Genomic DNA, 72,089 nt, shown 5'->3' on the forward strand with positions numbered 1-72,089 from the left:
CTTCTGGTGTGTCTGAAGACAGCGACAGTGTACTTACACATAATAATAAATAAATCTTTGGGCCGGAGTGAGCAGGGCCTGGGTGAGCAGAGGTTTGAGTTCAATTTTCAGCAACCACATGATGGCTCACAACCATCTGTACAGCTAGAGTGTACTCATATACATAAAATACATAAATAAATTTTTAAGAAAAATGTTTTAAAAAGTTTTCAAAACTTAATGTGGTGGCACATGCTTTTAATCCCAGTACAAGTGAGGCAGAAGCAGGTAGGTGTCTGAATTTGAGGCCAGTCTGATCACCATAAGGAGTTCCAGGTTAGCTAGCATATATAGTGAAACTCTGTCTCAGAGAAAAACAAACAAAACAAAACAAACAACAACCCCCTACCATACAACCAAAATGTATTTCTTTATCTTTTCATTTAAATTGTGACTACTATTACTGGAGCAGCAGTCTTTTTATTCTTTAAGGGAATTACCTTATTTTCCTTTTTTCATTTGTTTTCTTTTAGAGATAGGGTCTCAAGTCTTCTCCAACCCTTCAAGGTTTGTGATTAGGGCATGAGTTATCATGCCTGGGAGGAAATTACATTTTTGTTTGTGTTCAAGAAATCAATTTTATTCGTTTTGCTTCTTTTTCAAGACAGGCTCTCTGTGTAGTTCTAGCTATTCCGGAACTAGTTCTGTAGACCAGGCTGGCTTTGAACTCAGAGATCATCAGCCTGTCCTGCCCCCACCCCCACCCCAACTCCCATCCCTGTACTGGTTGGTATTAAAAGCTTGTGCCAAGTTGTCCTGTTACATTCTTGATTTATAGTTCAGTTTTTAACTATCAGAGTGAAGCAGGGGACAGCAACCTGATGACTTATCTGATAATTCTATGACAGCACTTCACTGTCCAATGATTATAGTTACCAGATTTTAAAAAAAAAAAAGGTTGTCCAATTAAATTCAGAAAAACAAGTAGTTCTTAGCATAAGCAAGCTCAAAACGTAGATGAAGTATACTTGCACCAAAAGGTGTTCACCTTATTTGAAATTCAAATTTGACTAGGTATCTTGTAATTTTATTTGATGAACCTAACAACTTTGACATTAATTTAACATGAAGCTATGAGGCTCGCCTAGGCTCAAGCAGCTTAATAGGCATCAATTCACTGTTGCTTCAGATAGAAAGCAAAACCTATTATCCTTACAAACTATTTAGCATAGTGGTAGGTGACAACAAAGACCTAAGAATCTTGACCCTTTGAGGAACCCGTAACTGACTGCCACAATTTCTGCTTTGATTGATTCCCTCCCCCACTCTATTCTTCCAGCAACCAGAAAGAATTGCTTGATCACTTCTTCCTTCTGAAGTCCCGCCCTTTCGGCTACCCCCAATGGAGACTAAGCTGTTACTGAAAAGGAGCCGACAAAAGCGTCAACGTGGAGTCGAGAGGAGCGGAAGTAGTCAGATTTCGCTGAGGGCCGTAAAGCGGATAGTGTTTTCGCCTTCCGGATTAACGACAGCAGCTCCGACTGTCAGTGCAGGCCTTCCTCGTGCCGGACCCTTCCTAATTCAATTTCCTTCCCATTCCGGGCCCTTCCCTATCGTCGCCCCTTTCACCTTGGATCATGTTCAAGAAGTAAGGACACGCTGTGGCCTCCATCGGCTGCTTACAAAGGCGGTGGGGGTGGGGGTGGGGAAGAGGGAGAGAGCAAAGGTCCTCTTTCTCTGTCCCCCGCCCCTGCCATCCTGACTTCCTAAGGTTTTGTAAAGTATAGTACTATGTTCTCACTCCGGACTTGGACCACTTCTTTAAGCTTTCCATCCTTAATCTTCAATCGGGTTTTGGCTCTCCCGCTCCCATTTCCTTTCTCCTTAGCCCTGTTCTGCCGCTCCAGCAGTGCTATCTCCATTCCTAGTATTCTACCAATCACATCCTTGCACTGTGATTTAGGGGCACATCCTCAGCTGAGAGGAGAGCCCTGCACTCTGCCATATGTTTATTAGTTATGAACTGAAAAAAGGAAGGCTTGACTTCCTGGGTCATGGCAGTGAAGGAGTCTGGGTGACAGGAAGCAAGCGGCTGGCCTGTCAAGCCTATTGCTAAGCTGCTAGATTAACCTTGTCTTGAGAACAACGTGGTAGCTCTGTGTGCTAGTCTGTGTAAGGAAGACCAATTTCCTTGGAAACATATCCAGTGGGTTTATCTTCCAGATTTGATAGACGCAAAAGGAAAAAAGGGGAACATGGGCAAAGGAAGGTGGGTTTTGTGCATGAAAATTTGAGCAAATCTGGACAGGGATTTTAAAATTTCTTACTATTTCTTTAAAAACAAAATCAACAGACTACATAGCCTGCTGGGACTCTCATTCTTTTGTTATGCTTCGGTTAGTCTTTTGTATTTTAATGTGTGAGGTTTCTTTTAGATTAAAAAATAGATTTTTATTAAATAGATGGGAGTATTTTTTCCTTTGAGCAGAAATTTTCAGTAAAAGGCATTTTTGTTAGCTGATAACAGATTCTAGCATAACACTTTCTTTGCCCCCAATAATTCCAGTATGTATGACAGTTTATTCTAATACTGTCTTTAACACGTTGGTTTTGTATTGTATAAGACAAATGGAAATTTGTATTTTAAAAAGAATTTATTTCATAATTATTTTAAGCACGAGTACTTGCTTGGGAATAGATGATTAATTAGAACCTTACTTTTAGATTTCTGATTCTTCTGCTTAGCAATGCCCTTTTTTTTTTCTTCTTCAAAAAAAATCATTTGCCAGATTTGATGAAAAAGAAAATGTGTCCAACTGCATCCAGTTGAAAACTTCGGTTATTAAGGGTATTAAAAATCAATTGCTAGAGCAATTTCCAGGTATTGAACCATGGCTTAATCAAATCATGCCTAAGAAAGACCCTGTGAAAATTGTCCGATGGTAAGTCCTTGTTTTTTTCCATGTAAAGATTAGAGTAGCTGAATATCAAAGGCTAGGTTGTTTTCATTCTAAATGGAATTATCGATAGAGCAATGATGAGAATAGACAGAGTTAACTCTAAAAGTTAGTTGTATTTCTATTTTCAAATCTTATCTAGGTATATGAAAATGTCACTTTGTGTAATGTTTTATCAAAGACTTGTTTTTATTTATAAGTGGATTTATTTCAGTTTGCTCTTGAGATTTATTTTATACTTGACAGTGGAATTACAATAATAAAATGTAGAATGAAATTGGCTGTAGCATGTCATATTTCCTCTCTTTTTTTCTATATCAGACAGGTATTTTTGGGTCAGAATATTTACTGGAAAATAAGCTTAATGTATCTTTGTATGTGCATATTTCATGTTATAATTTTTATAGGATGTTTGACTTACATCCATTTTTGAAGGAAAGTATCTAACTTTGTTCTCTGTGACATTTGTCTTACAGCCATGAACACATAGAAATCCTTACAGTAAATGGAGAATTACTGTTTTTTAGACAAAGAGAAGGGCCTTTTTATCCAACTTTAAGATTACTTCATAAATGTAAGTCTCTTATGCATTAGAAAAAGTCCACTCCCCCAATGAAGCATTCATTAGTTCATCCATTCCATAAAAGCATGGAGTGGTGGCTCACAGATGGAATCACAGAGCTTAGGAAGCTGAGACAAGAAATTGATACAATTTTGAGGCCAGGCTGGGCTATAGGGTGATGCATTTCTAACAAAGACCCCAGAAATATTAATTCATTAATTATTTAGTGAACTTTCTTTGTTTTTTTGTTTTTGTTTTTCGAGACAGGGTTTCTCTGTGTACCCCATGGCTGTCCTGGAATTCATTCTGTAGACCAGGCTGGTCTTGAACTCAGAAATCTGCCTGCCTCTGCCTCCCAAGTGCTGGGATTAAAGGCGTGCGCCACCACTGCCCAGCTTTTAGTGAACTTTATATGTTTATATGTGGTAGGCACTGGGCTACTTATTTCATGATGTTATTAGTCATAAAAGTTCTTTTTATATAATTCTACAGGTATTGCCAGACCCAAAATATCAAGTGTCTGCCACTCACTATCATACAGTATAAATTTACTCCTTTAAATATACCGGTTGGTTTACCTGGTTACTCCTCCTCCTCCCAATGACCACTGATCTTTTTGAGAGTATTTTATTTCTGCTTTTTTTCATTCAGATGTTTTATTGTGAATTCAGATGTTTTATTGTGAATATTTCCAGGCACTAATTATTCTCTAAAAGCATGGTTTATTATATTTTCATTACTCTTATTGACATACCTTAAGTTGTTTATATCTTATCTCATTTGTTGGACATTGTGATCTATCTCAGTTTATTTATGTTTTACATGTTAGTGCTGGAATGAATATCTATCTAATATACCGCATATCCATCCATTTTCTTTAGGACAGACTCATAGAAGTAGAGTTACTGGGTCAATGAGTGGATCTCTTTTTCAAGGCTTCAATGTATGCTGCTAAGTCGTCCTAAAGGAGGCCCATACCCATTTCCAAGCCTTGTAGTCTGTGAGAATGCTTATTGCTACACTCTTTTCTTGAAAATATTTATCAACTTTGTCAGTAAAGAAGAGTGGTTTGGCTTTTATCTTGCAACCATCAGAGAACTGTAATTTTGGAAAATACTTATTTATGTTCTTTGCCTTTATCTTGAGTCTTCAGTCATATTAATTTATATAATTTGTTTCTTCTCTTGTAGATCCTTTTATCTTGCCACATCAGCAGGTTGATAAAGGAGCCATCAAATTTGTACTCAGTGGAGCAAATATCATGTGTCCTGGCTTAACTTCTCCTGGAGCTAAGCTTTATCCTGCTGCAGTAGATACTATTGTTGTATCCTTCCCAGGGTTTAACTGCTAAAAACTGTTCATTGTATTCTTGTCATTCCTGAAAGATCTATCATCCAAGAGAATATTTCATGTGCTTTTAATTTATATATATTTTTTCAGAGACAAGCCAAGGCTAGTCTTGAACTTGTGACTCTGATGCCCCAGTCTCCCAACTGCTAGGATTAGTCATGTGCTACCACACCCTGTTGAAGGGAACTTTTTAATTTTGGCCAAAGAGAAATGAGAGATAAACTCAAATAAACCAACTGTTTTTTTCCTTTTCTTTCTCTTTTCTTTCTTTCTCTTTTCTCTTTTCTTTTCTTTTCTTTTCTTTTCTTTTCTTTTCTTTTCTTTTCTTTTCTTTCCTTTCCTTTCCTTTCCTTTCCTTTCCTTTCCTTTCCTTTCCTTTCCTTTCCTTTCCTTTCCTTTCCTTTTCTTTCTTTCTTTCTTTCTTTCTTTCTTTCTTTCTTTCTTTCTTGTTGTTGGGTGTTTGTTTGTTTGTTTGTTTTTTGAGGCAGGGTTTCTCTGTGTAGCCCTGGCTGTCCTGGAACTCACTCTGTAGACCAAGCTGGCCTCAAACTCAGAAATCCACCTGCCTCTGCCTCCCAAGTGCTGGGATTAGAGGCGTGTGCCCCCACGCCCGGCCATTTTACTTACTTCTTTGAGATCAGTCTTATTATGTAGCGTTGGATGGCCTCAAACTCAGTATGTGGTTCAGGCTGGTTTAAAACTTACCACTTATCCTAAATTGGTCTCATGTTAATGGCAATTCTCCTACCTCTGCCTCCTGAATGTTGGGATTATAGATGTGTATTACCACGCTGGACTAAAGGAGACATACTCTTTCTTGGCCATTAAAAGATATGAAAGAAACTTGGAAACAAGCACCCTTTTTCTTTTTTGTTTTGAGAAAGTATCTCATGTAACCCAGGGTAGCTAAGGATACTGTAGAACTAACCTTGCCTCTACCTTCCCAGTTCTGTAATTACAGGTATGTGCCACCATGCCTGGCTTCCTTTTTTGTTTGTTTGGTTTTGGTTTTTGTTTTTCAAGACAGGGTTTCTCTGTTTTATCCTGGCTGTCCTGGAACTCACTCTGTGGACCCGGATGGCCTCAAACTCAGAGTTCTGCCTGCCTCTGCCTCCCAAGTGCTGGGATTAAAGGCATGTGCCACCACTGCCTGGTCTTGGCTCCCTTTTTAAAATCTTTTTTAGCAAGTAAGGTTCTTTTACAATTTTTTACACATATAAAACGTATTTATAATCTTATTCACTTCGTCTAATCCCTAGTTATATTCTGGTTTTGATGTTGTTTTGGTTTTTCTTTTCTTTTTTTTTTGAAACAGAGTCTTGGGTCCTGGGTTTAAAGGTATGTGCTGTAATACTCATCTATCTTTTCTTTCTTCTTTTTAAATATATATCTCACTATACACACACACATATACACATATATATACACACACATATATACATATACATATATATGTGTGTATATATATATATATATATATATATATATATATATATATATATATATATATATATATATAAAAGCCTGGCTGGCTTAGATTTTACTGTGTAGCCCAGACTATCCTTCTCTTCTCTATAATCCTGCATCTGCTTTTTGAGTTCTAGGATTACAGGTGTGTACTACTATTCCCAGTTCTTCTCTTGCCTGTCTGCCTGCCTGCCTGCCTGCCTGCCTGCCTTCCTTCCTTCCTTCCTTCCTTCCTTCCTTCCTTCCTTCCTTCCTTCCTTCCTTCTTTCCTTCCTTCCTTCCTTCCTTCCTTCCTTCCTTCCTTCCTTCCTTCCTCAGTCTTACAGTCGTAAACTGGCCTTGAATTTACGATATAGCCAACACTAGTCTTGAACTCTTGATTCATGGGTCATTGGATTACTGGCATATATTATCATCATGTCTGTTTTCTTTTTTATTTCTTTAACAAAATAAATGTGTGTGTGTGTGTGTGTGTGTGTATACGTGTGTATGTGTGTACCTAAAAGGACAACTTTTAGGAGTCAATTCTCTCTACTCTAGGTTCTTAGGATAGAATTCAGGTTGTCAGGCCTGTGTCTAAAAGCACTTCTACCTTCTGAAATATCTTGCCCCCCCTTTTAATTTCTTAATGATAAATTATGTTTCATTTTACATGGATTAATTGTACCAGCTAATTGAAAAGTTATGAAGGAGTTCCTGTGTCATTGCAGCCTGTTTACACCCTATTATCAGACTCAGGAAGCAGTCTGACACTTGACTGTGAATAGGTTATAAGTGATATGAGTGGACTCTCTTGCACGTGAACTTGTCACTTTAATGTTTAGTTTGATTATCCAGATTCAATGGAGTAAAAGCGTTCAAGAGGGAACTGAATTGAGGCAGCAGGTATGGATGCTTATTTATCAAACAACTCTGTATTAGGAGAAATACCAGAAATGCTCAACATTTATTTTAAAAATTCACTTTTACTCTGGGTGATGGTGGTCCACACCTTTGATTTTAGCACTCAGGAGGTAGAGGCAGGTGGATCTCTGAGAGTTCCAGGACATCCAGGGCTACACAGAGAAACTCTCTCTCAAAAGAGGAGTTTTTAAATTGTGTGTGCTTGAGAGAGAGGAGAAAGAGGTGGGTAGAGGTGAATCTTGTGCTGTGTAGCCTGGATTAGTTTGGAACTCACTAGGTAGCCCAGGTGGCCGTGAATCTTCCTGTGTCAACCTCCCAGTGCTGGGCAGCATGTATTATTATACTCAGTCTAAAATTTCACTTTTTGTTGGTGGTTTGGACTTGAGAACATTTTTTCTAAGAGAAATGTGTATTTTGTTTTTATTTTTGAAGATAGATTTGAAATGCAGCACAAGTTAGCTTTGAACTCATGGTGATTGTCCTTGTTCAACTTCCCATGTACTGGGATTCCAGGTGAGCACCACCACTTCTGATTCCCAAACACACTTAAACACACATGCATGCATATTTGGAGATTTTAAGATTTTTAATATATCTAACTTAAAAATACTTGCATAAACATATTTTGAGGAAGAGTCTTGAATTCTTGGTGATATGTTCATATGGATCGCAGGCATGAGCTAGCATGCCTGGCTGGGACTTTTAGTTTAGTTTTGAAGCAGGGCCTCTTTTACATAGTTCTGGTTGTCCTGGAACTCATATAGGAACCAGGCTTACCTCACAGGTTTCCTCCTGCCCCTGCCTCACAACTGCTTGGGATTAAAGGCTAAGGATGCATTTTTAAATATAGCTAACTTGGAAAGGCTGTATGGCCTCTTACCTTGACTATCCTAGTTCCCATAATTATAGGGCTCAGTAGAAAAAAAGGCAGCATATATTAATAATGAATGTAATAGGTCAAATAAATGCATTTAGAGACACTGTAATGTATATTCAAACAATAAGGAACAAGTGAAACCTATATACATAGGGGAGTGGTGGTGTGCGCCTTTAACCCCAGCACTCGGCAGGCAGAGGCAGGCAGATTTCTGAGTTCGAGGCCAGCCTGGTCTACAGAGTAAGTTCTAGGACAGCCAGGACTACACAGAGAAACCGTGTCTTGAAAACAAACAAACAAACAAACAACAAAAAAAACCCAAAACCAAAAACAAAAAAGAAGTAAGTACAGGAGTGAAAAATAGTATATCCTATTGAACTCTTTGAAAGGAAGGCCCAAGGAGCTGTACGTAGTGGTATACATCCATACTCTCACAACCTGGGAAGCTGAAACAGACAAGTGCCACGAGTTCAAGGCCAGTACATGAGACTTTATCTCAAAAACAAACGAACAAATCAGAAATAGAACAACTGGTAACAAACTGAGACAGCTTCAGATCAAAATAGTCTTCATGTATAGCACAACTAATGTTGGGTTTTTTATTCTTTTGAGATAGGGTTTTACTATATACCCCTGGCTAGCATAGAAGTTGCTATGTAGACCAGGCTGGTCTCAAACTTGAAGATCTTCTTGCTTCTGCCTCCTAAGCACTGGAAGCAAAGGTGTGCACCACCACATTTGGCTATGCTGATCTTTAAGCCATGATCACGTGATTCCTATAATCTGCTTTGTCTAGGGATTGCTAGGGAGGAAACCCACTCCCTCTTTTTTTCTCCTATTTGTTTTTGAAACATGGTCTCATGTATCCCAGGCTGGCCTGGAACCCATTTAATCTTCCTGCCTCTACTTCCTAACTGCAGGATTATAAGTGTGAGCCACCAGGTTTGCCCCCCAATCTCCTTTCAGGATCCAGACTGGTTTTGAGTTTCCAATCCTGACCCAGCCTTCCAGGTGCTGCTATTACAGAGGTACACCACTGCACCTCTGCTCCTTATAGTTTAAAGGGTATATTTATACCATGGATAGGACTAAATATTCTGTATCATTTTAATTTTGCAGCAATATTTCATCTATATTATCTATTAAATAGGTTTTTGTTAATACAGACAGGAGTCCATCTTCTGCTTTGTCATAGAGCAGTCATTTGCCTCAGGTTGAGAAAAGGAATAGTGATTAGTGGGAACAAGGGAATCACTATGGGGTTAAAAAGATCTAGTATTTTGGAATGTGTTCAAAGATATGTCTTACCTGGATGTGGTGGTTTATGCCTGTAATCCCAGCACTTGAAAGGCTGAGACAGGAAGACTGCTGTTAGTTTGAGGCCAGCCTGAGTTATGTAGTCAACAACAAAAATATCAGGGTATAGTGGCAGATACATACTTTTAGTCCTAGCACTCAGGAGGATCTTTGTGGATGGTACATAGTGTGACGCTACCAAAAAAAAGAGAAGGCCTATTCTGTGCCTTGTGCTTAAAATGCCTCCTTTTGTGGTATTTATAGCTTAAGGATAGAATAAGTTGTGTATGTTAGACACACATTGTATTGAAATAGATGCTAGTCATATACTAGGTACTCAAATGTTTTTGCTAAAAAGGGATTCTGTGAGGACAAGGTTATCTTTTATGTTTATAGATTTAAACAGTGGCATGTTTTTAGTTCTGGAGTTTCCTTGACTGGAAGATCTTCCTAGTATTAAACTTTACCATCACCTCCTAACTCCCTTTGAAGATGCAGTTTTAACTCTAACCCTAACCCTCATTTGAAATAACAGATTTAGAGGCATTATTAAAAAATTACAGAGAGATTGTGTGTATATTTGAACTTATAAAAACAAAACATTATAGCATGAAACATAGACGCTTTAAATGATGTTCACTATTTTATTTGTATAAAGGTTGAAACCAAACCTTAGGGGCTCTTCAAAACAGAATGGAAATTTTATTTTTTTCAGACAATGTCTTGCTATATAACATAGAGCTGGCCTTAAACTAGCTATGTAGCCCAGGCTTTCCTGGAAATTTATGGTTTTTCCAACTTTCTGAGTATGGCGATTATCAGCTTGTACCTTGCCCAGCTGGGAATCTAATTATCTTATGTGTTATTTATTATAAAGCCGCCATTTGGTGTGGAAATTACAAAAACAGTTGCTATCTATTTCAGATTTTAGTATTTGTCCACAGTAAGTTTGATCTGCTTTTTGCCTGATTCCTGGTTTGGTACATATGGAGGTACAGTACTGATATTTTGCTTATTGGATATTTGCATTGTACCCATAGACTCAGAGGTTCCTGCTCCTAAGGAGTCAGTGGCCTAGGAGAGGACCACAGATTCGTTCAAATGGCAAAAGGATCACTGTTTCTCACATTTCCCTTCCCCAAATTGAGAAATAGTTTTCTTAGCTTGTTTTCAGGCAATCATGGCAGAAGGAAAACAACATGCTTTATGTGTGGGTGTCATGAAGATGTCTGCAGAAGATATGTAAGTTTCACTTTAGCTCCTTTTACTGACATATGAATGGTTCTTATGTATCCGTTCAGGAAGCGTCTGTTGCAGGTGGAGTTTGATGTCATTCATACTACATCTTACAAATACCTAAGCCAAGCAGCTCATTTCTTATTTTTTTCCTAGTCCTTTGTCTTCGGAGTTATATTCTTAAGCATTTTGAAAGGAAACATACTAAAACAAGTATTTTATAACTATATATGTGATATTTTAGGATTTTCTCTTTAGTATTTAGATTTAAATTGTTAATAGAGGGCTGTGTATTTTACTGCTAGGGTTTTTTTTTTTTTTTTTTTTTTTTGGTTTGGTTTGGTTTGGTGTTTTCTTTTGTTTGTTCGAGACAGGGTTTCGCTGTGTAACCTTGGCTGTCCTGGAACTCACTTTGTAGACCAGGCTGGCCTTGAACTCAGAAATCCGCCTGCCTCTGCTTCCCAAGTGCTGGGATTAAAAGCGTGCGCCACCACCGCCCAGTTTACTGCTAGTTTTTAAAACACACTAATATATGCTGGTATAGAAGCACATGACTATAATCCTAGCACTTGGGAGGTGGAGGCAGGGAAATTGTGAGTTTGAGGTTGCCTGAGACTGTTTCAAAAATAAATAATGATATAGTTCAGGACCGTATACTATTTCACATTCTTATCTGGTGACAGGAGAAATGTAGCATGTTTCCAACATATATAACCAAAATTTTATTTTGTTTCAAGATTTACTATGTTGATATTTGCCTATCCTGTTGGCATTATTCTGTTTGCTTGCTAGACTGCTAAAATTAGTGTTTTAATTTAATTTGGTTTGTTTTGGTTTTTCAAGATAGGTTTCTTTGTGTAACCTTGGCTATCACGGAGCTAGCTCAATAGAGCAGGCTGGTCCTGAACTCAGAGACCTGCCTGCTTCTGCTTTCCAAGTGCTGGAATTAAAAGAATTTGCTGTCATCGCCTGGCTAGTTTTTGGGTTTTTGAGATAGCGTCTCTTGTAGCCCAGGTTGACCTTGAATTCCTGATCTGTCTCCAGTGTTGGGATTATAGATGTGTGCTGCACACCAGTTTTAGAATCACTGTAACATGAATTTCAGAGGTGGTTATGTGGCTTGTGTGAGGCCCTGGGTTTGACTCTGTAGCACTACAAGAAACAAATAGCCACTAAAAGGTATCAGACCAAGCAAACATACAAATCCCACAAACTGCCACAGAGCCTGTAGTTTAGGCAATAATATAATGACAGTAAATTTCCTACATGTTGCTCAATGATTATGAAGTATCAAGATACTTTCAATTGTGTTTATCATGAATGCATAAAAATTCACAAAGCATGTTTCTGTGTTTTTTTTTTTTTTCCTTCTGCAGTGAGAAAGTAAACAAGGGAATTGGCATTGAAAATATCCATTATCTAAATGATGGTCTGTGGCATATGAAGACATATAAATGAGCCTCAAAAGGAATGTGCATGGGCTAACTATGGATACTGTGCTGTATCTATGTCTGTGTCTGTGTGACAGCATGAAGACAAAGCCTCTATGATTATGCTGAATAAAAATTCCGCGAATGCTAAATTTCTGTTAGTTTCAGAAATTATTTTAACTTTTCTTAAACACAAATTACAATGTGGTAGCAAACTTGGCTATTAAAAGGTATATGGTAAATAACTCAACAGACGACTCAATGTCCTATTTGGGCTAATGGTATAAGAGGGCTTGGTAAACATGTTTGCCACATTATGGTGGACTCCTAGATAGTTTGTCTAGTTATGGAGCCAGAAGTTAGATTTAGAATTTTATTCCATTATTCAGAGCACCCATAAGTGTTCCCTCTGTGTGTGTGTGAATGTGTGTTTGTTGTTTTAAATTTCACTTTGGAATGTTCCAAAGGGAGTGTAAAATCTGGGTGTGGTATAATAGACTGTCCTTCCTTCATCGCTCTGCTTCTTTCTATGAGCACTCCTTTTTACCCCTGCCTCAGCTTTCCTCCTATTCCCCAGTTTCTGTGAAGCAAAGGTTAGCCTACTCTTACCTTTAACTACTTTTATATGTATCTTTAAGAAGAAAAATAGCCTTTAAAAAATCGAGCTACAATACCCTGAAAATGCTTCAAAAGTTATTTTCTAATATGATCAACTATATAAACTTATAGGATTCCTTCAGTTGTCCCTTTTCAAGTTTTGTAAACTTAGTTTTCTTGAGCTAGGGATCAGATAAGATCCTTATTGTACTTGGTTGATATTTGTATCTTTTTTTTTTTTTTTTTTTGGTTTTTCGAGACAGGGTTTTTCTGTGTAGCCCTGGCTGTCCTGGAACTCACTCTGTAGACCAGGCTGACCTCGAACTCAGAAATCCGCCTGTCTCTGCCTCCCAAGTTCTGGGATTAAAGGCGTGCGCCACAACTGCCCGGCTGATATTTATATCTTAGTTTATAAGTTCGTTTCCTTTATCTTTCTTTTAAATCATTTAAGAAATGTAGTTTTGTCTTATGAAGTTGATACATTCTATTTTTTTTTTATCACTGCCCCTTGTATACAGCAATATACAATATATAATCCTATAAAAAGCCAGGTTTCATCAGATTAAGGTTCATTTACAGTACCTTCTCTTACGTCAGATCATACCATAAGATATTTAAACTTTCAGATTTGGGTTCCACTATATTCCTTTCAAAATGTACGTCTCCTATCATCAGGGCCACGGGCCATCTTTAGAAAGAAGAGTAAATCTGTTCTGGAGTTAACTGTCCTTCCCAGTGACCTGGCGATTCTAGTGTTTCAGCCATCTCTCTCAGTTGTTTATCAATCCTGACATGTGATTTTATTTTTTTAGATGGATACAAACATTTACAAGATTGTGGTGATTGTGTTACAGTTAGAAGTTGGAGAGAATGGTGAGGGTGAATAAGGAGAGAGAGGCAGAGACACAGACAGACAGACAGATCATTCAGCTGCTTGTTCCAGCTGGGCCTCCCAGAATATAACCTAGATGAATATAGATATAAGATCTGATCCTCAGATTGGCAAACCATCAGTGGGGACTGATGGACCTTCTAAGACTTAAGAGATTTCACAGTTATAATATAAATATATTAATTTGTATAATTGGCCTACATAGAGTAAATGATTAATAAGTTTCTTGCTAAATATAAAGACCAAAGAACGGTTGATAACTTGGGATAATAATATTTAATCTGGGCTGGAGTAAGGCTTGGAGAATTTGTCCTGCATCTCCCTGAATTAGAATGCTTATCACTGCCAAAATCTTGTCTTTCCTAGTCTGTAGAAATGTTCTGATACTTTATTTCCTCCATCCTTTTTCAGGTTCTATGGCTAATATTTTCCTTTTATAGTGACAATTGTATTTCTTATTGCTTAATGTTCATAGTTATTCCTGTAGATAAAATTGTAAATAGTCTCATCAGTTTAGAAATCATTGTTCAAGGGAGGTTTCTTTAAAAAAAAAAAAGTCTTGCTGGGTGTGGTGGTGCATGCCTTTTATCCCAGCACTCAGCAAGGAGGCTCTGTGAGTTTGCAGCCAGTCAAGTCTGCATAGTGAAGTCCTATCTTGAAAAAAAAAGTCTTCATTTATGCTGACTTATGATTTCAAATTCTCGAGTCTCTAATTTTGAGATAGAAGCACTCATTTTGATGCCTATTAAAAATAATGTATGTGCCACTTGTACAAACACCAAACTTTGAACTTTAATTTTAGTTGACTAAGACTGTCTGTGCGGTGCTAATAATGAAGATTATGGCACACAGGAATGTAGATCGGAGAAGTTAAAATTTTGTTGCCTAGTTTCTAGAATAATTCATCCTTGTACCTAACCACTGTTAACAGTAGTTGTAGAAAACACTTTAAAAATATTCAACATCATTATGTATGCCTGTATGTTGGCTGCCTCTCCTGAGTTTGAGGCTTCATGCCATCAGTTTTAATAAGGGGTGACACCCTACTTGTGTGGGCCTTTTCAGCTTTTATTTGTTTGTTTGTTTGTTTTTTCAAGACAGGATTTCTCTGTTTAGCCCTGGCTGTCCTGGAACTCACTTTGTAGACCAGGCTGGCCTCAAACTCAGAAATCCATCTGCCTCTGCCTCCCAAATGCTGGGATTAAAGGCGTGTGCCACCACCGCCCGCCTTTTTAGCTTTTAAACATTAGGCCATGTATGAAAGCCAACTGAGAGATGCTAAACTACCAGAAAGATGAGCCACTTTATGCATGCAGCATGGTTGAAGGAAACTACGCATACTCCTGAGAGTAATAGAAGGGAGCCTGCTACCTTTCAAGCAGTGTGACACTCTGTGTCGAACTTAATTTACATTCCAGCTATTTTCATGGAGTTGGCTTTTACTCAGCTTAGTTCAGCTGAACTCAGCAGGTATCTATGTGTATTATATAAACTGGCACAAAGGAGAAAATACACAGAAAGCTCTTGCAATTGAAGGGCTTCTAGTGTAGTGGGTATAGAAATTTTCTTGAATTAAAAATAGGCAGTGGTGATTGTCCCAAGACCAATTTATAAAGTCAGTATTAATTATAATACTTTTCCAATTTTAGTCATCAGAATTTTGTAAATTTGTGTTAGGCATGGTGGCTCCTAGCACTTTGGAGGCAGACAGGTATATCTCTGAGTTTGAGGCCAGTCTCGTCTACATAGTGAATTCCAGGTTGGTCAGGGCTACAGAGTGAGACTGTCTCAAAAAAAATTTTTTTACAGACTACATATAAACTAACTATAAAAGAATCCCTTATTGTATTCAGAATGAAGTTTAAAAAAAATCAAATGTGGAACTGGAAAGATAGCTCAGTATTTAAGAGCACAGTGTGCTATTGCAGAGGACTCGGGTAAAGTTGCCAGAAACTGCATGGTGGCTCACAACTGTCTCTAACTGGTTCCAGGGCATCCTGAAGATACTCCTTGACTACCTGGCATATATGTGGTGCATAGACCTACATGCATGCAAAACACCTATACACACAATAGATGGAAAACAATTATTTGTAACCCATATGCCTTGGAATTGTAACACTCACCATTCCAAGTTGGATGGCTGTCTGGCATTCAGTGGCTTCAAGCTTGAGTAATCCGTCTGATTTGAGCAGATTCATGTTAGTAGCTCCCTACTCAGTGCAGGAGAGGTTGAACGCAAGACTTTGTATGTGCTAAGCAAGTGCTCTCCCTAATCTTTTGATTTTTGAGACAGGGTCTTAGTTACCTAAGCTGGCCTTGCACTCACTATATAACCCAACACTCTTGAACCTATGTTCCTCCTGCTTCAGTCTCCCAAGATGCTAGGATTATGGGCTGCACCACCAGGTCCAGCTCATGTCCTTGTCTTTTCTCTTTTGTTAAAAAGCATCAATTTTAAACAAAACCAGATGGATTGATTTCATGGGTAAACATGAACATTTCTAAATTGAGGGATTTAGTATTTCTCAAAAACAGATCATATGATATTTGATGAATAATAATTCTATACAGGCAAGTTGCCCATCTATTCACATTATAACTGAGGATACACTATTCCTAGATAGAGTGTCTCAGAAGAAAAAAATAGCAATTTACTAATTTGCAGGGGCATTTCATTCTTTTTGTTGGTCATGGTAACATAAACACAGTAATTATGTATTAATGGAGATATGAAATGAATGTATGCCCAAACAAAATGTGGTAAACATTTTTATTTTGTTTATCTAGGTTGCTTAATACTGAGAACATCTCTCAGTGTTTTTCAGGAAACTCAAAATGATTCCAGTTTCTAAAGGAGTATCAACTAAAGCTGATTTGCAATGAAAGAAAAAGAGTGAAACATATAGATCCCATGTCAATATAACTATCACTTTTGAGGTCTCAAGCATTCAGAAAGTTGCTTTAAGAATAGACCATTAGGGGCTGGAGAGATGGCTCAGTGGTTAAGAGTACTGGCTGCTCTCTCAAAGGTCCTGAGCTCAAATCCCAGCAACTACATGGTGGCTCACAACCATCTGTAATGAGATCTGACTCCCTTTTCTAGAGTGTCTGAAGACAACTACAGTGTACTTACATATAATAAAGAAATCTTTAAAAAAATAAGTAGGCCATTAAAGTATTTTCTGGAAACTAAAGCATATAAAATATTATTAGTCCAGAAAAAAGTTAGATCAACTGTAACTACTTGTAATATCATAGCCTTATAACAGTTTGTAATTAAGCCATACCAGTCTCTAAAGACTGATGCACGTAAATGAATGATATATATATTTCTATTTTATGCTTTCCATCTATTTTTAGTAAACTTTTTTGTTTGTTTGGTTTTTCGAGACAGGATTTCTCTCTGTAGCCCTGGCTGGCCTGGAACTCAATCTGTAGACCAGGCTGGCCTGGAACTCAGAAATCTGCCTGCCTCTGCCTCCCAAGTGCTGGGATTAAAGACGTGCGCCACCACTGCCCAGCTTTAGTAAACTTTTTATGGCAAGAACAGTGAGCTTTACCAACTCTAACATCAGTTACTCAGTACTGTATTAAAACCAATTCATTCCTAGTAAAAGGACTACAGTGACACCAGATCAGAAGTGAAATGAAGTGAACAAAACTGAGGGTAATTTTAAATTCAACATTAGAAGTAGGACATTGAGTGTAGTAGTACATGCCTGATGTTCCAGCACTTGGGAGACCTACATAGGACTGCCATTGATTCAAAGCCAGCCCTGCTACTTAATGAGACCTGTCTGAAAAACAAAAAGAAGCCAGGTATGGTAGTGCATCTGTATAATTGCCTATAATCCCAGTATTCAGAAGGCAGGAGGAGGCAGATTGTGGCTTGGAAACCAGTTTATTCTACATTGTCTATAAAGCAACCTTTTAGTGAATAAAACTTATCATAGAATGGATTAAGGAAGAAATTCTCAGGAATCTCTTCTGATACTGTTGTTTTTTTCTTTTTTTTAAATAAACAGTTCATTAATCCCAGATGAATATGAGTTCTAGGCCAGCCTGGACTACATAGATGCTATTTCCAACAATAAAACTCTGAGACAAAAAAGTCACAGGGAGGGTATTAACATTTGCTTTAGAGTAACAATTGAAGAACACTAAATTTTATCCTTGAATACTCTGAGAAATAAAAGACAAAGTAGTAAAAATGTTTTTCACTTAAAATCCTAGTTAGAATGACATGCCTCCATGCTAATTTTCAATTATAGTTACATAGATTGTTTTGTCAGCTATTGTGTGAGATGTAGCAAATACAAGTAGTAATGAAACTCGATGCCTCAAATGGATTTTTTTAAAAAAAAAAAAACTTGATTAGAAGAAAAGATGTGTTAACCATCTTATTGAAAATAATATAGGCATCAGTTTTACATGGAAAACTAGTTCAACGGCTTATGATGTTTAGCAGAATTATTTTTAAAAATCTTTGTGAGAGTTTTGCGTGCATGTATATGCACCACCTATGTGCTTGGTGCCCAGCCAGGTCAGAAGAAGGCATTGGATTCCCTGCGATTGGAGTTAAGATCTTTGTGAGCCTCCGTGTGGGTTCCAAGAACAATCTCTGGTTCTTTACAAGAGCAACAATTGCTTTCAACCATTAAGCCATGTCTCTAGCCCATTGCAGATATTTTAGTATCAACATGCATTATATTGGTTTTTCTTTAGGCAAAACAGAAAAATCCATCCAAACATTTTCAAGATTCCTCTTTTCCCCCTTAAGGAAAGGTCTTGCTATGTGTATAACAAGCTGCCCTGCACTCCTGATCCTCCTGCCTTAGCTCCTTGAGTTCCTGGATTACCCCCATGCCAAGCTTTTCAAATAGTTAATTTCAGTCAGAGTGCATGGGGAACAATAAATGATAGGGCATAATAAATTATTTACTCCCTTCAAGTTCACTTAAGTATTCTTGGAATTCTACCATGGGAAAAACATCTAGATTTACAAGATGCAAAGCTGTACCTTTTCCTATTTTAATCTTTAATCATACAGCTTGTCAGAGATAATTGTAATTAATTATCATTAATTTCTTGTGGTGTAATAAGTAACTTCTGGCTTATACATGTAAGCAGAGGACTTGCTTTTCAGCAATATTGGTTGGAACTAAGGTGTTGTTTGGAGAAAGTGCCATTTTAACATAAGCCTTAAACACAAATTCAGTTTCCTTGTTGATCAAATGAAACCTACTGGGACTTCTTCTAAGATCTGACAGCCCATTTTTCTTAGCAATTTCAGTCTTGAAAGTGGGTCTTTCCTCTTTGTTCCCTAAGATTGAGGTTGCCTTATGCTGATGACCAGAGACCTAGAATCTTACAAACCAGCAAGATGATTTTTTTTAATGCAATGACGTGCTTGTTGGGCAGTGTACATTAATAGTCCTTGAGCCCTTAAATTAGAAAACTTTTCCCTGGTGTTGAGGATCAACCTAGGGTCTCAACCAGGGCAAACACTTTGTTTCAGATTCATTCCTAGCCCCTAGGTTGGTAGTAGTGCTGCTTTATAGCCTAGGCTAGCCTTGATTTCATAAACCTCTTGACAGCAGAATTCAGGACAAGAGCCTGGAGGCACCTTGCCCAACCTGTAAAAACTTTAATCCCAGCACTCCGGAGGCAGAGGCAGACGGATTTCTGAGTTCGAGGCCAGCCTGGTCTACAAAGTGAGTGCCAGGACAGCCAGGGCTACACAGAGAAACCCTGTCTCGAAAAAAAAAAATGTGTTTAATTTTGCTTACTTATTCTTTAAGGTTTAACCCTTCTGTTCGTATATTGACAATCTAAAGATTGTCACAATGTGAAACATTTTCTATGTATAATGGTTTTTACCCATTCAATTGGTGCTCCAGGGACTTGGGAAGATGGCTCAGCAGGTCAGGGCACTTGCTGCCAAGGCTGACAATCTGAGTTCAGCCCCCAGTACCCACATGGTGGAAGGAAGAAAATGACTCAAGTTCTCTGATCACCCCATGTGTACACTAAATAAGTAAATGTAAAATTAAAAATGTTTTGGAAACTGTTCTATTAAATGCTGTTCTATTAAAATTTAATTTTTAAAGCACAAATTTACTTAACGTATCTGACCTTAATTGGTTAGGGTGAGGAGTATTTTTTGGCTTGTACCTTCTGGGCAGCTTTCTTAAAGTTAACCTACTGAGAATTAGGGCACAATGCATGATTGAGTTTTTCCCTTTCTTCCTTCCATTTCCCTTTTAAGGAAACCTCTTCAATGAAGCTTAGGCTTAAGTCATCATGGGACTTACTCTGTGTAGCAGGGAGTATGACCTTCAGTTTCTCAATCTCTGGCCTCCACATCCTAAGTTTTGAGATGATAGGTGTGTACCACAGGGCCAGTTCTACTGCAGTGCTGGGGAACAAACTCTGGGCTTCCTGCATACTAGGCAGGCACTATACTAATTAAGCTACATCCCAATCCCTAAAGTTGTTTTTTTTTTTTTTTTTTTAAGTTTTCTGGTATAAGCATTTAAACAAAATTCAACTTAAAGAATATTGGTTTTGTCTAGATATATTTTAATACAGATTTAAAATAGCTTCATTTAGTATAATAGCTATATCTAACATATCTACTAATTAGCTTTTTTTCAGATATTGCCTTATTATTTTGAAAATAGTACAAGATAAAATACATTAGAAACTTAGGTACTTACATTGATTGTACTTATGTTGTATCTCATAAGGTTAATATATACACACACATACACACACACACACACACACATATATGAATTTACAAAATGCTCTGCTTTCTTGCTTCTGAATGAGATCTGAGAGGCCCATGGCTTTAGTGCCCCTTTCCTGGTGTCACAGCATCCTCTCCCAAGTACCAGCCACTTAAGAGCATTTACAAAGAGGGAGAAGTCTCATTTATGCAGGATTTTCTTCAATATGAACAGAAACCTTTTGATTAAAGCATGAGAAATAAGAAGCACATCAATTAAAGCAATTTAGGCTTCAGTAGTATCTAATTTACTGCAAAAGGGAAACATAATCTAAGCTTATGTTTTTAAAGGTAATTTATGGCTTACTGCTAAAAATACTTGTTTAAAAACCCAGGCAAAGCCATTTTATACAGATTAATTATACAGATATTATCTTAAAACTATTAGTTTCCCTGTTAGTTTGAATATGCAATAGCAGCTGTTACTCATATCAGTAGCGTAATATTTTTACCAACAAGATATTTAATGCAGGGCTGGAGAGATGGCTCAGTGGGTAAAAGCGCTGACTGCTCTTTTGAAGGTCCTGAGTTCAAATCCCAGCAACCACATGGTGGCTCAAAATCAACCGTAATGAGATCTGACGCCTTCTTGCCTTCTTCTGGTGTGTCTGAAGACAGCTACAGTGTATTTATTTAAATAAATCTTGGGGCCGTAGTGAGCAGGGACTGAGCAAGCAGGGTTGACTGGAGCAAGCAGAGGTCCTAAATTCAATTCCCAACAACCACATGAAGGCTCACAACCATCTACAGTGTACTCATATACATAAAATAAATAAATCTTTTAAAAAGATATTTAATGCAGGGGATGGAGAGATGGCTTAGTGGTTAAGAGCACTCACTTGTCTTCCAAAGGTCTTGAGTTCAATTCCCAGCACCCACATGGCAACTCACAACTGTTTGACACCATCTTCTGGTGTGCACATGTACATGCAGGCAAAGAACCCATATACATAAAATATGTAAATAAATAAAAAAGATATTTAATGCAAGGGATTGGTACGTAATTATTTATGTGTCCAAATAAGAGGACAGGGGAAATAGCATCCCCCCCACAGGTGTCCACTATGCACAAGCTCTTACATATTTTCACTAACCTTTATGATTCTGTGTGGGCAGCTTTTGCGTTTGGTTTTTACAAATGAGGACACTAATGCTCAGAGAATATTTAAGTTGCCCAAAGATACATAGCTAGTAAACGTCAGGAATGGAATCTGAACCTAAGTCTACCCGACTGCAAAGCCTGTATATGTTCTGCAGAAAACTTTCCTATAACATTTCATAACATGTTAATCTCAGCCCACAGTTGAATCACTGTGGGCCACAAGAGTGTACATTGGTAATCTTCTGTTTCATGGTAGGCTAACAATGGGTAGGATTTGTTTGAGGTATGTGGGTACACAGTCGTTTATGTGGCTGAAGGGATGCTCTTTTCCTCTTCAATTCTAGGAGCATCCTTTGAAACTGAGCTCAGTTCTGAGAGTTGAGCCATTCCTACTTCTCAGTCACCTTGAAACCAGGTGATTTATGGTAATTCAGAGGTTATGGCATCTAAGAGGCTTTTGCTGAGTCCTTTTAAAAAGATCCAAGGGAAACACTAGTTATGTGGGAATAATTCCAACACTCAGAAGGCTGTCGCTCCTCCAGAGAGTGGAAGATCTGAGTCTAGCCCAAGCTATTCACTACTGTCTTTTTTCCTTCCTTGCTTGCTTTTTTCCTTCCTTTTCTCTCTTTCTCTCTCTTTCTTTCCTTCCTTCTTTCTCTTTCTTTATTTCCTTCCTTCTCTCTCTCTCTCTTTCTTGTTTGTTTAAAACATGGTAATTAGAGAAGTGTGCAACCTGCAAGGGCAGGCCTAACAATTGATTTGAAGATAGCTAGGTGAAAATATTAATGATGATTAAAGTTAATGCGTAGTCTGGGTTCATTTATATACAGGGGAAAGTTGAGATATCTAATTAATGTTTTGCTACAAATACAATGATTTCATTTTAAAGGGGATGGCCCTGGGATTGAACTCATGCAAGGTGGTGGCCTGGAGCCTACTACAAGGTTCCAGTTTCCACTTTTGTTTTTTGTTTTGAGACAGGGTTTCTCTGTGTAACATGACCCTGACTGTCCTGGTCTTACTTTGTAGACTTGGATGGCTTCGAACCCACAGAGATTCACCTGCCTCTGCCTCTTTCATGCTGACATTAAAGGTGTGTGCCACCACGGCCAACTTCAAGTTTCCATTTCATTGAATACAACCCCAAACAGGACTTTTGGATGTTTTCTCCCATTCACATTTAAACCTGTCTGGCACATTTCTGTAACTGTTTAGGCCTCTGCTATGCAGTATGGTGATCACTAGCCATATGTGCTACCGAGCACTGGAAATGTGGTAAATGCATTGTTATATACCATATCTGTCAAACATACACTGCATTTCAAATTATATTAACTATGATTATTCTTGTGAATTACATGGTGAAATGACAGTACTTTAGATATATTGGGTTAAATAAATAATACTGAAAAGTAACTTTACCTGTGTCTTTTTGCTCTTTAATGTAGTTAGTAAAAATTTTAAACTGTATATGTGATGCTCATGTTTAATATATGGACAGCAGTGGGCTCATGAAAAGGCAATATTTCTTTACGCTTCCCCCCCATGTGCTTTAGAGAAATACAGGAAGAAAAATGACCAGTAACAATTGACTAATCTACTTGTCCCTCTGCCTCAGGTAGTACTCAACTCCTGTTTTGACAGTTCTTATTTATTTAGTATTTTGGGTACCTACATGTGTCGTATAAGATCCAAGAATTAAAAAAAATACATATTTTTACATGCATGGGTGTTTTGCTTGCATGCATATCCATGTGCCATGTGCCTAGTACCCGCAGAGGCCAGAAGGCATTTGATCCCTAGGAACTGGAGTTACAGGAGGTTGTGAGCCACCATGTGGGTGTTGGGAACTGGAACTGGGTCCTTTGCAAGAGCAGTCAGTGGCCTTAACCACTGACACCTCTTTTACCCTGATCCAAGAATAAAACAAAACAAACCCCAAAACTTTAAGTCCTGCTCTTTCTGCCAGAACTTTTGCCAATGACAATAATGCAATGGCATAAATGATGTGGCTATTCTTGTGTGGAATCACATAAAGAAATATCTCTCAAAATCCAGGACTTTTAAGGCAAAAGGACTATCATATTCCAATTTTTGTGTGACTTCCTAGGAAGATGAACAAATACATATTTACCTCATAGAGGGTACCAACTACAGACCAAAGAAAAGATATTTCATCCATGTCTAGCTTGGTGAACCAATGAGTTTAATGGGGGTTATTTATAAGAGCATGGGCAATTTTATGCCTGGTTAAACTACTGACTGCCTATTCTCCAGGAGGGGTGGGAACTCCTGACTTTCAACTCTTTTTTTTTTTTTTTTTGAGACAGGGTTTCTCTATATAGCCCTGGCTGTCCTGGAACTCACTTTGTAGACCAGGCTGGCCTGAACTCAGAAACCCACCTGCCTCTGCCTCCCAAGTGCTGGGATTAAAGGCATGTGCTACCACAGCCTGGCTCTAGAGCCCTCAACTCTTAATGGCCTATATCTATCCTTGGTTGTGGTGGGATATCCTTCTGAGTCCCATTCTCTTGGATGCTTGTCTATCCTTGGTGAGGCAGGAGCTCCTGAGTCCCATGCTAAGCAATTGTTAACTGCCCACCTTCTGGGATGGGTGAGGCCTGAGTCTCTTCCAGCAATTGTTAACTGCCTATCTCTCTTTGAGAGTATGGTCCTCCTGAGTTCCACTCTCAGCAACTGTTAACTACATATATATTCTCAGGAAAGAGTGGGGCCTTGTGAGCTGCTCCCAGTAAGCAACTATTAACTGCCTACATATCTTTAGGAATAGATGGCATGTCATGAGCCCTTCTCCTTATGATAGAATTAATGGGCCAAATCTTGTCTTGGGCTTCTGAGGATATTCAGTGCTGCTAAGAGTTTAAGAGGTAATAGCCATGGCATGCACAGAGGACAGTGTTATACAATATAAACAATGGCTTCCTTTACTCCCATGAGAATCTCACACAAATATATTGAATCCTTGCAATGAATCATAACTGGGTTCTTAATGCATTCCACAAGGCACCAGGCCTAGTGTTCAGCTCGAAGATGTTTGGTATGTGTCAGGAAAAAAACTGTAAAGATGCCTCAATAATACAATTAAAATTTTAGTCTTTGTAAAATGAAAGACTCCCAGACACATACCATATTATGTTTTCCAAACAGGTCATTTCCCCACCACCCATTAGACATTTTATAGTATTGAATTTTGATGATGATGTATGTTGAATATGATTGTTTTGATTTTTTTTAAAGATAGGATCCCACTATGTAGCCCTAGTTGTCCTGAACTTGAGGCTGAACTCAGACTCACACAGATCTACCTGCTCCTGTTTCCTAAGTGCTCACATTAAAGGATTGTACCATCACATTTGGCTGATTTTTATTTTTAATATACTCTATTTACCTTTTAAAATCTGTCCGAGCTGGGCAGTGGTGGCACTGGCTTTAATCCCAGCACTTGGGAGGCAGAGGCAGGTGATTTCTGAGTTCCAGGCCAGCCTGGTCTACAGAGTGAGTTCCAGGACAGCCAGGGCTACACAGAGAAACCCTGTCTCGAAAAAACAAAACAAAACAAAACAAAACAAAACAAAACAAAACAAAACAAAACATCTGCCCATAAGGGGCTGGAGAGATGGCTCAGCGGTTAAGAGCAGTGACTGCTCTTCTGAAGGTCATGAGTTCAAATCCCAGCAACTACATGGGCTTACAAGCATCCGTAATGACATTTGATGCCCTCTGGTGTGTCTGAAGCTACAGTGTACTTACATAAAATAATAAATAAATCTTAAAAAAAAAATCTGCCCGTAAAAGTCAGGAATCTTTTTTTTTTTTTGCGGGGGGGGGTCGGGGGGAGGATAGGAGCCACTTTTCTTCAAGTCTAGGGAATTAAACTCATGTCATAAGGCTTGCTGGCATGTCAAGAACCTTCAGTAAGCCATCTTGCTACTAAATTTTTTTTTTGAAAAAGGATTTCACTATGTAGTATAGGCTGAGTTTTAACTTGAGATCTTCCTGACTCAGCCCTTCGGCTGGGATTATAGGTGTGGACTAAACCCTGATACAATGATTAATTTTAAAATATGGAAGAATTATTTTTAAGCAAGCAGGTTAACTCTTAAGAACTGTTTCCACACTAAAGGAAACCTCATTTTTGCTAGAGACTATGCAGGGTCAAGGGAGTCTAAAGGGAGGGGGAGGTATAACAACATAGTAGGCAAAACTAGTACACATTTTTCTCCTATCTGGAAGTGTGCGTGTCATGAAAGTGGGGGCCGGGGGCTATTTGAGGGAAGAAGAAAAGAACAGGAGGCATAAGGAAGTATTCTGGGAGGGTGAATATGAGCAGGGTACAATGATACATTCCCATTATTTTAGACTCTTAACAACAAAAAAAAATTCTTTAAAAAGGCCAGGCATGGTGGTTCCTGTCTGTAATTTCAACACTTAGAGTTTGGGGCAGGACAATTCCCTTGAGTTTGATGTTATCTAAAGAAAGCCTGTGTCTAAAAATGAAACAACAGTTTAAAAACAAACAAACAAACAAACAAACAGTGCTGGTGAGTCGATGGCTGAGCAGGTAAAGGTGCTTGCTGCTAAGCCTGAAGACCAGAGCATGATCCCAGGAACTCATATGGTGGAAGGAGAGACCCAGTCGGATCTTTCAAGTTTTCTCTGACCTCCACACATATGCCATGGCAAGTACCTGTGCATCCTCTCACACAAAATAAATGTGATAAAAACATTACAACTCCCAAGGTGGCTGGAGAGATGGCTTAGTGTTTAAGAACATGTACTATATTTTTAGAAAACCAGGACCAGCGTTCCCAGCACATACATCTGGTGGTTCACAATGGCCTGGAACTCCAGTTCCAGGGGACTGGATATTCTTCTCTGGCCTCCAAAGGCACCTGCTCTTGCTTGCACATCATGCATGCATTGCATGCACTGAATTTTGCACCCAAAGAACACTTAATGGAGGAAGCAGAACTGAATGATAGCACATCACTGGACTCTGCTGTTTATATTTTCTAATGTAGGTATGTTCCGCTTTAAGAAAACCTGATGGGTTTATTTAAATGCACTCCAGAAAACTCTTGTTTCATAAGCCAGATATGATACACAGTAACATTTTTGCCACAGCAAAAAGAGAAAGCCAAGGAGTATAGTTTCTTTTTTATTGTAGACATGTTTTCATTTTGAGGAGGAGTCAGCTCATGTAAAGAAATGGCCTGGGATTTGCTAAAGCTAGGTTCCAGTGTCTTCTTAAGCAGAAAAATAAATACAAATTCAACTTTCAGAAGACATTTACATCTTAGCTGTGGCTGAATGAGGTGTCTCAACCTTGGTGTTTAAAGTAGTGGATCTATTCTGTTGTTAGCCATATGACTAACGTGGCTATTCACATTCATGATCTATTTGCATTGGACCTCTACTTTTTCTCACCTCATTCCCTAATCTCAGAGTGTGCCCAGGGTTAGCTTCTAGCTACTAAATGTGTTTTTCACATGTAGTCACCTGACATGTATAAAAAGTGTATCTGTATCTAAAACCACAGTATTATGATTTTTTGTTAGTGATTCTTTTAGTCCACAAACCTGGATATACATGTTTTCAAAAAGACAACATACTATTGGAGACATTTTATACTCCAATACCATATGTAAAAACTTAATTGAGCATCAATTTGATTTTAAATGCCCGTATTTACCTTGTCATCTATTGAATGACAAGTTTCCCAATATTTTTGCAACAAGGTTACTTTATGAAGCCCTGCCTGTCTGTCCCAGAACTCACTACCTAGACAAGGCTGACCTTTAACTCACAGGGATCCCCCTGCTTCTGTCTCCTGAATGCTAGGGCCTGGCAATTCCAGTATCTTGATAGGCTAATGTAATTAAAGTTGAAAAATGTAAATACACTGGTGCTGGCAAGGTGACACAACAAAAATAGAAATAACTATGTTTTATATGTATGTGTGTTTGTATGTCACATGTATGCAGGTGTCTGTGGAGGCCAGAAGGTGTTGAATTCCTGAGTTAAAGGAAGTTGTCAGCTTCCTAATATGGGTACTGGGAAGTGAACTTAGGTTCTCTAGACCATGGGAAGTGCTCTGAAATACTGAGACATATTTTCTGGTCCCTAAAAGAAAACAATTTAAAGAAAGCCAGATAGATGGCTTAGTAGGTAAAGGCACTTGTGAAACTTGGCAATAGAAATTTGATCTCCATGATGAAAGGAGAAAACTAACTCTTCGAAGTTGCCCTCTGACCTTTACATGTGCACTGTGGCTTGCATAACACCCCTCCCCCCAATAAAATAAATGTAATAAAAATAAGAAAACATCAGTGTTAGGGATAATGAGTCATTCAGAGTATGTTTTTATCACTATACTCACATAGAACATGACTTGATCTATAGAAATTGCGCCTGCAACCACATAATATAGTGCTTATTAAATAGGATTTATGATTTGAAATTAATAACGTTTCAGCTTACGCAAAAATCCCAAAGAAGAAGGTCAGAGAATATTTAAAACAAAGGCTTGACATACTACCTTGAGGATCAATAATCTGAAATGCAATGCCTTCCTGAGGAAATGCATACTGCTTTGCTAAATCTGAAGGAGATAATAGAGTCATGAGGCCAAGTACAAGGAATACTACATTTAAAAATAGTCTTGGGCCAGAGAGATGGCTCAGCGGTTAAGAGCACTGACTGCTCTTCCAGAGGTCCTGAGTTCAAATCCCAGCAACCACATGGTGGCTCAATGGTGAGATCCAATGCCCTCTTCTGGTGTGTCTGAAGACAGCTAGAGTATACTTTACATCTAATAAATAAATAAATTAAAAAAAATAGTCTCATGTCCTAAAGGGGCTTATGTATCAAATTGATGAGTGCAGATTATAGGACAAGCATATTAGACATTTCGGAGGGCAGGAATAGCTGTATGCAGAAGGCAGGTGGCATTTTAGGTAGTCACTTGAAACTAAGCAGATGATATGGTAGTCCAACATGGATGGTGAGGTTAATGTCTACCCACCATAAATGGAATCAAAACCAAACCAGTTATGTGTGATACAAGCATGATTCTGGGGAAAATCTCAGAACTTTCAAAAGTAACCAAAACCAAAACAACAAAAACCTCCACATTTAGCTTAGGTAAGTGAATCACCCAGATGAGCAAAACCAAGTTTTTCAAAATTTCAAAGGTGATGTGCACAGAACTCACTGTCCACTAGGCATGAATACATTATATATGTAATCCAAGGTACATCTCAGAGTTTGGGGGGGTAGTTAAATGACTTTTTTTTTCTCAAGACAGGGTTTCTCTGTGTAGCCCTGGCTGTCCTGGAACTCACTCCGTAGACCAGGCTGGCCTCGAACTCAGAAATCCACCTGCCTCTGTCTCCCAAGTGCTGGGATTAAAGGCATGCGCCACCACTGCCCGGCATGACTTTTTTTTATAGTCACATTCCAAATGCATGATATGAATGTTGAAGTACAGGGTTAATGGAAACTGTAAATGCTAAGGAAGCTACTTGATTAACTTTTAGGAATATTGCTTAACATATGTAAATAAATTGCACTTCCTCTCAAGGAAACAATTGAAGTCTTAACAGTGTTAATGAACACTTTCTTAATTGGTTGTATATTTAGGGAGAGCAAAATCCATTGGCATTAGTATGCCTTAAAGAATACAAATGTGTATCAGAAGTAAAAGAAACAACTGAGCACAGTGGCACACAGCATTAACACTAGTACTCAGGAGGCTAAGGAGAACTGCCAGTTCTAGGCCAGCCTGAATTACACAGTGAGACCCTGCTCCTAACTTTCTCAAGCATGGAGGCTCCCACAGAAAAGTAATGGAAACACAGGGCTACAAGTATTCTTTAATCACAAATTCCCTAGAGATCTCATTTGCATATATTACAAAGCTAAAATGATACATGAGTTTAAAACCAGTAAGCAAAGATACACCACAGATTACAATGTCTATAATTTAGTCTTTATCACATAAATACTTATAAATATGTGTTTGAAAAATTGCTATTCTTAAAACATTTATTTTTAATACATTTAAATTTCTCAGGAATGATATAAGGGAAAAACAGCATTCCATTTGACATTGTACAAGCAGACTTCAATGGGTAAAAGAAAAAGAAACATATTACTATGTTAGATCTGTCATCAATTAAAAATGATATCATGTCTTAATATAATTACTAAATGCATGCTCTTGCTTTCGGTCAGTCATTCTCAGAACCATTTGGAGGTAAGAAAACCAATGCATCATTGAAAACATGTCCAAATGCCCTAAGCCGGTACACTCCATACATCATCACATGCATCTGATTAGGAGTCAGTCCATTGAAAGTAACAGCCATATCAGAGCAACATCCTTCTACTACCTGGTTTGGTTGGTTAGTCATTGCCTCTTTAATGAAAAGGCCAACAGATTTGGTATTAAACACATCTTTTCCATCGGCATCTTCGGCATTTTCTGCAAATACTCCAGCATATTTCAGGCAGACCGCTAGCTGTTTATCTTCAGATATCTTCCAAATCATTCCTCCTTGTTCAGGACACTTTTCAGGAACACTAAGAAGACTGTTGAGTCTTTTCATTGATTCTATGCTTAAGACAATTCCTCCATCCATACTCACATATTCAAGGTCTCCAGATTTTACAGTGTGTCCGAGATAGAAAGGTTGTGATTGATCCTTTTTTAACAAAAAATATTTGAGGTTTTCAATAACAGCGAAAGTAGTGGGGCGTGCAAGGAAGAACCAGTTGTATTGGTCCCTGTATTGATCATAAGCATATTTGTAAGCTTTCCTCATCATCAACCACATGTCATTTGTGTCCATATTAATTGACTCAAACACTTTAACATTTTCAGAACTGAAGAATTCTGCTTTGTCACAGTGTTTGGTCCAAGTCTCCTTCACTGCAGCCCAAAGACTCACATCTTTGGGTTTTACAAGAACTATACAGTATACCCGGAAACTCTTACTGAGCTCCATGCGTTCGGCCTCTGAAATTTTCGAGATATCGTCTTTGTTAGGGGCTTGCAGATGGTGATGCTCATGGTGGTGCATTCTGTTTCCAATCCTAATGTGGCCTAGCATAGTGATCAAGGCACAGAAGATGCTTCCAAGCATCACACCCTTCAAAAAGGAACTGCTTTCTGAAAGCATTTTTCCTGCAAAGAAAAAGACTTTTCAAATACATAGTCTAATCATTTTACTTGGTTATTTCTCATATACTTACATTTGTTCTTAATGTTTAAAAACCAAAGGTCCACATGCTTAAAATCAGGTGAGAAGCGTACTGTGACAAGGACTCCCAGTATCCTTCCACTGGCATTGGGTAGAAACTGCAACATTATAGAAACTCATTCAAGGAGTGGAATTTGTAGTGTGCATGTGTGTGTGTGTAGAGGAGTAATTTTATCCATCATTTATTTAACAAAGTGGCAAGTGAAATCATTAGCCTAGAAACTAATGTGATAAACAATGTTTTTCCATCGTTCTCTAAATATTTTGTATGGCAAACTTGCCCTGTTAGTACTTCTGGCTAATTATAAAAGAGGAGCTACATCCAGACCTGTAAGTTGAACAGATACTCAATTTAAACTCAAATTTCTCTTTTCTTTCTTCGTTTTCTTTCTTCCTTTCTTTCTTCCTTTCTTTTCTTTTCTTTCTTTCTTTCTTTCTTTTTTTCTTTCTTTTTTTTTGTTTTTTTTGTTTTGTTTTGTTTTGTTTTTTCGACACAGGGTTTCTTTGTGTTGCCCTGGCTGTCCTGGAACTCACTCTGTAGACCAGGCTGGCCTTGAACTCAGAGATCCACTTGCCTCTGCCTCCTGAGTGATGGGATTAAAGGTTTCTCGCCGCCATACCTCAGCTACAGCCACCACAACTTCTGCCACAGCTGCTGCCACCACCACCGCAGCCATCACCACCAGCACCACTGCCACCTCCTCCACCATGACGACCATGATGATCACCACCACCACCACCACCATCACCACCACCAGTCTCAAATTTCTCTTTCAACCTACTGCTTGATTTAACTGGTAGTTAACGGCCTGAGGTATTTTAAGCAATCTAAAACACATTTCATGTGGTTAGTAGCATATGTTATAATTAACATTCTGCCCCTAAGACTAAATGTCTTACTATATAGTATATCACTTACTGAGGTAATAAAAGCCCACTATGGAAAGTTGTTTGGAGAAAGAAGTCAATATAGGCATCATTTGGGGAACATTTGTGACTATTTTTAGCTCCTTGAAAGATACTTAATTCCTTGAGAAAGTTAAGAAAATAAATAAAAAGGAAGAGAGGGGAACCTTCTGTGTTTTAATTTCAATTAGAAAGTGGAAGGAGAGCCAATGTAAATAAAACAGCTGACAATATTATGGTTTACATTGTTGCTCGTCAAGACTGAATGTTCCCCAGTCTCTTCTGCAACTCTTCAGAGTCCCACTGGACTCCTTCTACTTCCACGGTGTCTCTTACGGTTGAAAAGGACCTTAGAAGCCGTTACCCGAGGTCATTTCTCTCATTTAAAGAATATGTCCAGTTATATGTCAATTTAAAAAAAATGGGGCTGGAAAGATGGTTTGGTGGATCTGAGTTTCCTGAGGACCTGAGTTCCATACCCAGTGCCCATATAAAGAACTGAGCAAGGCAGGAAGCCATGTCTAACCTGTGGGGTTGGAGACAGGAGCTCATAGGGGCCTGCTGGTCTTCAACATATTTCCTGGTTCAGGAAGAATAAAGGGGAGAGTGATAGAGCAAGCTACCAAATGTCTGCCCCATCTGACCTTAATACTCAACGCTGGGACCCCCTCTAGTGCCACACAAAGATTTCTTTTAAATGGGGAAATGGAGGACCATAAAGGTTAAATAGCTGACCTAAAGCCACAAAGGCTATCAGTGGTAGAAGTGACCTATATACGAGACATGTGGATCTAGTAAACATAATTGATGCTTGCACCAAATTTTCCCATAATGCTACAAGGATACTACACTGACCCTGTCCCCCACTTCCTGTCCCCTTTTCTAAGATCTGAGATAGGGTTTCACTATGTATCTCCAGCTGGTCTTGAACTTGTGATCCTCTCATTTCATTTGCCCATGTGCTGGTATTACTTGTGTGTGGCACCACTTCTGGCTCTTATTGTTTTCTTATAAAAGAAATGAACTTTGACTTCTACCACAAAGACAGCTGTCTGAAGGACAGGTGCAGTTTCTGAGAGTGGGTGGGGAAGTGGGTGGGGAAAGGCAAGATGGTAGTTTCCCTGTGTAATCCAGAGAACTTGGTCAATAAACACTTCCCATAGGAAAGGAGAAAGAACAGAAAAGCTATGCCTCAAAACAGCATTGTAAAGTTCACCTTTATATTACTTGTTATAATTGCAGTTCTTATCACATGATCATTATTTCTGGCCAATACACAACAATCCAGACAAGTACTTTCATATGATTTTGTGTCAAAATTTTCCAGAATTTTTCCTCCTAACAGCAAAAATACTATTAAAACTCAAAACGTCTACTAATTCAACACAAAATTATTTGTACAAGTTATTCTAACATTTTTTTTCCTCCGGTGAGGAATAAAAACAAAAAAAAAAGTAGCACCAACAATCCGCAAGATGGGATATTTTTGTACAGAGGAGGGAACTTAAACCGAACACACAAGAGAAAGCAGAAAGTATGTTTTTGCGACAAACTTTCTTTCTTTTTCTGTTTTTAGAAGGAGAAAGTGGATGGAGATCAAAATGGAGACTGGGTACCAGGATGGATGTCAGTGTCTCACTGAAGGGCCAAGGGAGAAGCTCTCGGAAGGCTGCTTTCCCCACTCCCGCTGGGTCCTCCCGCCGCACCTGCCAAGGCATCCCTAGTGGAGCATGCTGGGAACGGGCTAGGGCCCAGGCTAGGGCCCTGGCCTTCCCAGGGGAGGGAGAGGAGGTTGTGCTTAAAGTGGGGGCCGAGGTTTTGGCACTCACCGCATCTAGAACGGCTCCAGGACAGGAAAGCGCTGCCTCACGAGGCTTGGACGTTAGAGGTCCAAGGCCCACTCTGTTACGCTCGGAACCAGGCTGCTCTAGACGCAGGCGGTATCCTCTCGTTGGTGTCATTAATGACGGAGCAACAGAGGAAGCTGACGAGGGTGGGGGCGGGGCGAGGCGGGGCGGGGCGGGGCGAGAGCTGGGGACGGCGTGGGGGGCGGGCTCCGCGAGACTCGGAAAGGGCCCGCCCCGACATGCTCAGCTGTACCCAATGGGATGCCCCGAGGGGCGTGCATGTTTTAAGGCCCGCCCACGCTCTCTTCCTCGTTCTGCCTACTGGGCGTGGAAACTGCCAGAGTGCGGAAGAGAGCTGCTGCTTACCTGATATAGATTTCTAGATCATTCCTCTAACCTACTCTAATGTGTTGGTACCCTTGTGGTGACAAGAAGGTAATTCCTCCCAGTATTCCTGGGTTGGAACCAAAATGCAAGTCATTGAAATTGTCGTCGCTTTGGGGAGCAAGAATTGGCTGTGGTTACACGGGTGGTAGGTTTTGAAGCCACATAGCCTAGTAGTGATCCTTCAGCCAAATGCTTTGCTATCCTGGAGAAGTGACTTCATTTTCACGCCGCCTCTGTTCCTTCCTTTGTTGTGTTTGGAAAATATCTCACAGGTTATCAGTTAGTGTACATAACTCCCCTAGCAAAAGGTGAAGTGTAAAGTAAGCATTCAGTAAATGTTGGTTCTGTGTATTCCACCCTGTATTGCTAGCAGATAGTGCCAGGATGCAATAAGCAAATATTTGTGGAGTTAATGAGTGTTAGAAATACAGATGGAGAACCAAGCCCAGTACAGGATAAGGGGTGCTTTCAAAGGGCTAGCCAATAAGTCAAATGCAGAGTTGAGTGTAGACTCCAGGTCAAATTAGGACTACAGAATCCCCCAATAAATACCTAGTCTCTCTTTTTGTTTGTTTGTTTTGTTTTTTGTTTTTTCGAGGCAGGATTTCTCTATAGTCCTGGCTGTCCTGGAACTCACTCTGTAGACCAGGCTGGCCTCAAACTCAGAAATCCACCTGCCTCTGCCTCCAAAGTGCTGGGGTTAAAGGCATGCACCACCACTACCCGGCATACCTAGTCTCTTGAAGTGCTCTTTTGTAGCTGGTGCTATTCGGTCACACTTGTAATGCCAACACTAGGGAGGCCAAGGTAGAAGGACTAGCAGTTAAAGGCCAGCCTTAGAGCTATTCAAAAGGTCTGTCACTAGATTTGGTTCAGGGAACACTGAGAAATGACTTGGGCCTGAATTTCTGAAAACTCATACATTTAAGTGGTGACTGGCAATGCCTTAAGTACAATGGAAAGTTCAGGAAGTCTTGTAATGACACCTAGATTGCAAGAAATTATTATTCTGGCAGTAGTATCTTAATCGGGGTGTCATATTCCTGACAAATCTTGCTTTTCTTTTTTTGGGGGTGGCATTGTTTGTGTTTGAGCTAAACACATTCACAGTGTTCAGTGCTGTTTACAAGGCAAAGACAAATGGAGTGGTTCTGTCTGTGTCCTGCACATATTCTACACGGGCCTGGTTTTTCTGCAGCAGGCCTTTGAAGAGGGCTTTGTCTTTGTGCTATGCATTAAGCACCTTTCCTTTTTCCTTTTCACGGCTGGCATCCAATTTATCCATATCACAAACAAACAAACAAACAAACACCACCTCATATTCTTCCACAAACTCTTTGGCCCACATCTTCCTCATCTTTTCCCTCAGCATCTGCCTTCTGTTTCTCCAGAGACTTATGAAAGCCATGAATGGGAACACTGGAGAGGTTGTCGGACTACTTTGCTTCAATCTCTCCAGTAATCCCTTCTCAGTGGCACTGTGAATATCAGTGCCTTTCCCCTCTCTTCTCTTCTTCTTCTTCTTCTTCTTCTTCTTCTTCTTCTTCTTCTTCTTCTTCTTCTTTTTTTTTTTTTTTTTTTTTTTTGCCTTCTTACTCAAAGGATCAGCTGTCCTCCATTACAGTGAAAGTTTTCTAATTTGAATTAGGTACTGGGTTATTTTTTGCCAAATCTCTATTTACATTTGTGTTGAATGAAGCCTGGCCAGTGAATTCAATTTTCATCTATTCATTTCCAATGCTTTCTCATAGATTTCCTAAATTGGACTCATTCCCAGAGACGGCTAGGAAAAGTTCCTCGTTTTATAGCCTTCTATGGCCAGCACTGCCCTCTCTCTTCTTTGCTGGTAGCACACTATTTGACAGGGAGTGAGTGTTGGTTCGTTTTTTTTTCTCTCTGTGTGATTATGTATAATTAAATGCTTATGTTAGCAATGAAAATCAACACATGGTGCAGCCTCGTAAAGATTGAAACAACTGAAGTTTCCTTTGTAGATTGAAACGAGTGGAATTTCCACACCAGTGGGAAGTTGAAAACAGATCAAGGGCACTTTGTCTACTGCTCATCCCTTAGCCAGGTCATATAGGTGAGATGCAACCGGCAAGTGCTGAAAATGAACAGACACAAAGGTTTACAAAACAACCCTGAAACCAAGACTCTCAAGCAGTATTGAAGTTTCCTCTGAAGAGGAAATCCTCATTTTAGAATCTTTCAACGCACTATGCTGGATAATTTCTTTGCTGGAAGAATTTTTCTTTTTTGCTTGCGCTCTCTCTCTCTCTCTCTCTCTCTCTCTCTCTCTCTCTCTCTCTCTTTCTTTTCCCATCTTTAAGGATTAGTTTTCAGCCTGCCAATAGTGGTACATGCCTCTAATCCTAGCAGTCAGGAGGCAGAGGCAGGAGGATTTCAGTGAGTTCGAAGTCAACTTGGAAAAAGAGAATTAGTTTTCTTTTCCTTTTTTTCTTTTTTTAAAGATTTATTTAATATATGAGAGTACATTGTTGCTGTATTTAGACACACCAGAAGAGGGCACCAGATCTCATTACAGATGATTGTGAGCCACCATGTGGTTGCTGGGAATTGAACTCAGGACCTCTGGAAGAACAATCAGTGCTCTTAACCACTGAGCCATCTCTCTAGCCCCCTTTTTGGTTTTTCAAGACAGGGTTTTTCTGTGTAGCCCTGGCTGTCCTGGAACTCACTCTGTAGAGCATGCTGGCTTCGAACTCAGAAATCCAGCTGCCTCTGCCTCCCAAGTGCTGGGATTAAAGCCAGTGCCACCACTGCCCACCCAGCCCTTGGTTCTTATTTCTAAGGAACAAAATTGCTTGTTTCATATTGTGTCTGGACAGCACCACTGGCTGCATGGTGCCAACAGTTCAGCATGCAGTACTGGTGGGATCAGGCCCAAGCCTTGCTTTTCTCATTTTGTTTGCATAAGATCCAGTTCACATACATAGCTTTGCTTTAAAACTTTGAAGTGTCTGTGATGATTAAACTTGATGGGACCTAGAAGCCTCTAGGTGATTAGTAAAGTGTGTGTGTGTGTGTGTGTGTGTGTGTGTGAGAGAGAGAGAGAGAGAGAGAGAGAGAGAGAGAGAGAGAGATAGCATTTCCAGAGAAGATTAAGAGGGCAAGGCATGCCTCTAAATGCAGGTGCCATTCATGCTGTGGGTAACTAACGTGTGCAAGGCCCTGGGTTCAGCCTAGTTCTGCCAAGAGAAATAGGAAAAATAGCCGTGATTAGATTGGCAGAATGTGATTACTGCAGATGATTCATGGATACTATGAACTTCATACTACTCTCTATGTTTGTATGTATGTTTTAAAAAATACTCATAATTAGGGGCTGGCCTGGTGGTGCAAACCTTTAATCCCAACAGTTGGGAAGCAGAGACAGGGCATTTGATTTCAGCCAGATCTACATAGTGAGTTTCAGGCCAGCCAGGGCTTCATAGTGACACCCCCATCTCCAAGGGAAAAAAGTCATAATTAAATATTTTCATTCATGTAACAAGGAGGTCACTCAAAATTTGGGATGCTTGATTGTCATGTTGGAAAGGTAGTTGAGAATACCTGAGCTGAAAGGGCTAATGGAGGAATTGTGGTGAGCTTTATAATGCTCATTCAATTCATGGGATGTACTAGAAGCATTAAAGGGAACACAGTTAAAACATTTGGTAGCTATAATTTAAAGTAACTTCAAAAAGTTTTGGACAAGATGTCATAATCTGCTGGGCAGTGGTGGTGCACGCCTTTAATCCCAGCACTTGGGAGGCAGAGGCAGGTGGATCTCTGAGTTCCAGGCTAGCCTGCTCTACAGAGTGAGTTCCAGGACAGCCAGGGCTACACAGAGAAACCCTGTCTCGAAAAAACAAAAACAAAACAAAACAACAACAACGATGTCATAACCACTTCTGGAATTCCTTTATAGCCCGTATTTTATATATATATAGATTTATTTATTGTTATATGTAAGTGCACTGTAGCTGTCTTCAGACACACAAGAAGAGGGCGTCAGATCTCATTACAGATGGTTGTGAGCCACCATGTGGTTGCTGGCGTTTGAACTCAGGACCTTTGGAAGAGCAGTCAGTGCTCTTAACCGCTAAGCCATCTCACCAGCCCAGCCCATATTGTTTTGAATTTACAGAGATATTATTTTTGCCTTCCAAGTGCTGGGGTTACAAGCATAAGTGGTGTCTGTCTGAGCACTGTTTTGTTGTTGTTGTTGTTATAGGGTTTTGTTTCTTGCTTTTTCTCTGTTTCTCTCTGTCTCTCTCCCGCCCCCTGTGTGTGTGTGTGTGTGTGTGTGTGTGTGTGTGTGTCTATGTGTGTTTGTATGTGTGTACAGAGGGGTTTGTACATGCTTGTGGAGGCCTGGGGTCAACTTTGGGTGCCATTCTCAGGAATGCTAGCCTCTCTCTTTTGAGATGAGGGTTCTCATTTGCCTGGATGTCACCAATTAAAAAAAAAAAAACCTAGCTGGCAGTGAGCCCCAAGGATCCTTCTAGCTTCACCTCTCTAGTTCTGGGAATGCAAGCTCATAAAGCCATGCTGTTGTGTGACAGATTTTTACTGGAGAGAGGCAACATGCGCGCGCGCACACACACACACACACACACTCACACACACACACACAAAATAGAGAAATCTTTCTTTGCTGCATTTCAGCTGTTCAGAGTTTTCTCTCCAGATGGTTGTTTACTGGTTTTTCTACTGCTGGGGGTGGTGGGAGAAGCTTCCTAGTTTCTGTTCTCCCAGGCAGGACCTTTTCTTTACCTATGGAGTCTCCTGAGCCTCTCCCTCCCTCCTGGAGGGCATACTTCACTTTAGAGGGAACTGCCATTCAGCCCAGCCTTGACATTTTTAGACGGAGTTCTGGGCATCCCACTCATATGCTTGTAAAACACACTCATCATGCTTATAAGACCATGGAGTCACAACCCCCCCCCATCATTCTTTTATCTTTGAGACCGAATTTCATGTAGCCCAGGATGGCTTAGGATTCTCGAAGTTGAGGCTTGCCTTGAATTCCTGATCTTCCTACCTCCACCTCCCAAACACTGAGAGTACAGGTTTGGGTCACCACACATAGCCCTGAACTCTATTTTTAAGGAAATATATACATCTTAGAATTTTTACTCCTTTTCCTCTCAGTAGATAATGCCTTAAAAATAGGAAACTGCAAATATCCCACACCAAATATTTAAAAAAAAAAAAAAAAGAAACGGGAGACAAAGAATAAAGGGTGTTAAGAAAATTATTTTGACATTCCAAAAGCATGATTTCTTAAGGGACATGGTGAGGTGGAATATATTTTATAAAAGAATAAGTCTTCTTATTATTCTATAAGATCTAAAGGAAGGAATGCACAATGAAATCTCTAAATTGATGACTATATTCAACTGTGACTAATTCAAATCTGGTTGACGAGGGGAATAAGCTTTAAGGAAGTTTCATGGGTGTGGGTTTAGTTATATTCACTGGTAGCTATAAACATTGCTTGTAGCTGTTGCTCTGAAACTACTTACAGGTAGTATGAAGTTCTTGCATGGCAAAGCTGGAGACATTAAGTACATTGCTAAATATGTAGATAACTTATAGATGCAGATTAAAGGGCATGTAAATGAAATATGTTAATGACTGGAGTTCACTGGAGTAGGAGCCCTGGATAAAAGTATTTTCTTCTCTGGAAATACAAGTGCAAAACATGGGCAAATTCCCTAATGCCATTCATTGATTTCAGAACGCCCATCATATCCAAATTCTTAAGTCATTCTTATAAAACGGTGTACTATTTGCATATAATTTGCTCATATTCTCTTGTGAACTTCAAATCATCTCTAGATTGGCTATAATAAATAATACATTGTAAATAGTTCTTTTACTGTTGAGAGACTAATGGCAAGAAAAATAGCCTGTATTATATATTCAGTTCAGCACTGATTTTTTTTTTTTTTTGAGACAGAATCTCAGAATTCCCAAAGTTGACAATTGCTGGCCTCAGATCCACAGAGATCTATCTGCACTTTTTTCCAATTGCTAGGATTAAAAGTCTGTCCCAGCCCGGCGTGGTGGCGCACGCCTTTAATCCCAGCACTCGGGAGGCAGAGTCAGGCAGATTTCTGAGTTCGAGGCCAGCCTGGTCTACAGAGTGAGTTCCAGGACAGCCAAGGCTACACAGAGAAACCCTGTCTCGAAAAACCAAAAAAAAAAAAAAAAAAAAAAAAAAAAGTCTGTCCCACTACACCTGGGCCTCAGACAACCTTTTTTTTTTTTTTTTTTTTTTTTTTTTAGAATTATGATTTTTTTTGACAACCTCTTTTTTCAAAGATTTTTTTTTTTTTAATCCTTGGTTGATGTACTGGCTGGTTTTATGTGTCAACTTGACACAGGCTGGAGATATCACTTCCATTGGGGAAGTGCCTCCATGAGATCCAGCTGTGGGGCATTTTCTCAGTGATTCAAACTGAGCAGTTAAGCTATATATCGACGGGTCTGGCATGGAATTTTTGAGTCTCAGCACCAAATGAAAAGGAGAATGAAGAGCCCAGAGTAATTCCAGGCATTGGTCTGCTGCCCTGTTTTACTGCGTGTCCTCAAGCCCGGTTGCATTCCTTTCTGCTGCTGTAAAACCATCTGGTCTGCAAGAGTGCTATAAAGGTTGAGATAAGACCTCTGCCTTAGAATACCCTTGTTTGAGCTGGTACCCATATCCTGCTATCTGCCACACCTGGGGTTCAAGAACTAACCCTCCATTTACAAATTTCTTCTTTATTATCCCTTGAACATCTGCTCCTAGGTTTGTGCTTCAAAAGGAGACTGCTCTTGTCCTTTCAAGGTTGTTGCTGTCAGTTCCCAGCCTGACCTCAACCCTAACCTGTTAGAAGCATTTTCCAGGGTGAATAAAGTTGCTTTTGGTTTATTTCTGACTTTGGTGGTCTTTTTTGTTTTATCTGCTGAATGCATGGAGTGCTTTTGAATGTGGAGTCCTGGCCACACAGTGATCTTTCCAGGGTTGAGTCCAGATTTATGCTGGGATTTTACATGTCCACCATATTTCCATGAGCTCTGCAAGTGCTGACACCTGTCAAGGGACAGTTTCATTCTGCTTTTTCAGGTGAATCAGCATATAATATAAGGGGTTACTGTTGCTTACTTCCAAATCTCTGCCAAGTGTGATCTTGCCAGTTGTTAGATGACTGGGGCCATGGAGAGAGACAGAAGGGAGGAGACCAGGCTCATTTCAGAACAAGAGATTATATCAAACAGCAATGGATAGACACTCTCCTGCAGGACTGGGACAGCCTGAGAAGAGGTAAGGCGGTACTCGGAGTGTTTGGAGAATGGAAATTAAATGCAGCTGCAGGAGCCTGTAGTTTCTATTTCCTGCAGTTTGTCCAGAGGAGGCTGATTTATCTTCAGAAACTGCCTTGCTCTGGCTGTCAGGATACAGATGAAAGGGGCGGGGGCTGAGTTAGGCAAGGGGAGTGAGGGGGATGTTTCAACACAGGGGCAGGGGATTTCAGCAAGTCTTAGAGGAATAGAAAGTTCCTTGGTCAGAGTCTTAGAGGAATAGAAAGCTCCTTGGTCAGAGTCTGACAGGATTTGTTAAGGTTTATCATGATACCATTAAAACATACAAGTGCCACCAGGTAATCCTTATCACCAATTGCTTTTTATTTCCTGGGGTGGAGTCCCAGACCATGCCATCCACACTAGGCAAGTCTTCTACCAGTGAGTCTACTAGGCGTTTCTTCTACAAATCTACTGTGGCCTTCTCCATCGAATTCTGGAAGGTGTTCAAGGGGCAAACAATATATGACTCGGGGAGGTAAAGCCTCACAGTGAAATTGCTCTTCTTTGCCCTAGTTGCCTATTTGGGATGTGTGGTGTATACTTGCATGTGTGAGCATGTGCGCACACATGTTATATGTGGGTACAAACATGCATGTACATGCATGTGGAAACCCGAGGTTGTCCCCAGATGTTATTTCTTAGGAACTGTCTATCTTGGTTCTTTAAGAGTCTTTCACTGGCCTGGGCCTTGCTCAAATTAGTGAGCTCCAGGGATCTGCTTGTCTCTCCTGCTTCTTCTACTCTCCTGGGCTGAGATTACAATTGCACACCACTATTTGGGGCTTCTGAACAATGTAGGTTCTGGGGAGGAAGCCCAGGTTGGGGGACTGGAGAGATGACTTGGTGGTCAAGAGCATTTGCTGCTCTTACAGAGGATCCTTGTTTGTTTCCCAGAACCAAGGTCACAACTCTAGTTTCAGGGGATCTGATGACTTCTTTAGGACTCCTTGGGGAACAGGCATGGAAGTAGTACATATACATACTACACACAGGCAAAACACTCATACATGAAAACTCGTTTAAAAAAAGAGACTCCTGCTTTAAAAACAAATACACAGAGGTCCTTGTGCTTGGACAGCAAGGATTTTACTGACTAAGCCTCCTCCCCAGCCTATAGAGATTTAACAATAGCTCCGAGACAACTGTGGGCACTACTGTTTCTCTCCCAAGCAGTTGAGCTTATCATGAAGATTAAGCTCCCCTTCTCTCTGTGTCTATCTTTCTTCTCCTCCCTCTCCTTTTATCTCTCCTCCTCTCCTTTCCTCCCTTCCTGTCCTCTCTCTTGCCTCCCTTCCTCTTTCATTTCTCCCTTCTTCTGTCTCTCGGCAATCTCTTTATGTGAAGAAAGATAACAACACTTCCCTTGCCCCGAGTCTACTCTCTTCTGCCATGAGCTTTCTCCCTTCCTGCTATATATTCATTTATTCAGCCAAATACTAGTTTTTAAACCCAACTGCCCATGTAATCTATGAAGCTTATTATGAAACTTCTATCTCCGAGCCCCACCTAAGTAGGCAGCCAGTTTCTAAATATCTACTGTATATTAGTTGTAAATATCTATTCTAAGCTAGGAACAAAGGCAATTCATAGACCCTGCTCCATGTAGTTCACAGCAGTCTTAGTGCTCTGTTGCTGTGAAGAGACAACAGGACCAAGGCAACTCTTATAAGGGCAAACATTTCATTGGGGCTGGATTACAGTTTCAGAAGTTTAGTCCATAGTCATGATGGTGGGAAGCCCGGCAGTGCATAGGCAGACAGGGTGTTGGAAAAGGAGCTGAGTGGTCTACATCTTGATCTGAGGGCAACAGGAAGAGTGAGTCATTGGGCCTGGCTTGGGCTTATGAAAACCCATAGCCCACCCCAACTAATACTTCCTCCCTTTTAAGGGAACATTTGATCTTAAAAACCAATAAACGTGGCTGGGGTGTAGCTTAGTGTTAGAGTACTTATCTAGCTATCGTGAGACCCTGGGTTCTTTCCCTGGCATTTCAGGGAAAAGACTAAAGTAAAAAATAAACCTCTATTGTCTTTAAATAATGCAGCCTCAAGAGTACCAATAATTCCATCATTTTGAGACACCCATTCCTTTTCAACACCTAAGGTATGTCTTTTTCTCAGTCTGTTTTTCTCATTCCTGTGCTGTGTTAGTCAAAACCAGGGCCTTGTAAGTGGTAAGCAAGTGCCTTACCATTAGGCTGCACCTTGAGTTCTTGGGTTTTATTTATTTATTTATTTATTTATTTGGTTGTTGTTTTCCTTTGAGACAATGTCTCACTAAGCTACTCAGGCTAGACTATAACAGAGAGAACTTGAAGAATCATGGCATAAGTACAGAGTTTGAGCGACAAGTCCCAGGAGTGTAACATCAAGCTACAGTGGCCTTCCAGTTCCCTGACAGGCCTGGCTCTGTCAGATCTTGCAGTCTTTTTTCCTTCAGTTCCCTTTACCTGGACTACTTCCTTGTTTTGTCCCTCTTACCCTTTAGTGTGTGTGTGTGTGTGTGTGTGTGTGTGTGTGTGTGTGTACCTCTGATCTACAAGACTGGGACAGTCCATCACTTTATCTCTTTGTGAAACACTGTACTTTTGAATGAATTGACATTGTGCCTAGTTATCTGGTTTCGTCTTCTTCCTCCTTTTTGGTCCTAGGGATGGATCTCAGAACGGAAGCATTTTTCCTCCCAGACAAGACAGGGTTTCTCTCTGTAACAGCTCTGGTTGTCCTAAACTAGATCTGTAGACCACCAGGCTGATCTCAAACTCACAGAGATCCACCTGCCTCTGCCTCCAGAGTACTGGGATTAAAGGCGTGTGCCACCACCACCTGGCTAACCAAAGCATCTTTTTATTATTTATTTTAATTAATGAATTAACATTACACCCCAATGATAGTTTTCCCCCTTCTCTCCTCCTAGTTCTTCGCCCCCCTATCTCCCCTCCCCAAATTCACTCCTGTTTCTCTTCAGAAAAGGGGAGGCCTCCTATAGATATCAAACAGCCATGGAATATCAAGTTGCAGTTAGACTCGGCACATCCTTTCCTATTGAGGCTAGATGAGAAGACCTACTTGAAGTAAAACATCCCAGAGGCAGGCAAAAGAGTCAGAGACATCCCCACACCCACTGTGGGAACCCCATTCATCACAACTGTAACATATATGCAAAGAGCCTAGGTCCGACCCACCCAGGCTCCCTGATTATTACTTTAGTCTCAACCCCACTTCCTTGGGATTCCCTGAGCTCCACCTAAAGTTTGGCTTCTGGTCTCTTAAGTGAAGGGTTTTTAAAAATGATTGGTTATTTCATTTATTTCCACTTCAGGTGTTGTTCCCCTTTCTGGTTTCCCCTTCGCAATCCCCTATCCCATACCCCCTTCCGCCTGCTTCTATGAGGGTGCTCCCCCAATCACCCATCCATTCCTGCCTCCCTGCCCTAGCATTCTCCTATGCTGGGGCATCAAGCCTTCACAGGACCAAGGGTCTCCCCTCCAAATGATGTGGGCTGTGTTGGTGCACACCGCCGGTAGGATTTGCTGAAGGAGGCAGAGGCAGGAGGATCACGAGTTCGAGGCCAGCCTAAGTGAAGCAGCTTCTTCTTCTTCTTCTTCTTCTTCTTCTTCTTCTTCTTCTTCTTCTTCTTCTTCTTCTTCTTCTTCTTCTTCTTCTTCTTCTTTGGTTTTTTGAGGCAGGGTTTCTCTGTATAGCTCTGGCTGTCCTGGAACTCACTTCTTAAACAGAGCAGAAGCTCTACCACTGAGCCACACCGCTATCCAGTCCCTTTTGTTTTCTCTTTTTCTCTCCACCTCCCATTCTCTCAGTTTCTCTACCCCTCTCCTGCATTCCTTCTCTTCTCCCTTAATATTTTTTTCCCTTTGAGCCAAGGTCTCATGTTCCTTAGGCTACCCTATTTAAGCTAAGCTGGCCTTGAACTTGTGACCCTTCTATCTTGGCCTCTAAGTGCTGAGGTTATAGAAGTATATCTCGACAACTGCGTTCTACATCTAGTTTATTGTGAAACTATTTTTAGACTGTCTTCTTTACAAGGCTGTAAGTCCTCTTTATCTTGCTTGCATTATTTTTCTATTCCCAGTGAGTAGCATAGGACAAATAATAATAATAATAATAATAATAATAATAATAACAACTACTACTACTATTACTTATTACTTGAGATTGGGTATTTAACCCAAAGTAGGCCATGATACCACTCAATAGCCTAAGCTGATCTCCAGTTCATGATCTTCCTGCCTTGGCTTCCTGAGTGCTGGGGTAATAGGCATGTGTTGGTTTCAGTGTAGGATTTAGCATACAGGAAGCACGACTGCTAATTTCATGTGTCACCTTTACTGTGCCAAGGATGCCCAGATAACAGGTCAAACACTATTTCTGGATCCATGAGGGCATTGGAGTAGGTCGACAGTAAGGAAGATGCTCCTTACAATATGAGTTGGTATGAGGAGGTATCCACTCACCTAGTGAGGGCCTGAGCTTAGAAGAAAAGCACATTCACGCTCTTTGACCTTAGGTATCTCCTCTTGTTCCTGGGCATTAGTGCTCCTGGTTCTTAGGAACTGGACTCAGATCAGAACTTACACTACTGATTTTTCTGGTTCTTAGGCCTTCAGAGTTGGACTAACTGGGACACTTTTCTTGTTTCTGTAGCTTACAGCCTTCACAGTTGTGTGTAAGTTCATTTCCATAATCGATAGGCATATTACTATAAGCAAGTCCTGTCATTGACCTGGACACATTGCTGTGTTTTGGACTTAATGTCTGTACTGTGTGCTTTGGTTATGATTTACTCTTTCTCCATTTCATCTTTTCTTCTCGTTCCATCTTAGCTCTTGCCCTTTTCTCTATCTAGTCAATTGTAAACGCACATACAGTCTGTATCACTCACTTGACCTGTGAGTCATACCCTGCTAGTTCATTAAACCCTCATAGCCATGAATTCTACACCTGCGAATCTAATCAACCAACCGTGGGCTGAAAATAATTGGAAAAAATAATTACAGTCACCCAAAGCACTTGAGCCTGTTTCCTTTCAATTATTTATTAAGGAGTACAGTATGATGAATAGTTTTATAGAATTGGAATTGTGTTTTTTATTTTCTTTTGTGTGCAGGTGTTCATGTGTGAACAGGTGCATGCATGTGTGTTGGTGTGTAGAAGCCAAAGATCCACCTTGGGCCGTGTGTGTGTGTGTGTGTGTGTGTGTGTGTGTGTGTGTGAGAGAGAGAGAGAGAGAGAGAGAGAGAGAGAGAGAGATTAGTCTAGGCTGGCTAGCCATTGAACCCGAGAGTTCTGCGTGTCTCTGCCTCTCCAGTGAAGCATGCCACCATGCCTGATATTTTCCCACAGGTTCTGAGAATTGAACGTATGAGCACTTTACTAACAGATCTGCCTCCCAAGTCCTGACATTAAGTTGTATAAGGAATGTATAGATGATTTAAAATCTACAGGAAATTGTGTATTGTTCAAAGTTTATTTGGAATGTCACTTTGAGGTCTGAATATATTTTTATATCTAAGGAGATTTCTGGGATCAACCATCTACATGCAGTTCCCTCCTTCAGTGACTTTCTTTTCAGTTAAATGTCCTCAGCTTTGTCATTATTCCTGCTTTATAGATTCTCCTCCCTGTCCAACTGCAGAGCACATGTATGTACATTTTTAAAATTTTCCTGGCTTTTAGGAAAGCTTTTTACACACACACACACACACACACACACACACACACACACACACACACACACCACACACACACACACAGACGTTTGGTACAGGGACTCCATATGTAGCCCATGCTGTCACTGAACTCATGATCTTCCTGCCTCAGTCTTTTGAGTTTTGTGTTCTGGGATTGCAGGGGTGTCCTATCATACTTCGCTCAAAGATGATTCTTGAATGAATGAATGAATGAATGACTAAATGAGAGAATAAAACAAATGAAACGGTAAACTCTGCCCTCTTGTGGCTATTAGTTTTTAGTGTTGCCGGTTCATTGCATGTTTCCCCCCATTGTTGAAATTTTAACAGTGACACATGAACAGTCATGAAGCTACTGTGCAGACCTTGAGTTGGGAAGGTTTCTTTTGGTTTTGATTGGTGCAGCCAAAGTGTGGTTGCTGATAATAGCTTACAAGAGAAAACAGAGAGCATAGGAAACCAGAAAGTGAAGTGGAATATATAGCAACAGGCTGACTCTGGATCTGGGGAAGCTAGTAAATGCATTGCAGGGGGTTGGGGGGAGGACATAGTTATTTAAGGGAATTTACAGTCACTGGCCGAAGAGAATGGCTGCCTTAGAGTTAACGGTCCCAGAAAGAATTCACTTTGAGTTTTGTCCTGTGTAAACCATATAACCTATCTTGTCTCAGTTTGCTTGTCAGCTTACGGGCCACTCAGTTTGCTGGCAGAGCGCTTTATGAGGCTGGAGGCATGAAACTTCCTAGAAAAGTTTTCTTAAAGTGGTATATCCACATTTACCATTTCCACAAAACCAAGTAATGGCTCCCATCTGTTCAGCACCCGAGGACCTCCAGGCACTTCGTCTAGTTTTTAGTCTCACAGCAGTCCTCGGAGGGAGGGAGGGAGGCAGCTGCATTGCCCTTCAGTTCCAGTGGAAGCCCAGAGGTTCCCATTCAGAGTCTGTATACACGTGTACAGGATGTGCTTCAAGCCAGGCATAGCAATAGGTGATTTTACATGGTGGAAAACGTCATTGTCCGAGATCACACGACTGATAAATGGCACTCTGTGCTACTACCCAGGTCATCTAAGGGGCCGGAGATCAAACAGTAAGGCCCTGGGTGTGGCAGGCTGCAAGACTGGATTCTAGGCTGTGGTTCTGAGCCCCAGTTGTACATTAATATTACTTGGGGATTTGGGAAAACATTACCTACATTCTGGTCCCACAATGAAGTAACATTAGAGATTCTGGGAATGTTGTCTAGGGAAAGATTTTTTTAAAGCCAATTTTAATGTGCAATCAGGGTTGAGAACCATGCTGTAGCTTGAGCAGAATGGTCAGTGACCCAACAAGCTAAGAGCCAATCAAGCTTTTCCCAGAGATGGATTCTGGCAAATCTCAAGAGCATTCATGCAGGAAGAGGGACAAACCGAAGAGAAATGCCTCAAATTTGACTTTAGGACAGAAACTCAGATGAATGGTGGTAGCTATGGGAAAGCCCTGAAGCTAAAGAAGAATCAGGACACAGCACACAGCTTTTCCTTTGTGTTAGAAAAAGAGAGGAGTGGCATACAGTTCTTGCTTCACAGGCATTCACATTACATTCCCTCATTCATTCATTCATTCATTCCTAAAACATTTATTGAGCAAGTACTATGTTGCAAACACTTTTTAGGGTACCAGGGATGTACTATGTACAGATTTCACACTCGTGGGTCATACATTAAAGCTGTGAGAATAGGGGGAGTGGCTCTTTCCACGATGCTCCAGTGACCTTGAACAGCTCCTCCTACCTCTTTAATATCCTAGACCACACAGGCAAGGTTCAATCACAGTCTGCTCCTGTCTTGGGGGAAATACTTTGCAATTCTTTCTGAAACATGACAAAATAATCAATATCATGAAAAGCTATTGCAAAGTCATTTCTCATCCATATCTCCATCTTATGAGAAGCTCCCAAAGGCAGATACAGCCCTTTCAGTGTAGCTGGTGTATAAACTGCTTGGCTGGAGCTTACAGTTGGCTACTCCCCAGAAAAAGAATCCACTGCTCATGCCATCTGTTATCGGGCCTCTCTAAGTCAGTGTCATCCTATGTGACCAAGGATACCATGCTGGGTCTGTGTCCACTGCTTGTACAATGAACTGAATCTGTTTGGGCGACTTGTCATCTCACTGGCTGAGTTCATGGACATGTGGTATGCTAAGTTAATGGCCGCCAGTGCACTTGTTGCCTGCCTGACCAGTTGATATTGGACACACACCACCATACAGGAAAAATCAAATTCATTGCAAATTGCGATAAATGCATGTCATGTTCCCATGAGCGTGGAGATCACGTAGGCATTCGGAAGAATTGGCAGGTTTATAGAAGAAATACAATTAATGTAGAAGAAGAGAAAAGCAATAATTTGGTATAGCAAGAATGATAAAAATCAGTGTAGGTCCAGGGGTGCAGCTTAATTGGTAGAGGACTTGTCTGGCATGTAAGAAGAAACCAGTGGAAAGCTGGGCACCGTGTCACAGGCCTGTGATTCTGGTACTTGAGGGGCTGATTCAGGAGATCACAAGTTCAAGGCTCAGTTGATTTACATAGTGGGACCCAGACCAGCCAGGAATGTACAGAGTGACCCCATGAGAACAATGTCAATTTGTTAAAATGCAGAGAACAGGGCTGGAGAGATGGCTCAGTGCTTAAGAGCACTTGTTGCTTTTCTAGCAGAGTTGGGCTCAGTTTCCAGCACTCATGTTGAGCAGTTGTCAACTCCAGTTCCAGGGGATCTATTGCCCTCTTCTGGCCTCTGTAAGTACTGCACATACATGAAGCACAGACTCAGGAACACATGAATACACATAAAATAAATCAATATTTTTTTAAAAAAAGGTTTCTTTTCTTACATCCTGACTGTAGTTCCCCCTCCCTTCTCTCCTCCTAGTCCCTTCCCCTGCTCCCCTCTTGCTCCCACCCACCCCTCCTCTGTTTCACTTCAGAGAAAGGCCAACCTCCTATAGACATCAACCAGTCATGGCCTACCAAGTTGCAGTAAGACTAGTGCATCTTCTCCTATTGAGGCTTCCCAGTAGGAGGAAAGGGTTCCAAAGGCTGGCAACAGAGTGAGAGGCAGCCCCCTGTTTCCACTGTTAGGAGTCCCACTTGAAGACCAAGCTACACAACTGTAACCTATGAGTCCAGGTTAGTTGATTTTTCTGGGTCTAGAAGACCCAGAAAATAAATCAGTCTTTAAAAAAGTGCAAAGAATAACAGCCCAATCCCAAATGGTACATCTATAACATAACACTTTTTTTCCCCTGAGACAGGGTTTCTCTGTGATGTCCTGGCTGTCCTGGAACTCACTCTGTAGACCAGGCTGGCCTTGAACTCATAGAGATTTGCCTGCCTCTGCCTCCTAAGTGATGCCTCCTAAGTGCCACCACCTCTTGCCCATAACTCCTACACTTAGGCTCGGAAACCATCATCAGAGAGGGGGCAGAAAGATTGTTCAAATCAGAGGGCTAGGCAGTTTGCCATGAGATAATATGTTCTATATATGACAAGGAAATGCACCTATGGGGTCTCGGTATGTTGTCCTAAAAATGACCTGCAAATGACAAAACCAGTTGACATGCCAGTGTGGATGGGGGAAAGGCTTTCCCCTATGTGGGGAACTATAAGTTATTATTGGTTGTTAAGAAAGAGAGAATCAGTCTTTAAGGACAAGCACTCTGATAGATTGTCCAATCACAAGTGGTCAGTGGAGAGTCGGGGGGGGGGGGGATGGGAGGAATTGGACAGTGAATAGGAAGGGGGTGGAAATGATGTAAATACGTTATTTAGCTATGAACTTAATAAAAAAACTGGAGAAAGTTTTTTTTAAAGATGTATTTATTTTATTTATATGGGTGCACTGTAGCTGTCTCTAGATACACCAGAAAAGGGCATCAAATCCCATTATAGATGGCTGTGAGCCACCATGTGGTTGCTGGGATTTGAACTCAGGACCTCTGGAAGAGCAGTCAGTGCTCTTAACCACTGAGCCATCTCTCCAGCCCAGATGTGGAGAAAGTTTAAGAGAAATTAGAATATTTCTGCACTCTAAAACTTATTCCTAGCCAAATGGATGGACCTGGAGGGCATCATCTTGAGTGAAGTAACACAATCACAAAAGAACTCACACAATATGTATTCATTGATAAGTGGATATTAGCCCAAAACTTAGGATACCCAAGATATAAGATACAATTTGATAAACGCATGAAACTCAAGAAGAATGAAGACCAAAGTGTGGACACTGTGCACCTTCTTAGAATTGGGAACAAAACCCCCAGGGAAGGAGTTACAGAGACAAAGTTCGTAGCTGTGATGAAAGGATGGACCATTTAGAGACTGCCGTATCCAGGGATCCATCCCATAATCAGCTTCTAAACGCTGACACCATTGCATACACTAGCAAGATTTTGCTGAAAGGACCCAAATATAGCTGTCTCTTGTGAGACGATGCCGGGGCCTAGCAAACACAGGAGTGGATGCTCACAGTCAGCTATTGGATGGATCACAGGGCTCCCAATGGAGAAGCTAGAGAAAGTACCCAAGGATCTAAAGGGATCTGCAACCCTATTGTTGGAACAACATGATGTACTAACCAGAACCCTGGAGCTCTTGTCTCTAGCTGCATATGTATCGAAAGATGGCCTAGTCGGCCATCAATGGAAAGAGAGGCCTATTGGACTTGCAAACTTTATATGCCCCAATATAGGGGAATGCCAGGGCCAAAAGAATGGGAATGGGTGGGTAGGGAAGTGGGGGGCGCTATGGGGGACTTTTGGGATAGTATTGGAAATGTAATTGAGGAAAATATGTAATAAAAATATTTAAAAAAAAAAGATGTATTTATTTTATTTATATGGGTGCACTGTAGCTGTCTCTAGATACACCAGAAAAGGGCATCAAATTCCATTATAGATGGCTGTGAGCCACCATGTGGTTGCTGGGATTTGAACTCAGGACCTCTGGAAGAGCAGTCAGTGCTCTTAACCACTGAGCCATCTCTCCAGCCCAGATGTGGAGAAAGTTTAAGAGAAATTAGAATATTTCTGCACTCTAAAACTTATTCCTAATATAATTATTAAAATTTAAAAATTAATAATTAATTAATTAGTTAATTAATCAAGGAAGCTGGAGAGATGGTTCCGCTATTAAGAACACTTATTGCTTGCTGCCTTTCCAAAGGATCTGAGCTTGGTTTCCATCTCACAACTGCCATTGTCAGGGATTCAGACGCCCTCTTCTGGCCACTACCAGAACTGCATGCACATGGCGCACAGACCTGTAGGAAAACATTACATTTCTACATGTAGAAAAAAAAAAACACTCAGACACATAAAAAAATTAATTAATTTTAGAAAAGGACAAATGAGTACGTTTTCAGCAAAGAAATCCAGCCTTTTTTGAGCGGTAACACGTGGGTTGGCCCAAAGAGCAGGCCACTATGGGCCTTTTCCTGAAGGTCACTTTCCTGGTTCTAAAATATACAACTAGATGTGGAACTGTGAGAAGTTGTCAGAATTCCAGTGAAGCAAGAGCTATTTGTATTAGAAAGAGCTAAGTAGATGCCTCAGCCATTCTTATATACGTAGAGATAGTAGTAGCAGAATAAATGCAACTTGTAGACAGTATATATCAAAGAGAACTGTAGACCTTTGTCTTCTCACAAATATGCACAATAGAGTCCCTGTTGGATACCTATTTAATCCAGGAATGTAGTATCCCAAATATGCAGGTGAATCGCAGCTAATGAAAAAAAATATTTTAATAAAATGGTTTTACTGGTTGTGACTTCTCTGTCCAATGTCTCTTTAGTAACACAGCCACATTTGTGGTTATTGTAGAAGCGAATGTGTAATTTTCCATACCTATTTGGAGAAAGAGATAAAGAGATTTCCTTCCAGTTTATGGAAGCATGTCTAGAAGATGGCCATTGGTATCAGCCACCTTTTTAAAAAAATCAATAGACTTTATTAGCTAGCCAGTGACCATACTGGGTATTTAGGATCCCAGTAACCACTGAGCCATTCTCTTTGTGCTTTTAAGCACAAAGCAGATCCTGGGCTGACACACTTCAGTTAACAAGAAAAAAGTTAGCCAGAATCAGAACTACAGAAACCAAAAAGCAAGGTTAGTATATTCAAAGACTTTCCTAGAACTATGGACATTGATGGACTTTGTTTTCATTTTGGGAACTGGTGTTGTCTGCGTGCTGAATTTTATGGCCTGAATGGTATTTCCATTACTGAGTCAGTTGTGCTAAGGCCTGGAGGTCTGTTACATATGGTGTCCTTAATGGGGAAAAATACACACACACACACACACACACACACACACAGAGAGAGCTAAGATATATCCCAAGACCAGCTATCCATAATCTCATAGCCAAAAATGTAAGTCATGTGATTTTCTTGAAACACTCACCCAAATCATAACACTTAAGTTGCTTCTCCTTGGCATGACTTGGTTCAGCCATCTCTTAAAGAAAAATGTGTTTGGGTATGTTGCCTGCATCTATGCATGATGTGTATGCTTGTTGTCTTCAGCCAGAAGAGGATCCACTGGGACTGGAGTTACAGATGGTTGTGAGCCACCATGTGGTTGCTGGGAACTGAACTCAGGACCTCTGAAAGAGCAGCCAGTGCTCTTAACTGCTGAGCTATCTCTCCAGCCCTGGTATCAGCCATCTGCAGGGATTGCCTTTGCTGAAGAAAACTGCCTCACTCAATGCCCAGGGGTTATCCAATCAGTGACTAATCAATGTAGGGCCATAAAAGCTCAGTGCACTTAATACAAGACAGTCATTTAGAGCCTCCCAGTGGGGTTAGCTGAAGCTATTACTGTGATTGCCTTATAGCTTAGCTTCTTCCCTGTCTAGTCTTCTTTCCTTCACTGCCTTCCCATAGTGTCCATTCCAAGCATAGGCCTTAATAAACAGGAAGCAGGTACAGCGATGTGAATTTGGACCTAGATCGTTCACTGCTTGCCCTACATTTAGGATCTCATTACTGGTGGTAGACAGTGCATGACTATTCTCTGACACAGGTGTCAGCACAGCGCAGGCTCAGTTTTTCAGTGGTAGAAAGGAAAACTAATCAGCTATTGGGATATCAGTCATTGGAGGAGTGGGGGGCATAGTGATCCTTTCTTCTCCTTTTTCTTCCTTTTTCTCTCTATCGCTTTCTCCCCATTTATAAATTCTTCTCTTTCTCTCCATTCCCATTTCTCCCTATTCTCTCTCTTCCTCTCCCTTCCTTCCTTTCTTTAAAAAAAAAAAAAACCTCACAATATTATCCTGAACTTCTAGACTTAAGTAATTTCCCTCCCTCAGACTTCTGAGTAGCTGCTACTACAGGTATGCATCACAGAAACGGGCATTTGTATGATAATTAAAACATAATATTTTTGATGACTTTAACAGAAATGCAACAACATGTTTAATGATCAAATTTATCTTGGCTAATATGGAAACTAGCACACACAGGAGGACAGAGACAGGGTCCATGATGTCAGGATCGGGTCAGGGAAGAGGAGAGAACAAATGGCATATAGAAACCACAGAGGAAAAAATGGGAGTGGGTGGGTAGGGAAGTGGGGGGGGGTATGGGGGACTTTTGGTATAGCATTGGAAATGTAATTGAGGAAAATACGTAATAAAAAAATATATATATATATATTAAAAAAAAGAAACCACAAAGGAACAAAAGTCAGAGGACAGGAGTGGCGGTTTGGGAGAGGAAGAGGACAGACTTAACCACGAGGGTAAGGCAGGCCTGCTTTCTGACTCAGGGATCTTGTTGAAACAGAATAGTACCATGAGCGATAGGGTATGAACTTTAGGGCCTGAAAACCTGAAGCTCCTATACAGTTCTTTGAACCATCTGAGTTTGTGGAGGTGATGCTGGTCTTCCTGTAAGGAACTAGCAAATCCCTTTCTCTTAAAACCATGTGAAGAAGGTCAGTCTTTTATAAGACACCCTACTGTTGTCCTGAAAGAAGCCAAGAAAATGATCAAATCATGATGGAATGCAGCTGGGAGCATGATATTGTAGCAAAACCAGAAAAAAACAGAACTCTGATCAAACGACAACTCCTTGTCAACAAGTCTCATGGTGATCGGAAACTAGGCATAGACAAGCAAGTTGATACTTCTGAGCTAAGAGGGGGATGCAATTAAAATTTGAAAAGAAAAGATAATTTATAAATAGTATGAGTACATATGTATAATTTATAAATAGTATAATATGAGTACATATGTATAAAATATGAATGTTATCCTGAATTGTAGAGCCTAACACCTTATGAAGGATGTGGGGTGTGCATGCACACTGCTAAGATGGATCCCCCCAGAAGCTGAGAAAATATGTTTGTCTGAACTGCTATGCCCAACAGTGAACTAGAAGGACAGGGAGACAGACCTGCTCCAGTAGACATACGATGTCAGATACTGTGTGGAGAGATTATGGGGACATTCTCTTCACCACACCATGAGGAACGTACTAGTAAGAGGGGTTACATCATTTAGAAGTTCAGTGTGGTTGGTAAAAGGAATAAACATAGAGGTGAGCTCAAAGCTGGTGTATTAGAGTCCTCAAAAGGAACAGAAGCAATAGAATGGATAGATATTAAAAGGAGGATTTATTAGTCTAGTATACACAACATATGTTGGGTGGCAAACACAACATCTGAATGGTGGCAAGATGGAGAACCAAACAGCTGGATGTGTCAGCAGTCCCAGTATGGTCATGAGAGACGAAAGGAGTCACAGATCTGCAGTCTGCATCAGAAAGCAGAAGAAGCTAGGTCATGATGACATTTGATCAAAGGGTGACCGGAGCAAACGTGTGATAGCTGAGCTCGCCAGCGAGAAGTGGAGGTTGGCAGATATGCAGCACTGTTTTCCCCGGGGACCTCTTTCTATCCGGGAAGGCACTGCCCATTCAGAGAGAGGATTTTCTCCATACAGTTAATCCTTCCTGGAACTGTCCCCACAGACAATCAAGAAAGAGCTGCTTCCTGATTACAGTTGCGATGAAGTTGACAATCAAGATTACCTGTCACAACTGGGGAAAAACAAAACAAAACAAACAAACAAACAAACAAATGATGGTGGGGAAAACCAGAGCAGCAGAGCAGATTGCTCAGTAGGCGTTCTAAGTGGGGACAGAAATAGTGGTAAGAAGATGACAGAGAGCAGCAGGCAAGGGGCCTCACCAAGAGGGAGGGAGGTAGAGGTGGTTAAGAGAATATGGCAATGAGCTATGAACAGCTTACCAGTTAGCACTTCCTGCTCTTGCAGAGGACCAGGGTTTGATCCCAGTACACACATGGTGACTCACAACCATCTGTAATTCCGGTTCTCAGACATCAAATGCCTCTTTCTACCTCCACAGGCCCCTGTATGTATGTGGTGCTCATGCACACACTCACTCGCACATTCATATAACTATTACACAAAATAAAAAGAGGCCAGACATTGTAGTGCCCACCTTAAATTGCCACACTTGGGAGGCAGAGACATCTGAATCTCTGAGGCCAGTCTGGTCTACAGAGTGAGTTTCAGAACAATCAGAACTATGAGAGAGTCCCCATCTCAAAACACAGACACACACAGACACACACAGACACACACAGACACACACACACACACACACACACACACACACACAAAACCCCAAATTATGGCATCCATAGGGGGAATATAGATGGGCAGATTTTTTTATTTTTTGAGTTTCAACATGAACCAGTTTTCAAACCTGAAACTCATGGACCAAACGGCAGTGGGGTAGGGTGTTCTATGTCCCCCAGGACATTGGGTTGTAAAGTAGCATCAAAAAGATACATAGCAATGAGCCATTCTGTTATTTCTCCTAGGGACTCCTGACCCCTTTGTTTTGGGCAACTATATGGCAGAGAAAGTGAAGTAGGCATACTTTTGAGAACCTTTGGACTGACTGGAATAGAGGTATGGATGCTTTTTCCTGAAGGCATTCTCCAGACATGGCTATGAACATGACTTTTATGGAAAATGACCATATTCCAAGAAACTAATTGCCAAAAATAAATCATGAAAGAGTCCATGAATTATGGAGCTATGCAGAGACAGTGCCAGAAGAGTTACAGCTGAGGGAAATGGACTGATGAAGAATGAGTGCAGAAAAGACTTAGTGCCAATAGTGAGATAAGCTTGGGGCAGTGGTTGGAGTTAAAAAGCACTGAGGAGTGCTTTTGCTGGAGGAGGGGCACGATACTGAGTTATATAGGACTAAGTGGCAAAACCAGGTTGCACCGTTTTTGCTAAATTAGGGGACTTGAACATATCAGGCCAGGTTTCCTCTCCCTTGCTTAGTCCCTCCTCCCTCCCTACCCCATCTCTTTATTCCTCCCTCTGTCCCTCCTTCCCTCCCTCCCTACTGCCTCATTTTTCCTTCTTTCCTTCCCCCTCCCCGTTTTGAGACAGGGTTTCTCTGTGTAGCCCTGGCTGTCCTGGAACTCACTCTGTAGACCAGGCTGGCCTGGAATTCAGAAATCCACCTGCCTCTACCTCCCAAGTGCTGGGATTTAAGGCATGCACCATTGCCTGGCCCTTTATGGTTTTTTGAGACAGTTTTTCTGTGTAGCTCTGGTTGTCCTGGAACTTACTCTGTAGACTAGGCTGGCCTTGAACTCACAGAGATCCATCCAGCTCTGCCTCCCAAGTGCTGGAATTAAAAGTGTGTTTCACCATGTCTGGCTCAGGCCAGGTTCTTTTTTTTGTTTGTTTGTTTTTTGTTTTTTTGGTTTTTCGAGACAGGGTTTCTCTGTATAGCCCTGGCTGTCCTGGAACTCACTTTGTAGACCAGGCTGGCCTTGAACTCAGAAATTCGCCTGCCTCTGCCTCCCAAGTGCTGGGATTAAAGGTGTGCGCCACCACCGCCCGGCTCAGGCCAGGTTCTTAAGCAAGGGTTTTTTAAAGCACATATTGGAAATTATAATGTCTACAGTCAACAGGTAGACCCAGGAGTAAAGTATAACAAGTTCAAAGGCCTAAGACTAAGTTTTGTTGACTTCATTTCCTGCAGAGCACTGCTCCTTCCTAAGCTTATGGTCCTTGGGTCATCATTTCTTTGGATTTTATTGCGAGGATCATCAAGGAAGCTGAACATTGGCAGCAGAGCAGGTCATGTTCTGTGGCTAGACAAACTCTGTGATGCAGGACTGTCAAATGAAGGTTGGGCGCTTGAGAAACATGCCTTGGTTATATTATCACTTGGCCTATTTACTTTTAAAAAATGTGTCCATAAATATGACAATATGAAATTTGTGATTCTATTTCTCCATGATATGCTGTTTTAATTTACTTTATTATTATTTAATATTTCTTTACTTTTTTGAGTTTTTTTTTTTTTTTGCTACGTCTATATAGCTCAGTCTGGCTTTGGACAAAGACCCTGCTTCAGCTTCTTAAGTACTAGAATGGCTTGGGCCATTATGCCTATCCTAGGGTTTTTTTTTTTTTTTTTTTTTTTGGTTTTCGAGACAGGGTTTCTCTGTATAGCCCTGGCTGTCCTGGAACTCACTCTGTAGACCAGGCTGGCCTCAAACTCAGAAATCCGCCTGTCTCTGCCTCCCAAGTGCTGGGATTAAAGGCGTGTGCCACCATGCCCGGTGGGTTTTTTTTTTTGTTGTTGTTGTTGTTAAAAAACATTTATTTACTTTTATTTTATATGTGTGGATATTTTGTCTCCGTGTAAGCCTGTGTATTGAGTACATGCAGAGGTCAGAAGATGGTGTTGGATCTTCTGGAACTGGAGTTATAGCTGGTTGTGAGCCGGAATTGAACCTGGGTCCTTTGGAAGAACAGCCAGTGCTTTCAACTGTTGCATTATCTGTCCAGTCCATTCTCATCCCCAGACCTAGGGTTTTGTTTTTTGTTTTAGTTTTGAGGCAGGAGCTGAGACTGTCCTGGAACTTGCTATGTAATCCAGGCTGGTCTAGAGGTCACGCTCACTCTGCCTTAACCCAATAAGTCCTGGGGTTCTAGGTATGTGCCACCATATCTAAATGGTATGCTACTTTTACTCCTGGCATAGTACTGAGTCAAATCTATTACAGTTAGGGCAAAGCAACATAGTGATATGGGGCATCTCTACTCTACAGACATAATTCATTGGGCTAACTAGGTGCATATCAAAAAGCAGCCACCAAGCTTTCAAAACCAGGGAAGTTTGTACAACAAACTCCTGACTTCTGAAAACAAGGAGCCTGGTACACAGAGTTGCAGCTGAAATTGCTCTGTGAAAGCCAGGAGCATCACCTTGACATCGGAGGGGAAAAGTCACTTGCGATTTTTCATTGATCTGGCTGGCATTTCTGTCCTTCAGGAAAAAAAAAAAGAATTATTTTTCTATGAAAAGGGAGAACCAAGAGTGTAGGTGTCAGTGGGGAGTGTTTAGAATGTTCAAAGGTCCTGTGTTACATCGGCATGAAAACAAACCAAGCCAATAGTTAGCAGTGCCAAAGAAATCAAATCGGAAAATCACTGAAACACCAGAGCAGAGAGGGGAGGTTGGCAAGGTGACATAAGGTTAGGTAGACATGGGGATCTTGGTCACTTTGGGTGAAAAGGCAAAGTGAGAAAGCTGCTGACCCAGTTAGGCCATTTCTCTTACTGTTACTAAATTCAAGTTAATGACTTGCCAACGGCAAAGACCAATTATGCCACTGGTGGTAGTGCTTGTCATTAATCCCAGCACTTGGGAGGCAGAGGCAGGTGGAGCTCAGTGAGTTCAAGGCCAGCCTGGTCCACAAAGTGAGTTCCCCGGCAGCCAGAGCTGCACAGAGTAATCCTGTCTCCAAACAAAACAAAACAGACCAATTATTTGAGGGAAAATTGTTATATGGTGAAGAAAAACATTTAGTTGGAAAACTACGGAAACATGGAAGCTATTACCAACAAAGAATAACTTGCCTAGGGGTTGCAGAGCAAGAGTTAGTAGTGATTTTGGGGGGTGGGGTGGGGGGATGTGAGTGCTCCGGTATTCATGGTACTGTTATCTGTATATCACCAGATGCCCGGGGTTCTGGAAACCTAAAAGAAGCTACTGATTAGAAGGCTCATGACTCATGTTTTTAAACTCGTTTTCCCAGGAATAGCTTACTCTACTGTTAATCATTGAGATACAACAGACATCTTTCACTGGGGAACAGGGACCGATAGCAGAGAGGGAATTTTTATGGAGGGAGATAGTGAATAGCAACTGTGGAAGAACAATTTTAACCCTTTAGGAGGCTTAGGAGGGAGTCTTCAGTCTGAAGTGTGTCTGCAGCAAGGCCAGAGGGGAACAAATAACATACTACTCAGTCGCATGGACTCAATATCAGTGACATTTTAGTATTTGGGAAATACTTTGTTAGTATTTGTAATCGTATATATATGATTAAAAGACTATATATATATATGTATATGTATATAGTCTTTTAATTTTATTCTGAGATGAGGAGTCATTGAGGAGTCTAGTGTAGTTTAGACTTTTCTCAAACTCACTGTGAGACTGAGGATAATTTTATTTTGTTTATTTTATTGTTTTCTTTTCTTTTATTGGATATTGTCCTTATTTACATTTCAAATGTTATCCCCTTTCCTGGTCCCACCAACCCTGAAACCCCTCTATCCCATCCCCCCTCCCCTGCTTCTATGAGGGTGCTCCACCACCTACCCACCCACTCTCACCTCACCACCCTGGCATTCCCCTACACTGGGGCATAGAACTTTCACAGGCCCAAGGGCCTCTCCTCCCATTGATGTCAGATAAGGCCATCCTCTGCTACATATGTGGCTGGAGCCATGGGTCCCTCCATGTGTACTCTTTGGTTGGTGGTTTAGTCCCTGGGAGCTCTGGGGGTACTGGTTAGGTTATATTTTTGTTCTTCCTATGCCTTTGCAAACCCCTTCAGCTCCTTGAGTCATGTCTCCAGATTTTTCATTAGGGACCCCGCGCTTAGTCCAATGGTTGACTGTGAGGATCTGTCTCTGTACTTGTCAGGATCTGGTAGAGCCTCTCAGAAGACAGCTATATCAACTCTGAGGATGGTTTTAAACTAACACACACACTCTGTCTCTGTCATCTTTGTTTTTTAGAGACAATGTTTCTCTGTGTAATAGCCTTGGCTCTCCTGGCACTCACTATGTAGGCCAGACTGTCTTGAACTCACAGAGATCCACCTACCTCTGCCTCCCAAGTGCTGGGATTAAAGGTGTGTGCCACCACAACAGGACAACTTTGAGCTTTTAGTCTCACTGCGGACACTGGGGGCATAGGCATGTACTACCAAGTCTACCACAATCTTAGATATTTCATGCAGTGCATTATATCTGTATGAATATAAAAATGAGTTTAAAAATTTTGGAAAAACCAGAGACTTGCAAAAAGTAAGAGCAAGTAAAGGTATCATGCTTGTTTCGAGTTTCTGGTGGTTGTAGTACTAGGCATTTGAAGGAGGGTGGCGCATTCCTAGGGCACACTTGTATTGCTTCTTTGCGTACCTGTTGGGATATGGTAGCGAGAAGATCAGGATGAGTTGAAGGTCAGTGCCAGCTACCCAGTAATTTTAAGGGCAGCCTGGGGCACAGGAGACCCTGCCTCCCTTCTGCCTCTCCACCCCAAAATAAAAAATGTTATGTGGGAAAAGAAGGCAGTAGAAAACAAGGAAATAATACTTAAATTGGGCCCTAACGAGTAAGCAAAAGTTTTTCAAACAAAGGACTGGGGAGAGAGCTTAGTAGCAATAAGTGGATATTTGCCTAAAAACTTAGGATACCCAAGATATAAGATACAATTTGTTAAACGCATGAAACTCAAGAAGAACAAAGACTAAAGTGTGGGCACTGTGCCCCTTCTTAGAATTGGGAAAAAAACACCCATGGAAGGAGTTAACAGAGACAAAGTTTGGAGCTGTGACGAAAGGATGGACCATCTAAAGACTGCCATATCCAGGGATCCATCCCATAATCAGCTTCCAAACGCTGACACCATTGCATACACTAGCAAGATTTTGCTGACTATGCCAGGGCCTAGCAAACACAGAAGTGGATGCTCACAGTCAGCTATTGGATGGATCACAGGGCTCCCAATGGAGGAGCTAGAGAAAGTACCCAAGGAGCTAAAGGGATCTGCAACCCTATAGGTGGAACAACATTATGAACTAACCAGTACCCCGGAGCTCTTGACTCTAGCTGCATATGTATCAAAAGATGGCCTAGTCGGCCATCACTGGAAAGAGAGGCCCATTGGACTTGCAAACTTTATATGCCCCAGTACAGGGGAACGCCAGGGCCAAAAAGTGGGAGTGGGTGGGTAGGGGAGTGTGTGGGGGAGTGTATTGAGGACTTTTTGGATAGCATTGGAAATGTAAATGAGGAAAATACCTACTTAAAAAAATTAATTCTAAAAAAAAAAGAATAGCTTATGCAAAGGCAGTCTCCTATATCTAGGGATTCAATGAACCACAGATCAAAATTATTAGGAACAATTGCATCTGTATTGAATAAGTACAGATTTTTTTTCTTGTACTCCTTTCCTAAATAGTACATTACGAGAGTGATTCGTGTAGTCTTTACACTGTCATGGGCATTATAAATAATCTGGAGATGATTTTAAAGTATCCAGGAGGATGTGCATAGGTGATATAAAAACATTACCCTGTTTTCTATGAAATATCCGAGGGGAGACCTGGATCCAAAGCCCAGCTGGAAAGCATCGCTCTCATCTTTCTCCTGTTGTAAGGCGTGCCTAGCTCATTACCACGCCACTTAGTTGCTGAAATGCCCAGACAGTTTTCCCATCGTTCACAGCTTCTACTTCCTCTGTTGTCTACAGTTTCTAATATGTGCCATGACTGTATCAAATTGTATATTGCTTTTACACAGCTTAAGCATCTCTGGAGGGATTTATAAAAATTGATATCATTGGTTGATTTCAATGGGACTTGGTGGGTAATCTTTATATAATCTTCTGTGTCTTTTGACATTGCTTTAAATACTACAGAATAGGTGGGTTCAATTTATTTTCTCACCAGTCTAGAGGGTGAAAATTTCAAGCGAAGGTGTCAGTGGGATTGGTTTCCTCTGAGAATGTTTTTCTCTGCTTACACATGTTCATGTTATTGTGTAAGATTTGCATGTAGATCCCTTGTATCTCTTTTGTGTGCATGTGTTGTACACATGTGTGCTTGTATGTGTACAAGTGCATATGCCTATGGTAGCACTTATGGAAGACCGAGATAGATCAATGTTAAGTGTCTTCCTCTGTTACTCTCCACTTTATTATTTTAAAAAGATTTACGTGTTTAATTATTTAAATTGATCTGTACATATTTGTGACTATGTAAATTTATGTGCACCTAGAACGTCACAGGGCATCAGATTCTCTGGATTGGAGATACAAGTAGTTGGGAGCTGCCCCGATGTGGGTGCTGGGAACTCAACTTAGGTCTTCTGAAAAAGTGGCAAGTGTTCTTACCATGACACCCTCCCTCCAGCCTTTTCTACATTTTTTTTTGGAGGCAGGATCTCTGATTGAACCTGGAACTTACTGTTTTGGCAAGACTGGCTGGTCATCAAGCTCCCAGGATTTGCCTATCTCTGTTACCTACACCCCAGAGCAAGAGTAAGAGCAAGAGCAAGAGCAAGGGCAAGGGCAAGGGCAAGGGCAAGGGCAAGGGCAAGGGCAAGGGCAAGGGCAAGGGCAAGGGCAAGGGCAAGGGCAAGGGCAAGGACAAGAGCAGCAACAGCAGCAGCAGCAGCAGCAGCAGCACCACCACCAGCAGCAGCAGAAGCAGCAGCACCAAGAACAAGAACAAGAAAAAGAGCAAGAACAAGAACAAGAACAAGAACAAGAACAAGAACAAGAACAAGAACAAGAACAAGAACAAGAAAAAGAACAACAACAACAACAACAACAACAGAGCTCCAGGTCTGTCTGGCCAGTGACTCTGCAATGACAGTACAAATTTTTTAGCCTAGAATCATCAGATGCTTCCACCTCAGCTTCTTATTCTACTCTCCAGCTCTTGGTGTGGGTCCTGGTCTCGGGTCTGAAGGAGTGAACAAGTCTGTGGCCCAGACTTCTGTCTTATCTTGTATGATTTTAGGCATCACTAGCAGAGGTGGCTCTGGCTGCGACTGCACTCTTTTTTTTTTTTTGGTTTTTCGAGACAGGGTTTCTCTGTATAGCTCTGGCTGTCCTGGAACTCACTTTGTAGACCAGGCTGGCCTCGAACTCAGAAATCTGCCTGCCTCTGCCTGCGACTGCACTCTTGGGAAGAGGTAGTGGTGGGAAAATTTTGTTCAAGGCCTACTGTTTTCATAGAAGTTATGTGGGAATATAACTTTAATGTCTTTCTAGTGTCTGGTGAAAGATAAGTCTGAATTTGAAGAATTCTTCCATAATCCACCCAGGCCACTATAGCAAACGATCACAGATTGAGTTGTTTATAAACAACAGAAATTTATTGCTTGTAGTTCTAAAGACTGGGAATTCCAAGATAACGTCACTATCAGGGTTAGTGTCTGTAGAGAGCTCACATCTTCTTGCTGTAATATCACATGGAGAAAGAAGAGAAGGAAATCTTTGGAGCCTCTTCTGTAAGGACACTAATTTGATTCATTGCTTATGACCTACCTGATGACCTCCCCAAGACTCCTGCTTATGGATGCCATCACATGGAGGATTAGGTTTGAACATATGCATTTGGCAACAATATGAATAGCTTATAGATTTCTAGGGGGATGAATTATTTATCTTTCTTTTAACCCCCTTTCTTAGTATTTTCCTCTGCCCTTTGCCATTTGCCCCCTTTCCTTTTTCTGCATTCTCTTCCTTCTTTCTCTTTCTTCTTCTAAGTGTCCTGGGGGATCTCCTTGAAGTCAGCATTGTGGTGGGCACTGATTCATTGGTACCTCAGATGCCTGGTCCACCTCATCTCTTCTAGTGGGAGTAGAGAAATTCTCTTTTGCCTGGGAGTGTTAACCTTTTACCACCTTTCAGGTGGTCCTTTCCCTCTCCCTGGCTTTGGGTTTGCTTGAAGATACTCAGAGCCTCCCCAGAGTTATGTTTCTGGAAGGAGGCTCTCAGGATCTGACTGAGTAGTGGAATGATGACCCCATGTTACTAAGGGCTACAGGAGGAGTTGTAACAAAACACCTCATTGAATTTGTATGCTAATGATATAATAGCTTGGTATGGCTATTCTCATTTAAGGATCACAAAACGGACTCTCAGAGGAGTTAATTTGTCTATGATCTTACAACTAGCAAGTGTGTGTGTGTGTGTGTGTGTGTGTGTGTGTGTGTGTGTGTGCCTTTAATTAAGACCAGTTTGTTTTCAGGGACTTGTTCTTCCCCACTCACTTTTGCTTTCTCTCTCTGTCTCCAGGCAAAATCTCTATACTGCTCAACTTAGCATTGAGATCACAGTCCTTCTGCCTTAGCATCTTCTTTTTCTTTTTTCTTTTCTCTCATCACCTCTCCTCTCTTCTCTCTGCTCTTCTCTCCTCTCCTCTCCTTTCCCCTCCTCTCCTCTTTTCTCTTTCCTTCCCTTCCCTTCCCTTCCCTTCCCTTCCCTTCCCTTCCCTCTTCTCTTCTCTTCTCTTCTCTTCTCTTCTCTTCTCTTCTCTTCTCTTCTCTTCTCTTCTCTTCTCTTCTCTTCTCTTCTCTTCTCTTCTCTTCTCTTCTCTCCTCCTCCTCCTCCTCCTCCTCCTCCTCCTCCTCCTCCTCCTCCTCCTCCTCCTCCTTCTTCTTCTTCTTCTTCTTCTTCTTCTTCTTCTTCTTCTTCTTCTTCTTCTTCTTCTTCTTCTTCTTCTTCTTCTTCTTCTTCTTCTTCCTCCTCCTCCTCCTCCTCTTTCTCTTCTCTTCTCTTCTCTTCTCTTCTCTTCTCTTCTCTTCTCTTCTCTTCTCTTCTCTTCTCTTCTCTTCTCTTCTCTTCTCTTCTCTTCTCTTCTCTTCTCTTCTCTTCTCTTCGACAACAGTCTCTCTATATAGCACTGGCTGTCCTGTACTGGAACTCACTGTGTAGAAAAGGTTGACTTCAAACTCACAGAGTTCCACCTGCCTCTTCTGAGGATGGGGTTGGGGACTAAAGATGTGCACAAGAATGACCTGGTTTCCCCCACTCCAAGACATCTCTGTGTAGCCCTGGCTGACCTAGAATTCACTCTGTAGACCAGGCTAGTCTCAAACTCCCTCTGCTGGCCTCTGCTGGCCTCTGCTGGCCTTTGCTGGCCTCTGCCTTTTTAGTGATGGGATTAAAGCTGTGCACCACTGAGTCCAGCTGAGCTTGTGTTTTTAACCAGGTCAGGTTAGGCCAATATGTATGTTGTAAATACATAAAGGATTTGAAAACTCAGAACGGCAAATACAACTTTTCTTCTGGCAGCTGAACTTAGACATTAAGAAGGCTTTAAATTTTTATTTTAATGAATTTTTAAATTAAAGTATGGTAAACATTTATTGTGTGTGAATACACATGAATACACATGTGCCCTGGCATTTGTGGAGAGGTTAGAGGACAATTTTAGGTGTTGGTTCTCTTGTTTGAATCCAGGACTTCAGGCTTCAGAAGAGATGAATTATCTCCTCTGCTTAGGTTATTTATTTATTTTAGAAAAAAACTTTTTGTTTTGAATTCTATTTATTTGTTTATTTTAAATAAAAGTTTTGGACTGTAGAGATGGCTCAGCAGTTAAGAGCACTGACTGCTCTTCCGAAGGTCTTGAGTTCAAATTCCAGCAACCACATGGTGGCTCACAGCCATCCATAATGAGATCTGACGGCTTCTTCTGGAGTGTCTGAAGACAACTACGGTGTACTTATGTATAACAATAAAATTTTGGGGCCTGAGAAAATTTTTGTTCTGGTCAACAGAGTCACAGGACGGTCAGATGGTGTAACTAATGCAGGAGAAAGACTTTGAAACGAAGTTCTGTTTATTTGCCAAGTTCCCCCAAAGGCTTTCCTGATGAAACGAAGTCTGGATGGTGTTCCCCCCCCAAGTTCTCTTCTCTTCTCTTCTCTTCCTCTTCTCTTCTCTTCTCTTCTCTTCTCTTCTCTTCTCTTCTCTTCTCTTCTCTTCTCTTCTCTCCTCCTCCTCTCCTCTCCTCTCCTCTCCTCTCCTCTCCTCTCCTCTCCTCTCCTCTCCTCTCCTCTCCTCTCCTCTCCTCTCCTCTCCTCTCCCTCTCCCCTCCCCTCCCCTCCCCTCCCCTCCCCTCCCCTCCCCTCCCCTCCCCTCCCCTCCCCTCCCCTCCCCTCCCCTCCCCTCCCCTCCCCCCTCCCCTCCCCTCCCCTCCCCTCCCCTCCCCTCCCCTCCCCTCCCCTCCCCTCCCCTCCTCTTCCCTCCTCTCCTCTCCCCTCCTTTTCCTCTACTCTCCTCTTCTTTTCCTTTCCTTTCCTTTCCTTTCCTTTCCTTTCCTTTCCTTTCCTTTCCTTTCCTTTCCTTTCCTTTCCTTTCCTTTCCTTTCCTTTCCTTTCCTTTCCTTTCCTTTCCTTTCCTTTCCTTCCTTTTTTTTTTTTCTTGACTGAGGAGCTTGGTATGTGGGCCTCTGGCTTTCTGCAGAGCCTGCAGCCCACTGCTAGAGCAGTCCTTCGAGGACAATAATTACCAAGTCATTATTGGAATGGGCTTTGGGAGAAAATGTGTTTCGAGGGTTGTAGCCTGGGAATTTGTGCTCTGCCAGTGTTACTGAAACTTAGTTGCTATTTTTCAAATTAAGCCAATGTTAGAGGAAATGAAATACAAACCAAAGTTAATTTCAACTTCCTGACATTTGATTTACATTAGCTCCAAGTCATATTTTATTCCTTTAAAAAGCCCTGTTTCCAAAAAAAAAAAAAAAAAAAAAAAAAGGTTCAGATTGATTTTTTTTTTTTTTCTTTTGAGATTGACAATGAGCCTTAAACCTCACGTTTCAGAAACAAAGCTTGGCTATGGGAGTTGTTTGCTTCTATTTGTCTAAATGCCGTCTTCTTGAGTACAGTTTTGAGCAGAAAAAGACCACTGAGCAGATCCTTCCACTCGGGACTGGATGTAAGCTGTCATCGGTGCTACTTCCGCGCTTTTCTCCAGTTCCCTATTCCCACTCATAGTCAGCTCACTCTCATGGACTTCTTGGTCTCCCCTCCCTAGGGGAGATCTTTTTCAAGAACTTAACACCTAGCCACATGCTCTGCCTAGGAACCTTCTACTTAGCTTCTTGGGCACCTCCAACCCTTCTCTTCTTTACCCTCTATTCTGTACAGGACTTCTCCTTACTGTTTTTTCTGGTTTGGTATGCATTCTATACTAATTAAAGTCTTGCTATAACATACACTGTGCCAGAGGCAACAGTAAGTGCTTGATGAGAATGTATAGATTTGAGGAATTCTGATGATCAAATTGCATTTATTTAATTACTCCTAAGTTCTTTTGGTATGAAACATTTCATATATACTGAAAGCAAAGAACACGTGACCTAGTTTTAGTGGTTATCAACATACAGCTATGCTTCTCTAATTTTTTTTAAGTGAATGAAGTTCGGATCAACAAATGCGTTATGGGTGTCATGGTCTGAATGTTTGTTCCCACTTACTCACAAATCATTCATTGAAACCTTGTCTCTAGTATGGTGGTTTTAGGAAGTGAGGCCTTTGGGAAATGGTTAGCTTGTAGACCCTCATTAACAAGATTAGTGCTCTAATTAAAGAAGACCCCCAGAGGGCTGGATTGTTTTTTATAGCACCACACAAGGATCCAGGGAGAAAGCTCCATTTAGTATAGGAAATGAGTCCTCCCCGGATACAAAAATATTCTGCCTTGATTTTGCACTACCAGAATCCAGACCCTTAAGAAATATACATTTTGAGCCGGTTGTGGTGGCGAACACCTTTAATCCCGGCACTCGGGAGGCAGAGGCAGGTAGAGTTAGAGTTTGAGGCCAGCCTGGTCTACAAAGTGAGTTCCAGGACATCCAGGGCTATACAGAGAAACCCTGTCTCGAAAAACCAAAAAAAAAAAAAAAAAAAAGAAATATACGTTTCTTTTCTTTTCTTTTTTAAATAAGCCACCTATATGGAATTTTGGTACAGTAAGTGGTACAATTTAGTGTTCAGTTAGAACAAAGGCTAACATGTACATAGTCTTTAAGTCCAGTCCTCAGCACCATACCCAGAAGGGAGCACATTTATATCAAGGGGCCTGTTTTACTCAGTTTTGTTTTGTTACCAAGAGAAACAATCTGAAAGGAGGAAAGACTGATTTTTGCTCATGGTTTCAGAGTTCTCACAGCTGAGGCCGTTGCTAGGGTCCTGAGGCAAGGCAGGATATCATGGTAGTGGGAATACAAGGTGGAGGCTGCTCACCTCCATCAGGAAGCAGAGAACAGTGAGATGGAGGTGGTGACAAGCTGTGTCTTTCCTGGGCATCTCCCCTGTGACTTACGTGTTTTAGTTAGGTCTACTTCCTGTTTTTCTACCACATTCCAGTAATGCCACTATACACACTAAATCTGCTAAAACAACAACAACAACAACAAAACTATGTCAGAGTCATTAAGCTCAAATCAGCTTCTCTCGATCCCCTTCCCCCTCCCCCTCTCTCTAAGACAAGGTGTCCACATGTAACCAGCTTGGTCCAAAGTTGAAATCTTTACTTCCCACCTCCCGAGTGCTGGTGTTACAGGCTCACCGTACCATATGCAATCACCTTTCAATGACTATAGCTTCCAGCCAAGGATCAAGTCTTCAGCCAGCCTATGAGCCTTTTGGATGGTATTCCACATCCAAACTATAGCAGGTCTTATAATCTTGTATGGAAACACACTGCTTTATTTTCTTTAGTTTCTCCGATGTTTACCATTTTCCTCTATAACATGAGCAACGGACAACGGTAAACATGTTTTAATTAACCAAAAGATAGAAGTTATAGAGGTTATAAATCCCTTCTATACACATCAGTAACCTTTTGCTTTGTTGTTGTTGCTGGGGCTAGAATCTAGGGCCCCATGCTTACTACTGAGCTACATGCCTCTTGCCACTGATTTTAAATTATGGTAGTTGTGGGACTCGCCAGTAGCTATTGCTACTTACAGTGTTATATATACTTATAGTGAGGAAACACACGTTACTATATCACCTGTAAAATATTTTTTTTGTACTCCATTGTGTTTTCTTTTCTGCATTTAACCTATTTTTCTTTTCTCAGGGCTGAGAAGATGACTTGGGAGGTAAGAACAGTTGCTGTGTAAAAATGACGCTCTGAGTTCAAATCCTTAGTACCCAGGTAAAAAGGTGAGTGTGCTTGTTCACATGCCTGTTACCCTAATTCTTGGAAGAGCAGAGACAGGAGGATCACTGCAACTTGCTGTCCACCAGCCTAACTCCAGATCTAGTGAGAGACTCTCTCTGAAAAGAGGACCGTGGAGGGTGATAGTTACTTTTCTTTTTTCTTTCTTTTGTTTTGTTTTTTTTTTTACCATCAAATAATGAGTTTATTTATACTCTAATTAAATATTAACATGCACCTTGCCATCAGGTGACCTCATGGGTCATGGCCCATATAGAACTTAGACAAGAAATCCTTTGGCCTTGGTGTTTCTGTTTCATGGAAAAACCGCATAACGTGTGTCCGCTGTTTCCATACTTTGATGGTTTCCTGGAGCTCCATCTTTCCCTTAATGACCAGCAGATCAACCACTCTGGGGTCTGTGACATGAGCATTCTTTTTTTTTTTTTTTTAATATATTTTTTTCTTTTTTTTATTTATTTTTTTAAATTTTTTTTACATATAAAACTATTTTTTTATTACATCTTTTCCTCAATTACATTTCCAATGCTATCCCAAAAGTCCCCCATACCCTCCCCTCTACTTCCCTACCCACCCTTTCCCATTTTTTTTTGGCCCTGGCATTCCCCTGTACTGGGGCATATAAAGTTTGCATGTCCAATGGGCCTCTCTTTCCAGTGATGGCTGACTAGGCCATCTTTTGATACATATGCAGCTAGAGTCAAGAGCTCCGGGGTACTGGTTAGTTCATAATGTTGTTGCACCCATAGGGTTGCGGATCCCACTTTCTCCAGCTTCTCCTGTCCTTGTTTCACCGTGATATCCAGCTGCATTAAGTGCACCGTGTTCCGCACCAACAAGCGCGGTAGAGCTCGCGCACCATCCGCTTGGCCTCGTTCAGGTCGCGACTGAAAATGGGCTTCACCGAGGTACTGGCTGCCATAGCAGCAGCCTGGCGCAGGCCGGTGGCTGCGGCTGCCATCTTGCCCTTTTTTTTTTTTTTTTTGGTTTTTTGAGACAGGGTTTCTCTGTGTAGCCCTGGCTGTCCTGGAACTCACTCTGTAGACCAGGCTGGCCTCGAACTCAGAAATCTGCCTGCCTCTGCCTCCCAAGCGCTGAGAGTAAAGGTGTGTGCCATCACTGCCCGGCTTTTAGTTTCTTTTCAGGCAATGTAAGGAACAGAGAGAGTTATTAATGGCAGATGAAGCATGGTGGAAGGAGCAGGAAGCTGAGGATAACAGCTTTAATTACATGCAGAAAATAGAGAGAATGAATTGGATGTAGTGTGAGGCTATAAACCCCCAAAACCTGTGCCCAACAATGTGCTTCCTGTAGCAAGGCTTCACTTCCTAAAGCTTTATAACTTCTAAACCTAGCATCACCGTGAACCAAGGACCAAATGCGACCCCACCAGTGGGAGACATTTCTTCTTTTTTTCAGGGAGGGGACATTTCTTAGTTTTTATTTTTAATTTAATTTTCTTTTTTTCCTTTTCCATTCCTCCCTCTCTTTCCTCCTTTCCTTTTTTGAGATAGCATCTTTCTTTTTACTTTTCTCTTCTTTTCTTTTCTTTTCTTTTTCTTTTCTTTTTTTAATAAATAAATCTTTTTTTTTTTTTTAAGATTTCTTTATTATATGTAAGTACACTGTAGCTGTCTTCAGACACTCCAGAAGAGGGCGCCAGATCTTGTTGCGGATGGTTGTGAGCCACCATGTGGTTGCTGGGATTTGAACTCTGGACCTTCGGAAGAGCAGTCGGGTGCTCTTACCCACTGAGCCATCTCACCAGCCCTTCTTTTTCTTTCTTTCTTTCTTTCTTTTTTTTTTTTTTTTTGGTTT

At 40.9% G+C, this 72,089-nt stretch overlaps 2 protein-coding genes and 1 pseudogene across 3 annotated transcripts; 1 reads left to right on the top strand and 2 right to left on the bottom strand.

Annotated features, from left to right (window-relative positions):
- Positions 1–1,298: 1,298 nt before the first annotated feature.
- Positions 1,299–12,209, top strand: Mcts1 (MCTS1 re-initiation and release factor). Of its 2 annotated transcripts, none has more exons than XM_021154133.3 (6): positions 1,299–1,627; positions 2,769–2,921; positions 3,413–3,510; positions 4,689–4,822; positions 10,566–10,633; positions 12,004–12,209. In XM_021154133.3, exons 1-6 carry the CDS (start codon positions 1,617–1,619, stop codon positions 12,083–12,085), a joined length of 546 nt encoding a protein of 181 aa, XP_021009792.1. In that variant the 5' UTR covers positions 1,299–1,616; the 3' UTR covers positions 12,086–12,209. The 2 variants fall into 2 exon arrangements, with proteins under 2 accessions (XP_021009792.1, XP_021009791.1); XM_021154132.3 differs by lacking the exon at positions 1,299–1,627 and adding an exon at positions 2,036–2,248.
- Positions 12,210–29,324: 17,115 nt separating this feature from the next.
- Positions 29,325–33,619, bottom strand: C1galt1c1 (C1GALT1 specific chaperone 1). Its single transcript, XM_021154131.2, has 2 exons — positions 33,461–33,619; positions 29,325–30,649 (listed from the first exon to the last, which is right to left on the bottom strand). The coding sequence occupies exon 2, from the start codon at positions 30,642–30,644 to the stop codon at positions 29,694–29,696; it is 951 nt and encodes a 316-aa protein (XP_021009790.1). The 5' UTR covers positions 30,645–30,649; positions 33,461–33,619; the 3' UTR covers positions 29,325–29,693.
- A 36,823-nt stretch (positions 33,620–70,442) lies between these two features.
- Positions 70,443–71,232, bottom strand: LOC147004792 (NADH dehydrogenase [ubiquinone] 1 alpha subcomplex subunit 6-like; annotated as a pseudogene).
- Between the last annotated feature and the right edge of the window lie 857 nt (positions 71,233–72,089).

This window comes from Mus caroli, unplaced genomic scaffold, assembly GCF_978045245.1.
Source record: "Mus caroli unplaced genomic scaffold, Mus_caroli_1 scaffold_5, whole genome shotgun sequence".
Taxonomy (NCBI): domain Eukaryota; kingdom Metazoa; phylum Chordata; class Mammalia; order Rodentia; family Muridae; genus Mus; species Mus caroli.

Bases quoted from the DNA above. Each gene is read 5' to 3' on its own strand.
- C1galt1c1 (XM_021154131.2), bottom strand. From the start codon at position 30,644: ATGCTTTCAGAAAGCAGTTCCTTTTTGAAGGGTGTGATGCTTGGAAGC.
- Mcts1 (XM_021154132.3), top strand. The intron at 2,922-3,412 runs GTAAGTCCTTGT...TTTGTCTTACAG, and splicing joins CCTGTGAAAATTGTCCGATG to CCATGAACACATAGAAATCC. The intron at 3,511-4,688 runs GTAAGTCTCTTA...CTTCTCTTGTAG, and splicing joins TTTAAGATTACTTCATAAAT to ATCCTTTTATCTTGCCACAT.